The 68,402-nt window shown below is 53.9% G+C and overlaps 4 protein-coding genes across 8 annotated transcripts in view; 3 read left to right on the forward strand and 1 right to left on the reverse strand.

Moving 5' to 3' along the window:
* Positions 1-10,960: 10,960 nt before the first annotated feature.
* Positions 10,961-22,149, forward strand: KDF1 (keratinocyte differentiation factor 1). 5 transcript variants are annotated; one of them, XM_051856802.2, is made up of 4 exons: positions 10,961-11,083; positions 19,573-20,643; positions 21,068-21,142; positions 21,619-22,149. In XM_051856802.2, exons 2-4 carry the CDS (start codon positions 19,605-19,607, stop codon positions 21,696-21,698), a joined length of 1,194 nt encoding a protein of 397 aa, XP_051712762.2. In that variant the 5' UTR covers positions 10,961-11,083; positions 19,573-19,604; the 3' UTR covers positions 21,699-22,149. The 5 variants fall into 5 exon arrangements, with proteins under 5 accessions (XP_051712762.2, XP_008264112.2, XP_017202044.1 ...); XM_008265890.4 differs by having other exon boundaries at positions 10,987-11,143; XM_051856799.2 differs by lacking the exon at positions 10,961-11,083 and adding an exon at positions 11,227-11,546.
* Positions 22,150-24,381: 2,232 nt separating this feature from the next.
* On the reverse strand, positions 24,382-46,489 carry NUDC (nuclear distribution C, dynein complex regulator). The gene is made up of 9 exons (XM_002716096.5): positions 46,265-46,489; positions 42,055-42,132; positions 27,115-27,318; positions 26,966-27,031; positions 26,454-26,573; positions 26,174-26,368; positions 25,278-25,361; positions 25,067-25,185; positions 24,382-24,645 (listed from the first exon to the last, which is right to left on the reverse strand). The coding sequence occupies exons 1-9, from the start codon at positions 46,343-46,345 to the stop codon at positions 24,594-24,596; spliced, it is 999 nt and encodes a 332-aa protein (XP_002716142.1). The 5' UTR covers positions 46,346-46,489; the 3' UTR covers positions 24,382-24,593.
* Positions 46,490-54,295: 7,806 nt separating this feature from the next.
* NR0B2 (nuclear receptor subfamily 0 group B member 2) lies at positions 54,296-56,511 on the forward strand. The gene is made up of 2 exons (XM_002716097.5): positions 54,296-55,110; positions 55,945-56,511. Exons 1-2 carry the CDS (start codon positions 54,570-54,572, stop codon positions 56,184-56,186), a joined length of 783 nt encoding a protein of 260 aa, XP_002716143.1. The 5' UTR covers positions 54,296-54,569; the 3' UTR covers positions 56,187-56,511.
* A 9,083-nt stretch (positions 56,512-65,594) lies between these two features.
* Positions 65,595-68,402, forward strand: part of GPATCH3 (G-patch domain containing 3) — a 7,336-nt gene continuing 4,528 nt past the window's right edge. Inside the window, exons 1-2 of the mRNA XM_070079023.1 lie at positions 65,595-66,072; positions 66,962-67,383. Of these exons, the coding sequence (XP_069935124.1) occupies positions 65,646-66,072; positions 66,962-67,383 (849 nt within the window). The 5' untranslated portion in view covers positions 65,595-65,645. The remainder of the gene's footprint in view (positions 66,073-66,961; positions 67,384-68,402) is intronic.

Below are 68,402 nucleotides of genomic sequence, written 5' to 3' on the forward strand. Positions count from 1 at the left end.
CCCGGTTGTCCCTCTTCCAGGCCAGCTCTCTGCTGTGGCCAGGGAGTGCAGTGGAGGATGGCCCAAGTGCTTGGGCCCTGCACCCCATGGGAGACCAGGAGAAGCACCTGGCTCCTGGCTTCGGATCAGCGCGGTGTGCCAGCCGCAGCGCGCCAGCCATGGCGCGCCAGCCGTGGCGGCCATTGCGGGGTGAACCAACGGCAAAAGGAAGACCTTTCTCTCTGTCTCTCTCTCACACTATCCACTATTCCTGTCAAAAAAAAAAAAAAAAAAAGACACAGACTGGCTGAATGGATTAAAAAACAAAACCCATCTATTTGCTGCGTACAGGAAACACATCTCACCAACAAAGATGCATGTAGACTGAAAGCGAAAGGATGATAGTCCATGTGAACAGAAACCAAAAAAGAGCTGGTGTAGCCATCCTAATATCAGACAAAATAGACTTTAACACAAAAACTGTTAAAAGAGACAAAGACGGGCACTATGTAATGATTAAGGGATCAATACAACAGGGAGATGTGACTATAAGAAATGTATATGCATCTAATTAAAGGGCACCTTGATATTTAAAAGAAATGTTAAGGGATCTAAAGGGAGACATAGACTCTAATACAATAGTAATGGGGGGGAGGGGCCGGCGCTGTGGCATAGCGGGTTGACACCCTGGCCTGAAGCGCTGGCATCCCATATGGGCGCTGGTTCAAGACCCGGCTGTTCCACTTCCAATCCTGCTCTCTGCTGTGGCCTGGGAAAGCAGTGGAGGGTGGCCCAAGTCCTTGGGTCCCTGTGCCCGCATGGGAGACCTGGAAGAAGCTTCTGGCTCCTGGCTTGAGATCGGCGCAGTTCTGGCCATTGCTGCCAAATGGGGAGTGAACCATCAGATGGAAGACTCCTCCCTCTCTCTGCCTCCCTCTCTCTCTCTCTCTCTCTCTGCTTCTCCTCTTTCTGTGTAACTCTTACTTTCAAATAGATAAATAAATCTTTAAAATAAAAGATACCAGAGTTTAAACATTTACCTGAGTTTAAAAAAAATAGCAATGGGGGACTTTACAGAGTTAGAGAGAGAGAAAGAGAGAGAGAGAGATCCTCCATCCTCTGGTTCACTCCCCAAATGGCTGCAACTGCCAGGGCTGGCCCAGGCTGAGAGAGCCCCCAGTAACAGAGCCTGGGTTTCCCAGCCGCCGGATGGAGTGGGGGGCTCTGAGCTGGTGCGGAAGAACGACAGCCCGTTCCTTGAATGTGTGCACCTCCCCTGTGTCTGCTGCTTTCCTCCCTCCATTTCAGAACCTCGTGGTGCCCATCTCCACAGCCCTCTGCTGTGTCTGGGATCATGCCTGCCCCTCCCCCAGCCATACACCCCCACCTTGCGCCCACCCCATCTCAGCCCGATTGTCAGCCCCTGTACAGAGAGCTCAGGCGCCAGGAAAAAGAAGTCTTAGGTGTGAGCACAAACTCTCCCGCCCCCTTCAGCTCCCTCCGCCCCACTCCTCCTATCTCCCCCCTCCCCGCCCGGCCCCAGACAGCGGTGGCCCTACCCCAGACAGACAAGCTGGGAGCAGGCAGGTGTCTCTTCCCCCGTGGGGGTCAGAGCTCGCCAGCTCGCCTGTTGTTGCGCTGCTGAGCTGGGGGGCTTCTCGTGGCAGAGTGCTAGGGACCCTTGGGGCCAGTCTGGAAGAGCAGGACAAGTTCAGTTTAAGCTTTAAGTTCCCTACCTCCCACCTATCTCCCAACTTTAATCCCCAGGGGCTAACCCTGGCAAGTTTACCTCCCTTTCTTACTCTGCAGGGAACCTGCCTAGACCTCTGGCCCTGACCTCTGACCTCTGGTCTCCACACAGTTTCCCTCCATCCTTCATCCCTGAGATCAGACCCATATTTCAGCCACCCCTCAGACAGCATAAATCTCTGAGGTCAAGGCTGGGGGCTCCACCCTCAGACTGGGGGGTCCTTGAGGGCGAGTCTGGGTCTGCCCCACCCATGTCCATGTCATCACCTCTCTTTCTGTCTCTGCCCACAGAGAGAAGAGACAGGGCATGCTTAGGGGAGGTGGCGCAAGTCCAGGACAGAGGGAGGGGCGCTCCCATGCAGCTCCCTCTCCCCTTTCCCTCTGAGCTGGGTGGAAAGAAGTCCAGGACGTGGTGAGTGGATCTGGGAGGAGTTACTTCTCCCTGCTGAGATGAGCCTCAGTTTGCTCACCTATAAAATGCAGAGTGCTCTCTGAAGCTGGTCTGTAAGAGGTCACTTTTACCCCTGCACTTCCGGCTGGCCTCTCCCTGCTCCAGCTCCACCATCTTGTCTCGCCTAGCACTCCTCCACCAGGAAGCACTCCTGGGATCGCGCCTTCCAGACCTCTGCCTTTCAGTGCAGTACCAAGCTCTTGCTCTGTCACTGTAGTGGCACCCCTGCATACACACTGTGAACCCCCTAATGTCATAGCGGGTCTTATTCCTCCCTGGATCTCCCCAGGGCCAGGCACAGAGCAAGGGCTCGGTAAAACCGCCCTCTGGCCTCACTCTCCCCGCCCCACCACACCTGCCAGGTGTCTGTGCTGCCATTGGCTATCTCCAGCCTACTCTCCTCCCCAGGCTGTCATCTGGGGGGTCCTGGGGCAGGACACAATCTAACCACCCCCAAACCCCAGCAAACCCAGCCAGTGCTCTCTACCCTTGAACTTCATCAGTTTCCTCGGGCCACTGCCACATTTTTTTTTTTTTAAAGACTTACCTATTTATTTGGCAGAGTCACAGAGTAAGAGAGAGAGAGAGAGAGAGAGAGAGAGAGAGCTCTTCCATCGCTGGTTCACTCCCCAAATGGCTGTAACAGCAGGGGCTTAACCAGGCCAAAACCAGGGGTCCAGAGCTCCATCCGGGTCTCCCACATGCGTGCAGGGGCCCAGGCGCTTGGGCCATCTCTCGCTGCTTTCCCAGGCACATCAGCAGGCAGAGCAACCGGGACTTGAACCAGCACCTGGACATGAGATGCCAGCACTGCAGGTGGCAGCTTAACCTGCTGTGCCATGACGCTGGCTCCAGGTTGTGCTAAACTGTTACACTGCTCAGCCAGGTGTCCAGATGTCCGTGTTCTGCTGTGGGCCCCTCCCAGGTTCACTGCAGGCTTCAGCCAGCGGGGCATCGAGAGCAGGGAGCAAGCAGAGGCGTTAAGAGTTTGCACGCTGGGGCTCGTCTCTTGCAAGCCAGCGGCCCCACTGTGAAGAGGACTGGCAGAGGCCAGGGGAGAGGTGAAGCCACCCCGGCAATCCAGCCCCCGCCCAGCTCCCAGGTGAATGCAGCCGCCCACAGGAAACCAGCACAACCGCTCAGCTAAGCCCCAAGCAACCACAGAATTTTTACAAGTCTGGCAGTTTGAGGGGCGGGGTTTATTTATCAGCCATAGGTCATGAAACAAGGGGCACCCCGAGTCCTCCGCCTGCCTCCCCTCCACATCCAGACCTGGGGCTCCATGCCCAGAACGTGTTGTAGGCCAACCACTGCTCCCCACGTCCCCTGGCGCCACCGTCTCGGCCCTGGACGGCTGGACGTCCTGCTTCCAGGCTTACCCTCCTGTGGTCACCATCCAGTGACCAGAGTGCAGCTTTTGAGATATTGGTCAATTCCAGTCCCTCCCCTGCCCAAGACTCTGGAGAGGCAGAGCCGGCATCACCTTCCCCACCCCCAAGCCCCCGGTCCCCAATCAGTCTCCCCCTGGCTCACTGCACTCCAGAAACACTGGCTTCCTTTCTGTTTCTTGAATATGCCAAGCTATCCCCCACCCCAGGGCCTTTGCACCAGCTGTACGCTCTGCCGAGAAGATTCTCCCTCCCCTTCTTTACGTCTAAGTCATTCAGTTCTCAGCTAAAATGTCTCCTCCTTGGGAAGGCCGTTTACAGAAGAGGAAACTGAGGCTCAGAGAAATGAAGTCATTGCCCAAACTCACGCCGTGGGAAAGGCGGGCCAGGATGACCTCCCCCGTCTGTCTGACCTCCTCTCCAGGGCTCTTTCTGTCACGACAGTGGTTTAGGAGGTGACGGTGGTGGTCACCAGCTCCCGAGAGAGGGAGTGGGCGGAGGTGTTCCCTCACTCCTTCCACAAACACCCGCCCCAGCCTGCTTAGTGTCCCAGGTGACATCAGTCAGCTCCCTTCTGGGGTCGGGGTGAGGCAGATCTAGAGTCCGCTTGGCTGGGACAGCCTCCTGAGATAGCCCGGGAGGCAGCCGTACAGCTGGGCTCCTCTGGACCAGCTTCGGAGAGGAAATGAGCTTGCAGGGCGGGCAGAGAGTGGGTGGTGGTTGCTCAGCGGCCTGTGCTGTCTGTCGCTCCCCGTGAGTAAGCAGGGGAGTCAGCCCAGGCCTGCGTATCTGTGACCTGTGTGGGAGCTGGGAGGGGTTGGGGACGGAGCAGCATGGTGGGGGTGGGGGTGTAGGGAAGCGAAGGGCTAAAGGAATTCATGGATGTTACTAAAGCCCAGAGCTCCCAGTCCATTGCCCAGAGCTCCAAGCTGCTAAGTAGCAAAGGCAGGATTTGAGCCCAGGTGCATCTTGACGCCACACACAGCCACGGGAAGGACCAGGGGGTCAGCTGTCGCCACACCCGCTGTGTACTCACCGTGTGGCCTCACAAGGCGGTCCCTGTCCTGTGCTTCATTGCCGCCTCCATCAGCTGAAGCGATGGGATGAAGGCTCTTTGAGCACAAGAGTCTGCAGAATCCGTCTACCAGGGCTTGGAACCAAAGTCACGGCCAAAGGAGCAGCCCCTGCCCGACCACCGTGTGCAGGGCGCTTCCTCAGCACCCAGCCTCCTCCAGGCCCAGCACCTGGGTGCAATGCCAGGTGGAGCCAGGGAGCCCCTCCCGTTCCAGGTGCACCTGCGGTCTCCCACCCGACACAGCAAGTAGTCTAGAGTTCCTGGAGCTCCACAGCCCGGCTCCTCAGCATTCCAGGGCTCCAACTGCAGGGCCCAGCACCCTTGCTCCTCACCTCCCAGGGGAAGGCTGCCGCCTGAAACGCCAGCATCCCAAATGGGTGCCTGTTCGAGTCCTGGCTGCTCCACTTCCGATCCAGCTCCTTGCTTAATGTGCCTGGGAAAGCATAAGAAGATGACTGTGTTTATTTTTAAAGATTTGTTTTTTTTAATTGCATTCGAGGCCAGCACTGTGGCACATTGGGTTAAGCCACTGTCTGCAGTGCCGGCATCCCATATGGGCACCAGTTCAAATCCTGGCTGCTCTCTTTCAGATCCTGCTCTGTGCTATGGCCTGGAAAATCAGTGGAAGATGGCCCAGGTTCTTGGGTCCCTGCGCCTACATGGTAGACCCAGAAGAAGCTCCTGGCTCCTGTCTCTGGCCTGGCCCAGCCCTGGCTGTTGCGGCCATTAGGGGAGTGAATGGGCAGATGGAAGATTGATCTCTCTCTTCCTGTCCCTCCCTCTAACACTACATTTCAAATAAATAAAAATAAATCTTTTTTTTTTTTTAAGTTATGGGTAATGGTGCATCTAGGATTCCAACCCAGATACAGTGACTCTGAAGTTCTGGCAATTTCCACTGCTGTGTGCTGCCCCCTAGTGCCCCTTTGGGAGAAGCACACTAGGCAAACCAGACAGCCACAGAAGGGAGGAAGGGACACAGACAGGCTGAAGCCTGGAAGCCGGATGCACACATCAGCCCAATTCCCCTGACCTGACCCTCAGGCCCAAGGCTGCAGGTGGTGCGGCTTCTAACCAGCACCCCGAGTGCCATCCACGGAGTTGTGGTTTGTCTTACTGTCTCACAAACCCTCAGATTCAACAGGTCTCTCCCTGTCTTTCCTTCTCAGTGTTGCTCTGCCTTTGAATAAATAAATAACCCTTTTTTAAAATAAAAGATTTATTTATTTATAAAGATACCAAAAGATTTATGTATAAATCTTTATTTATTTATTTGAAAGGCAGAAATACAGAGAGAGAGACAGAGACAGATCTTCCATCTGTTGGTTTACTCCCCAAATAGCTGCAATGGCCAGGGCTGGGCCAGGCCAAAGCCAGGAGCCAAGAGCTTCTTTCAGGTCTCTCACGTGGGTTCAGGGACCCAAAGACTTGGGCCATCTTCTGCTGCTTTTCCAGGCCATAAGCAGAGAGCTTGCTCCAAAGTGGAGCAGCCAGGATTCGAACTGGTGCCCATATATGATGCCGACACTGCAGACAGGAGTTTAAACCAGTGCACCACAGTGCTGGCCCTGAATACAATTAAAAAAAAAAAAAAAACTTTAGCACTCACTAGGCTAATCCTCCGCCTTGCAGCGCCGGCACACCGGGTTCTAGTCCCGGTCAGGGCGCCGGGTTCTGTCCCAGTTGCCCCTCTTCCAGGCTAGCTCTCTGCTGTGGCCAGGGAGTGCAGTGGAGGATGGCTTGGGTCCTTGGGCCCTGCACCCCATGGGAGACCAGGAGAAGCACCTGGCTCCTGCCATCAGATCGGCGCGGTGCGCTGGTTGCAGCGCGCCGGCCGCGGCGGCCATTGGAGGGTGAACCAACGGCAAAAGGAAGACCTTTCTGTCTCTCTCTCTCACTGTCCACTCTGCCTGTCAAAAAAATTAAAAAAAAATTTAGCAATAAAAACAGTGAATTTTACTATCTGTAAGTTATATCTTAATTTTAATAAATACTTATTTTCATCTACTTGAAAGGCAGAGAAAGAGAGAGAGAGAGAATCTTCCATCTGCTGGTTCACTCTGCAAATGCCCGCAACAGCTGCGGCTTGGCCAGACTGAAGCCAGGATCCAGGAAAGCCATCCAAGTACCCCATGTGGATGGCAGGAACCCAGTACTTGGGCATCATCTGCTGCCTCCCAGACACATTAGCAGGAAGCTGGATGGAAGTGGAGCAGCCGGGACTCAGATCAGCACTGTGATGTGGGATGTGGGTGTCCCAAGTGTCAGCGTAACCTGCAGCACCACAACACTCATTGTACATACTTTATTTTTTTTAAAGATTTATTTTTTGGCCGGCGCCATGGCTCACTAGGCTAATCCTCCACCTGTGGCGCCAGCACCCCGGGTTCTAGTCCCGCTGGATTCTGTCCCGGTTGCTCCTCTTCCAGGCCAGCTCTCTGCTGTGGCCCGGGAAGGCAGTGGAGGATGGCCCAAGTGCCTGGGCCCTGCACCCCATGGGAGACCAGGAGGAAGCACCTGGCTCCTGGCTTTGGATCAGCGCAGTGCCGGCTGTAGCAGCCATTTGGGGGGTTTACCAATGGAAAAGGAAGACCTTTCTCTCTCTCTCTCTCTCTCTCTCTCTCTCTCTCTCTCTCACTGTCTAACTCTGCCTGTCCAAATAAATAAATAAAGATTTGTTTTTATTTATTTGAAAGACAGAGTTACACAGGTAGAGACAGAGAAAGAGGTCTTCCATCTGCTGATTCACTCCCCAGATGGCTGCAACGGCCAGAGCTGCGCCAATCCGAAGCCAGGAGCCAGGAGTTTCTTCCGGGTCTCCCACGCAAGTGCAGGGGCCCAAGGACCTGGGCCATCTTCTACTGCTTTCCCAGAGCATTGCAGAGAGCTGGATTGGAAGAGGAGCAGCTGGGACTTGACACGATGCTCATATGGGATGCCGGCACTGCAGGCCAGGGCTTTAACCCACTGTGCCATAGCGCCAGCCCTCATACCTTAATTTTTAAAAAAGATTTATTTATTTATTTGAAAGGCAGAGATACAGAGAGAGAAGGAGAGAGGCAGAGGGAGGGGAGAGAAAGAGAAAGAGAAAAAGAGAAAGAGAAAGAGAGAGAGAGAGAGAGAGAGAGAGAGAGAGATCTTCTATCCACCAGTTTAGTCCCCAAATGGCCAAAATGGCTGGAACTGGGCTGATTCTAAGCCAGGAGACAGGAGCTTCTTCCAGGTCTCCCATGTGGGTGCAGGGACCCAAGCTCTTGAGCCACCTCCCATTGCTTTCTTAGGCACATTAGCAGGGAACTGGATCAGAAGAAGAGCGGCCAGGACTCGAACTGGTGCCCATATGGGATGCAGCACTGCAGGCAGAGGTTTCACCTTCCCACCACGGTGCAGGCCTTAAACGTACTTAATTTTTAAAGAACGAATAAATCAATTGGGAAAAAACTACGTAAGACTCTAGACTCACTTGTTTTCTTCACAAGATTTATTTTACTTATTTGAAAGGCTGAATTACAGAGAGAGAGAGGGAGAGACAGAGATCTATTTGTAGGTTCACTCCCCAAATGGCTGCAGTAGCCAGGGCTGGGCTGGGCTGGGCTGAAGCCAGGAGCCTGGAACTCCATCTGGGTCTCCCACATGGGCGGTAGGGGCCCAAGTACATGAGCCATCATCCACTGCTTTCCCCGGAACATTATCTGGGAGCTAGATCAGAAGTGGAATAGCTGGGACTCAAACCGTTGGTCACAGGGGATGCTGGCCTCATAGGCAGAGGCTTAACCCGCTGCGCCACCGCACCGGCCCCACGTTAGCATTTTTGCTCCGTGTTACCCATCGTCATCAGCTGAGCTGCTGCGCCATGCTGTTGCCATTCTCTCTGCCTATCATTCTGTGCTCATGAGTGGCTCATTCTAACATTTTTTTTTTCACATATAAGTTAGGCTGAATCATATAAATCTGTCATGTTTAAGATAAAAAAAAAAAAAAAAAAGATGGGGCCAGTGCTGTGGCACAGCAGGTAAAGCCTCTGCCTGTGATACCAGCATCCCACACGACTGACGGTTCAAGTCCCAGCTGTTCCACTTCTGATCTAGCTCCCAGCTGCTGTGGGTAAAAGCCACTGCTGGCATTGTCGGCATCCCACACAGGCGCCGGTTTGAGTCCCAGCTGCTCCACTTCTGATCCAACTCCCTACTATGGCCTGGGAAAGCAGAAGATGGCCCAAGTCCTTGGGTCCCTGCTCCCATGTGGGAGACCTGAAAGAAGCTCCTGGCTCCTGGCTTCAGATGGAAGCCATTGTGGCCACCTGGGGAGTGAACCAGCGGATGGAAGTGGAAGACCTTTCTCTTTCTCTCTCTCTCTCTCTCTCTCTGCTTCTGCCTCTCTGTAACTCTGCCTTTCAAATAAATAAATCAATCTTTTAAAAAGTATCAAAAAAGATAAATTAGCAGTTTCATACAGCTGAACCTAATATTATGCCTAAACAGAGTAGCTCCAGTGTCTGAACTGCGTGAAAGGGATCCCATTCCAGATGTCATCTTCTGGCTTTGCCTTTTTCCACTCACTATCATCTTATTGCGCACGCCGGCCCAGTGCTGGCTGGCATTCCTTTTCTGTTCATGTGTGTGGGCGCTCCACACGCTTGCATCATCCGTCAGCGGCACTGGGCTGCTTCTGGCTTGAAGCTACCACCCCAAACTGTTTCTACTAATTCTTGTCCACGCTCCTTCTCGGCACACCTGTGCAGATGCTTCTTACGGCTGTACCCTAAGAATGAACCTGCACAAAGGTTTTCACCTGCACCCCATTTCCCGAGTGCCACACATCCCTGGAGGGGATGTCGAGGGGAGTGGCTCTGCTGGAAACTGATCACCTGTGCCTAAGTCTACCCACTTTGCATGGGTCATCTTGCAACTCCTCCCAGCGGTAGCTACCATTGTCTCTGCAGATGGAGCTCAGAGAAGGAGGGTTCTTGCTCAGACGGTTTGTGCCCATTGCCTGAGCAAACAATTTCTTCCTCTCTAAGCTTCAGTTGCTCCACCTGTAAAATGGGAATGATAACATCTGCCCCGGGGCCAGTGCTGTGGCACCCCAGGTTAACGCCCTGGCCTGAAGCGCCTGCCTCCCATATGGGCGCTTCTTATGGCCGTACCCCAAGAATGAACCTGCACAAAGGTTTTCACCTGCACCCCATTTCTCGAGTGCCACACGTCCCTGGATGGGATAGGGAGGGGAGTGGCTTTTTAAAAGTATCAAAAAAGATAAATTAACAGCAGTTTCATATGGCTGAACCTAATATTATGCCTAAACAGAGTATCTCTGCTTAGGAGGGTTCGAGATCCAGCTGTTCCACTTCCGATCCAGCTCTCTGCTGTGGCCTGGGAAAGCAGTAGAAGACGGCCCAAGTCCTTGGACCCCTGCACCTGCGTGGGAGACCGGGAAGAAACTCCTGGCTCCTGGCTTCGGATCAGCGCAGCTTCGGCTGTTGCAGCCAATTGGGGGAGTGAACCAGTGGATGGAAGACCTCTCCTCTCTGTGTCAACAAATCTTTCAAAAAAAAAAAAAAAAAAAAAACCCTGCCCCACCCCACCCCGCCGATCAGTGGAGAGATTAGATAATGCTGTGCAAGGGGCTTAGCATGGGTCCTGGGGATGCTCCCCACCAGTCACTCACTTATTGGTGAGATGGTTATTAAGTTCTTATTAAGGGGAGCAGGAACCCAGGACAGCCTGAGCCCGGACTGCCTGCCTTCCACAGGTGTCGCGTCTTGCAGAGACAGAGACCCCAGGGAGACAGCTTTCACGGTGCCTTTGGCCACCTCTGCTGAGTGGGGCTGCAATGCCCGACCCCAAAGCCGAGTCACTCTCCTCACCTGTAGGTTTCCCGGAACAGATGAGAAGGTGACCTGACCAGCACACAGAGGACCCAGGGCCCAGGAAGAAATCGGAGCCCAGCCGTTCACTCAGTCAAGAATGTTTCCTGAGTTCCTGGTCTGTGCCAGGGCCTGTGCGTGGGCACTGGGGACAGGCAACAAGGCCAGACCTACCCTCAAGGTAACAGGCTAACAGGAGTCAGGAAAGCAACGGTGCGCTGGGCATTGTGTGCGCTGGGCATTGTGATAAACCAGCACAGTTCCATAACGGAGACCCAGACAGACTCCAGGAAACCGCCTCGGAGGAGGCGTTTAAGGCCTGCCAGGGTGCTCCCTGGACCACCCGCCCATCTAACAGAAGAGGAGACTGAGCCCAGCACCTGTTCATCACGCTCCGCCGGGACTCAAAGCAGGCCGCCCTGCCCGGCGCCCCAACACCGGCCGCGGGGCCCGCCCAGAGTCCCGGGGCGGGGCCTCGGCCCAGGTGCGCGGCGCCGCGCGCTTCGCGAGAAAGGAAGTGTGTCCCCAGCGGCGGCCCGTGCCGCGCTCCCGCGAGACGCTCACCTGCGCCCCAGGTGAGCGGCGAGGGGGGCGGGGAAGGGGCTGAGCTGCAGGCGGCTCACCTGGCGGGACAGGTAAGCCCCGCGCGGACCCGAGTGGGCGCGAACCGGGGCGTCGTCAGCGTGGGGAGCCCGCCGGGGCTGCGCACGGACGGGGGAGGGTCTCGGGCCCGGCTCCTCGGGGCCACCCTCCCACTTCCGGGGTGCGCGGGCCAGGGAGCGGCCTGAGCAGGCAGGCGCCCGGGCTGGGCGGCCACAGTGGGTTGAGAGGCCGCGTTCGCTCTTGGGGCCGGGCCGGCGCGGGGCACGGTCGGACGGACAAACCCCGAGGAACGGCGTCGGGCGGGCGAGGGGCTGAGGCGGCCGGCGGCGGAGGGTTCTGTACCTGGAGAGGCTGGCGCTCGCCGTGAGTGCGGTGCCTTTGCGGGGGCTGGGCCAGGCTGGGAGCAGTGCGGGGGTCTGGATCCCCCGCCGAGGGGTGAGTCTCGGGCTGCGCCTTCGGGGTGCACGGATGCCCCGCGTCCGAGCCCACGGCTGTGTGATGAGCAGGGCTGGGCATGGGCGTGGGGCAAAGGCCGGTGCGGCGGGGCCTGTCCCTGGGGACGCTGGACGGAGGGGCGGTCCCGAGGCAGACCCCCGGGAGTGTGTGTGTTCGTTCCTGGGCACCGGCACTGCGCTAAACCCGCTTCTTGCGGTCTCTCACTTAAACCTCCCTGGGGGCCCGCGAGGATACTCATCTCTTTTTCCAGACGTGGGAGCTGTGGCTCACAACCTTGCCTCTGGCCACGGTGCTTATAGGATTTCGGAGGTGGGGGCAGGAGCCAGGGATGCAGCCCGAAGGAAACCGGCGGGGTTTGACTTTTGAGGAGGACTCAGAGGCTGGAGGGGAGCGGGTACCTGTGTGTGGCACTCCCCTTCTCCCACACCCTCACCCCGTGCTGCCAGCACTGGGGGGGGGGGGCAGGGAGAGCAGCAGGTGGGCCCCAGAGCGCCCCGACCCTGTCAGCTGTGTAGGTGTCCCTGGCTGTGGCCTACCCTGCTTACCCTGCTTCGGGTGTGTGTGCTAAGGAGGGGCATGACTTGTTCACAGAGCAGCCGCAGGGGCTGCACAAAGTGGGGTGTGGGGTCCTCTGGCCCCTTCTCTGCTGTTTGTTCAGCATTTAGCACAGTGATGTTATATGTGCTCAATATGTAGTTGCTGGATTTATTTAATTTTTATTTAACTTATTTGAAAGGCAGAAAGAGAGAGAGAGAGAGGGTGAGACCTCCCACCCACTAGTTCTGCAAATGCCCACACAGCTGGGGCTGAGCCAGGTCAAAGCCAGAAGCCTGGGACCCTACCACTTGATCCGTCACCCGCTGCCTCCCAGCGGGTGCAGGAGCAGGAAGCTGGAATCAGCAGCAGAGCTGGGACTGACTCTAGCTAGCACTCCGATACGCAACGCGGTTGGGTTGATCTAGTCAGCAGTGCAAGTCTTCCGGCTTTGGAGGACAGCACGGGAGGGAGGTGGTAACTTCCTGATCCCTTTACAAAGCCCAGGAACCTGTGTGCTCCATGTGGCTGTAGAGGGGTGGAGGTGCCCACCTTCCTGACCACAGTCTGAGCCTGCCAGGCTCAGGGCTCCCGCTGTCTTTTCCATACAGCTGGGAGTGGGCAGCTTTGACTGTCCCTTCCCTCACAAGGAACAGGTGCCATTGGAAAACAGAGCCGAGTCCTCTTTGAGAGAAGGAAGGGGTGGCAGATAGGAGCCTGGGGCCAGGCTAATGTGTGGCTTGGACAACTTTAGGACTGTGTGTGCTTCAGAGTAGTGGTAATAGAGCCTTAAGAGAAGTGCTTTATCACACCCGGAGCACTTAGGACAATGTGAGCTCCTTCACAACGCAGACTCCTGAGGTTAGGGAATTGTGTCTGCTGCTCTGCCCTGGGGTATCAGAACAGCACCCGGCACACAGTAGACCCTCAGTGAACGTTTGCTAACTGAGCGAATGACTGAATCCATCCTCAACTGGACATTGCTCCAGCCACAGCGAGGATTTTTAACGGCATGCCCCAGACAGTCAGCTGTGCAGTTTCAGTTCCCGCACCTTTGGAGACAGGATTTCTCGCTGCCCCTCCCCCTCCCGTCACCCTCAGCACCCAGGTGCCCCTCCTCTCTGCCCAGAGGCCCCACAACAGCACCTGATGTACCCGCCCTGTTGCAGACACCCAGGCAGAAGGAGCAGCATAGTCTCCGCCCCTGAGCAGCCTCACGGGCCCTGGGGAGATAGGCTTAGCCTAACCTCAAGTACAAGGCCGTCCCAGCTAACAGAGCTTGGCAGAAGATCTCAGGAGAGCAGCTCCCGTCTGACCAGAGATCCTGGAGGGTCCTTGGAGGAGAAGTGGTGAGTGGAGCCAGGGGACGGGTTGAGGAATTGTAGGAACAGAGAGCCCTGTGTTGCAGCCAGCGTTGCAGCACAGCCAGTTAAGCTGCCACCTGCAACACCGCAGCATCCCACGTGGATGCCGGTTCAAGTCCCACCCAGCTCCAGGCGCCTGGCTTCGGTCTGGCACAGCCCAGGCCATTGTGGCCATTTGGAGAGTAAACCAGCCGATGGAAGATCTAACTCAGTCTCTTCCTCTCTCTCTGCCTTTCCAATAAATTAATAAATAGAGAGGGGCCCATGCTGTGGCACAGTGGGCAAAAGCTGCTGCCTGCAGTACAGGCAACCAATATGGGTGCTGGCTCAAGTCCCGGCTGCTCCACTTCGATCCAGCTCTCTGCTGTGGCCTGGGATAACAGTAGAAGATGGCCCATGCCCTCGGGCCCCTGCACCCACATGGGAGACCCGGAAGAAGCTCCTGGCTTCAGATCGGCCCAGCTCTGGCTGTTGCAGCCATTTGGGGAGTAAACCAGTGGATGGAAGACCCATCTCTCTCTCTCTCTCTGCTTCTGCCTCTCTGTAACTCTGCCTTTCAAATAAATAATGCAATCTTTTAAAAATAAATAGAGTGCAAGAGACAGATCTTTCGTCTGCTGGTTCACTCCCTAAATGTCAACAATCGGCAGGGCTTAGACCAGGCTGAAAGCAGGAGCCAGGAACTCCATTTGGGTCTCCCACGTGGGTGTCGGGGCCTAAGGGCTTGGGCCATCTGCTGCTGCTTTCCCAGGTGCATCAGCAGGGAGCTGGCTTGGAAGTGGAATCGCGGGACTTGAACCAGTGCTTATATGGGACTCTAGTGTCACAGGGGCCAGCTTAACCTGCTGTACTACACTGAGAGCCCCAATAAATAAATACCTAAAAATATTCAGGAAATTTAACATCATACACTACTATTAAGTAATTTCCAGTGTATTTTCTTTCTTTTTTAAAAAATTTTATTTATTTATTTAATAGGTAGAGTTATAGACAATGAGAGGGAGAAACAGAGAGAGAGGTCTTCTGTCCATTGGTTCATTCCCCAAATGGTCACAATCGCTAGAGCTGCACCAATCTGAAGCCAGGAGCCAGGAACTTCTTCCCAGTCTCCCATGTGGGTGCAGGGGTCCAAGGACTTGGGCCATCTTCTACTGCTTTCCCAGGCCATAGCAGAGAGCTGGATTGGAAGAGGAGCAGCCGGGACTAGAACTGGCGTCTGTATGGGATGCCGGCGCCGCAGGTGGAGGATTAACTTACTGCACCATAGTGCCGGCCCCTCCAGTGTATTTTCCAGTTTCACCAATTAACCACATTATCTAGTTTGCATTTTTTTCTGTTGATCCACAATCATGTTTTAGTTTTTATTTTAATTTAAAAAAAATATTTATTTTATTTATTTGAAAGAGTTACAGAGAGAGGAGAGACAGAGAGAGATGTCTTCCATCTGCTGGTTCACTCCCCAATTGGCCACAATGGCCGGAGCTGAGCCAATCCGAAGTCAGGAGCTTCTTCCAGGTCTCCCATGTGGGTACAGGGGCCCAAGGACTTGAGCCATCTTCTACTGTTTTCCCAGGCCATAGCAGAGATCTGGATCAGAAGAGGAGCAGCCAGGTCCAGAACCGGTGCCCATATGGGATGCTGGTGCTTCAGGCCAGGGCTTTAACCTGCTGTGCCACAGCGCCGGCCCCAAGTTATTTTTTTAAAGATTTAAAAAAAAATTAGTGATTTTTATTTTTAACATTTATTTATTTGAAAGTCAGAGTTACACAGAGAGAGAAGGAGAGGCAGAGAGAGAGGTCTTCCATCTGTTGGTTCACTCCCCAGTTGGCCGCAACGGCTGGAGCTGCACCGATCTGAAGCCAGGAGCCAGGAGCTTCTTCCCAGTCTCCTATGTGGGTGCAGGGGTCCAAGCATTTGGGCCATCTTCTCCTGTTTTCCCAGGCCGTAGCAGAGAGCTGGATGGGAAGTGGAGCAGCTGGGTCTTGAACTGGCACCCATATGGGATGCCAGCACTTCAGGCTAAGGCATTAACCTGCTGTGCCACAGCGCCTGCCCCAAGCTTTTTTTTTTTTTAAAGATTTATTTTCAGAGCAATGGGTTGGGGGAAGGATGTTGGTCCCCATCCACTGGTTCACTCCCTAAATGGCTGCAATGACCAGGGCTGGTCCAGGCTGAAGCCAGGAGCCTGCAACTCCATCCCGGTCTCCCTTGTGGGTGGCAAGATCCCAAGCACTTGGGCCATCATCTGCTGCTTGCCCAGGCACGTTTGCAGGGAGCTGGCTTAGAAGTGGAGCAGCCCAGGCTCAAACCGGTGCTCTGACAAGAGATGCTCTTGTGGCGAGTGGCTGCCCAACCTGCTGTGCCACAAAGCCAGCCCCCTTCACTAGTCATTGTGTCCCTCAACTTGGGCATGTGTGAGGTTTCTTAATGATTACAGTCAGATGTTGCACTTTTGGATGAAGTACTGTATAAGTAGGCTATAGCTGGAAGAGGCACATGCTGTCAGTTCGTCTTACTGGCGATATTAACTTTGATCATGTAATTAAAGTGGTCTCTGCAGGTTATTCCAGGTTCGTGCATTTTCTTAAGTTCTTCACTATCTGCAGCAAGTACAAGGGAAGGAGGTCGCCGGAGTGGGAGCCTTGACAGTCTCTGGTGAGAGGCGATGGTGGCCTGTTTAGGGAAGTGGCACTGATTTGCCCAAGGCACATGGCCTACAATGGCCAGAACTGGGTTTAGAACACAGATGTCCTAACTTTTAGCCCAGTCCCTTGCTCCTCACCAGTTGAGGACACCAGTGTTCAGTCAGATAGTAGGAAAAGGGATTCGTGTTGTAGAAAATACAGCATGAACCAGGCGGTCAACCAAATGCCGCTACGGGGGTATACTCGGCTCCACACTCAGGAGACAGCGGCTTGAGACATCGCCCCACGTCAGCAGGAAGTAGCTCTAAAGACAGATCATCGTCCCTCTGCGCCTCCTGGGCTTTAGGGGCTAATGTAATCCCATACAACACTTGCTTTATAAAGAAAAGGGAGGGGGATGTTAATAAAACGGCACAGTCTGTGGCACCATCTACGCCTCACTCACCATCTTGGGCCCTGACCCGCAGGCTTCCGTCCTAAGCCCCATGGCCCAACCACCGGTGTCAGCTCCACCCCCCCACCCCCACCCCCCCACACACAGTGGGATTCGCTGCTCCTACTTCCCTGCCCGCCACCCAGCAAAGTTTCAAGAGGACCTGTTCCTGAACACATGTCTTTTTTCCCTCTCTGTCTCTTGATCTCTCTTAGGCTCTCCTCCCTCTTTTCCTTCTTCACCCTTCCCTTGGGTCTATCCGGTTTCCCCACCAATAAACCCTTTCCCTTAAAAAAAGAAAGAAAAGAAAGTACAGGATGAGGCTGGTGCTATGGTGCCAGCATCCCACATGGGCGCCGGCTCAAGTCCTGGCTGCTTCACTTCCAATCCAGCTCTCTGCTATGACCTGGAAAAGCAGTGGAAGATGGCCCAGGTGCTTGGGCCCTGCACCCATGTGGGAGACCCGGAGGAAGCTCATGGCTCCTGGCTTCGGATCACTGCTGGCGTTGCAGGCAGCAGCTTTACTTGCTATGCTACAGCGCCAGCCCCTAAATAAAATCTTTATTTACTTATTTAATTATTTGAAAGACAGAGTTACACAGAGGCAGAGAGAGGTCTTCCACCTGCTGGTTCACTCCCCAGATGGCCGCAATGGCCGGAGGTGTGCTGATCTGAAACTAGGAGCTTCTTCCAGGTCTCCCACAGAGGTGCAGGGACTTAAGGACTTGGGCCATCTTCTACTGCTTTCCCAGGCCATGGAAGAGGGCTGGATCAGAAGTGGAGCAGCCAGAATTTGAACTGGCGCCCATGTGAGATGCTGGCACTGCAGGCAGCAACTTTGCCTGCTATGCCACAGCACTGGTCCCTAAATAAAATCTAAAAACAAAAACAAAAACGCAGGCTGAGGATAGTTACGACCCAATAAATGCCTACATGTGATCAGGGATCCTCCCCTATACACCACTGCATAGCCTTCTGGGACTCCCTCAGCCAGAGAGGATTCTCCCATAGTGCCTCATGTGTCCTACACGTTCTATCTTACAAGGTTTTAAACGTCTGTTTTCCCTCTAGAAAAACCACCTGTGAGTCATCAAAAACAAGATCTGTAACTGATACATTTTTGGTTCCAAAGTGCCCAATGTAAGACCAGGCTCAGTGTTTGTGGAGTGAATAAAGTCTTAGTTCTGAGCTTCCTAGCAACCAAATCAAAAGGGGAAAGATGTATGTTGTGACTCAATGTTCTTGTCTAATCAAACGAAGCAAAACAGTGGTTGCCACTACATGTGGCTAGGAGCACAGTTCTGAGTTTGATTGGAATATTGGAGGGGACCCCAAACCTTCCACGTCTGATCGAAGGATGCAGGAAGGAAAGGGATGGCAGTGATCAGGATCCCAGCAAATCACGCGGAAGAGCATTTGTTGAGCAGCCTTGGAGGCTCTGCGTGGGCCCACCAGCAGGAGACACTGGGGAGACTGCTTCTCCCAAAGGGAGATTCTAGATCTTTTTTGTGGAAAAATACACGTTCACATTTTTAAACCATTTTTAGGTGTACAGTCCTGTGATTAAATATATTCATATTGTACAGCTACCACCACCATGCATCATGCCTGTTTGTGTTTAAAAGATTTATTTATTGGAATGACAGAGTGATGGAGAGACAAAGAGAATCTTCATCTTCTGGTTCACTCCCCAGATGTCACAACAGCCAGGTCTGGGGTGGGCTGAGGGCAGGAGCCAGGGACTCCATCTGGGTCTCCCACACGAGTGGCAGAAGCTCAGGTACTTAGGTCTGCGGCCTTCCCAGGCATATAGCAGGGAGCTGGGTCAGAAGCAGAGTACCTGGGACTGTAACCAGCACTCCTCCTCCTCCTACTACTACTTCTTTTAAGACTTATTTATTTATTTATTTATTTAGGCAGAATTAGAGAGAGGAGAGACAGAAAGAGATCTTCCACTTGCTGGTTCTCTCCTCAAATAGCTGCAGTAGCCAGGCCAAAGCTAGCAGATTCTTCCGGGTCTCCCAGGTGGGTTCAGGAGACCAAGCACTTAGGCCGTCTTCTGCTGCTTTCCCAGGCACATCAGCAGGGAGCTGGATTGGAAATGGAGCAGCCAGGACAGCACCCATGTAGGAGGCCCGTGCAGCAGCTTAACCCTCTATGCCACAACAGTGGCCCCATAAACAGTAATTCCAACCGGCTGTGCCACAACACTGCTCCTGGTTTTTTTTTGTTTTTTTTGTTTTTTTTTTTTTTTTTTTTTTTTACAGGCAGAGTGGACAGGGAGAGAGTGAGACAGAGAGAAAGGTCTTCCTTTGCCGTTGGTTCACCCTCCAATGGCCGCCATGGTCGGCGCACCGCGCTGATCCGATGGCAGGAGCCAGGTATTTATCCTGGTTTCCCATGGGGTGCAGGGCCCAAGCACTTGGGCCATCCTCCACTGCACTCCCTGGCCACAGCAGAGAGCTGGCCTGGAAGAGGGGCAACCGGGACAGAATCCGGCGCCCCAGCCGGAACTAGAACCCGGTGTGCCGGCACCACAAGGTGGATTAGCCTACTGAGCTACTGAGCGCTGGCCGCTCCTGTTTGTTTTTAAATAACATCCCAGGGAGTGTGAAGTCCCAGGAAGTGAGGGTTGCACGTCACAGGTCTCAGAAACCAGAAGCTGGGGTGGACATTGGGCTTAACTGTTACGACTCCACTTGGGAAGCCTGCATTCGGGTCCGGACTCTGCTCCTGATTCCAGCCTCTGCTGATGTGCACCTGAGAGGCAGCAGGTGGTGGTCAAGTGGTTGAATGTCTTGCCAACTCACCCACGTGGTAGACTCAGGTTGAGTTCTCCTGGCTTCTACCTGGCTCATCCCTGGCTGTTGCAGGCACTTGGGAAACAAACCAGTGGAAGGGACCTCTCTCCCTGCCTTTCAAATAAACTAAACGATAGATAGAAGCCAGGTGTCCAAAGCTCTGCTGATCAGCCCTAAGGTTTATCCCTGACCTATGAACCTGACTCCTTCCTGGCTTGTTCCCTGCAGGTGTCTGGCTGTAACAAACCATGCGATGAGCCATGCCCCGCCCTGGACACCCCCGCCCATCATCTGGGCCACCACGTTTGGGACCCTGGGAGCAGCCAACAGAATTATGCCTGGAGACATACGATAAGCCAGCCCAGCCTCTGCCAAGCCACCGAGCCCGTAGGCCAGACCCCAAGGACCCTGGCCATTATGGCCCCGAGAGCATTACCTTCATCTCTGGCTCCGCTGAGCCAGCTGCCGAGCCCCCTGCCTGCTGCCTGCTCTGGCGACCCTGGGTGTGGGACTGGTGCCGGGCTGCCTTCTGCTTCCGCCGCTGCCGAGACTGCCTCCAGCGCTGTGGAGCCTGTGTGCAGGGCTGTAGCCCCTGCCTGTCTGCTGGGGACTCCGCTGAGGGGGCTGCCGAAGCCAGCTGGGCCAAAGAGCACAATGGTGTGCCCCCCAGCCCTGACCGTGCAACCCCCAGCCGGCGGGATGGCCAGCGACTCAAGTCAAACATGGGCAGCAGCTTCAGCTACCCTGACGTCAAGCTCAAGGGCATCCCTGTCTATCCTTATCGCAACACCCCGTCCTCAGCCCCTGACGCGGACTCCTGCTGCAAGGAGCCGCTGGCCGAGCCCCCGCCCCTGCGGCACAGCCTGCCCAGCACCCTGGCCAGCAGCCCCCGTGGCTCCGAGGAATACTACTCTTTCCACGAGTCGGACCTGGACCTGCCGGAGATGGGCAGCGGCTCCATGTCGAGCCGGGAGATTGACGTGCTCATCTTCAAGAAGCTGACGGAGCTGTTCAGCGTGCACCAGATCGATGAGCTGGCCAAGTGCACGTCGGACACGGTGTTCCTGGAGAAGACCAGCAAGATCTCAGACCTCATCAGCAGCATCACGCAGGACTACCACCTGGACGAGCAGGACGCCGAGGGCCGCCTGGTGCGCGGCATCATTCGCATCAGCACCCGGAAGAGCCGCACCCGCCCACAGACCTCAGAGGGGCGCTCCACGCGGGCTGCTGCCCCCACTGCCCCTGCCCCTGACAGTGGCCATGAGACCATGGTGGGCTCGGGTCTCAGCCAGGATGGTAGGTGGGGCCCCGCGGGGCTAAGGGGCGGAGTAGGGGAGGCTGTGACCAAGGGAGGGATGGACCCAAGTCTTTGGCCACTGTGGGCCTACCCCGCGCCAGACTGCGTTCTTGACTTCAGCTCCCGTGTTTCCCTCTCCCCTGCTCCTAGGCTGACTCTTCCCAGGGAGCTCTCTGGCCATTGCTGCGGTGCCCAGAGAGGACAAAGCTAACAGGCTCCTTCTGGCCCCTGCTCTTGGCTGCCAGAGTAGCTTCCTGGCATAGACTGGGCAGCAGGACCTGGGGACTCATGGATTTGAACCGCTGGTCTGGCGTTAAAACCTGCCCCACCCCCCACAGGGTCTCTAAGCCCTGCTTCTCGGGCCTCCCTCCTCCGGCTGGCTGGGGGTTGGGTGTGATAACAACCGTTCCTTCCCTCCCCTAGAGCTGACAGTGCAGATCTCCCAGGAGACCACGGCGGACGCCATCGCCCGGAAGCTAAGGCCTTATGGAGCCCCAGGTGTGGTCCTGATCTAATGAGTGCCTACCCTGAGGGCCCCTCACCCAACATCCTCCTGGGGTGGGGAGGGTGGGATCAGAAGGGGACAAGGGGCCTGAGCGGCCAGAACCATCCCACCCTGTAAGCTGGCTTACAGCACAGGTGCCACAACAGGCCAGTACTCAGACCCCAGCCCTTAAGCCCGGCTCTGGAGTGGACAGCAGGAGGGCAGACGGCCATCTGCTGTGGTGCTGAAAGGGCACCCTGGGTGGCCTTGGCCCTCACAACCCTCTGGGAGCAAGATCATTCCCTTTTACAGAGGGGGAAGCTAGGGTCGAGAGGACAAGGAACAAGGAACTGAGTGCGTCTCCCAGTCAGGATCGTAGCGACTCGGGCTCAAGTCCCGCTCTGCTGCTTCTCAGCAGGCTTCTCCCGGCCCTGGGGCCTGGTGAGTTCTTTCCCCTCTCAGCCTGTTTCCTCCTCTCCCTTTCCCCCAGGGTACCCAGCCAGCCGTGACTCGTCTTTCCAGGGCACGGACACAGACTCTGGGGCACCCCTGCTCCAGGTGTACTGCTGACCCCACCAGGCCCCGCGGCACCACCCTCCAGGGAAGAGCCTGCAGAATAGAGGGCCCAGGACGCCCCATCTCGGGGAGGCTGGGCCAGGAACTCGGCAGTGTGCGCTCTGGCGCTCTGGCCGACTGACTCTTGGACCCTGGTTCCCACACCCTAAGGCCTCCTCAGCTAGCCTGACCCCGGCCCGGGCCTGCTCCTTCCAGCCCATGGCTTTCGGTGGCTCTCCAGAGAAAACAAAGAATTGTTACCTTCCAGGATTGAATCCTGACTCTATCCCATAATATGGCACTTGTACCAATCATGCAAACTTCTCCCTCCCAGGGGGACCCTCCAGCTAAAAGCAGTAAGTGGACTGGGTTGGGGGTGGGCAGGGCCCACTCCACGCCGTTCTGTTTTGTTGTTTGTTCTGTTAACATGACCATAGTTGGCAATACAAAGGTGGCATCATCTTTAGTCCCATTTGCCTGGCCTTACTGCTACCCAGAGTGGGAGATGGAACGTGGCTTAGTGCTGCTGTGGGGTTGAAGTCGCGAGGATGAAATGGGGGCAGTGCTGCTCCGGGAGCTCTGGAGCCAGGAGTGGCGAACGGGAGGAAGGCGGTTTTTGTTGGGGAGCTGTGCTGCGGGCCCATGGGCTGCCCTGTGCAGGCTGGCCCATCCCCAAATCCCTGACGGTCATTCCCAAACCTGCCTTGGGGCTGCTGCTCCCCTCTGCCTCTCCCTGCTGCCATCAGGGTGCTGTGGTTTTGTTACTCCAACCCTGGAGTGGGAGCAAGAACTCAGAGAAATCAAGAACACTTGTGGGTTATGTAGCTACTAACTGTGGCTCTGGAGCTGGAAGCTGACCTTAGGGCAGAAGCAGGATCCTCATTTGGACACCAGAGCCCAGCTGGGTTCAGAGGCACCCTGCTTAGCTGCCCCCATGGGCCAGTCTGCAAGCAGAGGGGCCAGGGCAGATCCACCAGCCCGTTGCTGAGTCATGAAGCAGCTGGAAGATGTTCAAGATCCCCTTACATTTAAAAACAATTTATTTTATGAGAAGAAGAGACAGTTCCTGTCTGCTGGTTCTCTCCAAACGCCCTCAATGGCCAGAACTGGGCCAAGCCAAAGCCAAGAGCTTAAGCTGCGTCTCATGTGAGTAGCACACCCAACCACTTGAGCCACCACTGCTGTCTCCCAGTGTCTGCATCGGCAACAGGCTGCAGCTGGGATTCAAACCCAGCAACACCAATACAGGCCATGGGCGCCTAGCCTCCCCACCCTTCTTACTGTCCCCGCGGGCATCCTTTCACAAGAGACAACTGAGCTATACTGCTTACCCTGGATGGTCCCTTAGGGCTATGACCTCAGGAAAGCGGGGCAGCACTGCAGGCACAGCTGTGACTGCAGCCCCTCCTCTCCAGCCCCGCCCGAGCAGTGTCTTCCAAATTCAGCCTTGGGACCCATTATTTGTATTCCCAGAAACAAGAGTTTATCGGGGAAGCATCTAGTTCAAGTCCTGTAGGATTTGGCTTGGAGTCCCATATAGTTAAACACACAAGTACTTAACAGCCCAACAATTCTGCTAGGCTGTATCCTGAGGCAGCTTTGGCATACCTGAAAAGGGGACGTTCAGAAGGATTTTCCTAGATCAAGACATCAAACTTCTGCCACCTTTGGGTAAGAAGGTCCACCTCTCTGGACCCTGGCTGACGTCACCTAAAATCTTAGCTACGTGCATGATTCCTTGGCAAAGTCCTGATGGGGCCCCAGGATCAGCATCACCGGGGAGGTTGCCGGGTCTTGCACTCTTGCCGCCTCCTCCCAACCAACACCTACAAAGTCAGGGTCTGCAGGTCGACTAAGTCCCCAGGTGATCTCTGTGCTTTATTAAAACTACTCATTACTTTTTGTTTTTGTTCAAGACAGTTTTAGCCTATCATCTGACTGGCAAGCCACTGCTAATAAAATAGAAATTGAAAGCAAAGCAAAACAAAAGTTTATCAGGTTTGAGGAAAAGACAAACCAAGTACTGCATAGCCTCGGAAATCCTTACAAACTGTTCTGAAATTTTTGGAGGCAGACATGCTGTGTTCCGGAAGTTCAGGGGTTACCATGGCCCACAGAACGGAACACTCAGACACCCAGCTAGACCCTCCCACAGCCTCTGCGGCCTCTCCATCGAGTGGCCAAGGTGGACAAGAGGCTGGCTGTGCACCCCCAGGGCCGGGCACTGAGAAGGCCTCAAATCTAGAGGCTCAGGTCAGAGACTCACAGGGCCCCACTGACACCAGGTCCTCCTAGCCATGTCCCCAAACCACACGGAGAAGAGAACTGAGGCTGAGGTGGTCCCTGGGTCCAGGCAGTGCCACCCCAGCCCCTGCTGCCCTAGTGCCCCGGGAACACCTGGCTCAGCGGAGGACAGCCCCGCTGCGGGGGGGAAGCTGCCCGAGGAGAAGGGCCCCTCTGAGAACCTGACACATGCTCCAGTCTCTGTAGCCAGAAACTCACCTTTGCTCAGACTCCTAGACAAAGGAAAAAGCCTTGCCTTAATCTTGTCTTTAAACGAGAAATTGAGGCCCAGAGAAGGGCAAAAACTTTCCTTGGGTCACATGGCAGAATCTGGGCTCGAAGCCAAACCCTAGCTCCCAGCAGCAGCCGTGACAGGCCTGTGCCCCAGGGAAAGGCCAGAGGGAGGACACAGGTGGAGCCAGTAAATAGCTTTAATGTGTAACATTGGCCAAGTGGGGAGGACGGGACCCCCACCAGGCCCTCTCCCATGGTGCTCAGGGACCTGTGTGCCTGGGCCAGCCCTGCGCCTGCCTCAGCCCTGAGGCTCCCAAGTTCCAGGGAAGGGAGAGGAAGGAAGTCAGATGGCTGGGTCTCGGCCTCAAAAGTTCAGGGAGGCAAATGCAGGAGCTAGTTGAATTTGGCCTTGGAAAAATCCATCTCTGGATGCTGATCCATGAATCTGGGAAGGGAAAAAAGGAATAAAGTGAAACAGGCAGTCCTTTCCCCAAGCTTCCCCTCCCCCTCCCCAGTCAGGTCTAATCTCTAGAACCTTAAAGCCAGGTCGGGCAGGGGCAGGGCCCCAGGTGTCTGAGGCCCATTCCAGTCCCTGAGACTAGCGGCCAAGGTGCCAGCACTGGCACTGTTTCCCTGTAGGTGGCAATGACCATGTGTTACACCTTCCTACCTACCGTGAGCTGGCCTTGCCCTCGACATGACCTCACCGAGTGATCAGGTTAGGCAAGCCAAGGCCGCCAAGCTATAAACTTGGCTGGCTCATTCCAGGAGGGGGCAGGGCAGCTCCTGAGTCCTACTCGGTGGTCCACTCACTGCTGTCACCCAGATCCAAGCCCCCAGGCACCCACCCTCCCTGAATTGCTCACTTTTTCAGAATCTCCTGTTTCTTCTGCTCATCCGAGGTGGGCAGCCCCATGGACTTCTGCCTCTGGTCATACATCATCTTTTCCACCATGCTTCGAGTTTCACTGTCCAGGTCTGACAGCTGGGGGCAGGCAGTGACACAGATGGGTGAAGCTCGCAATCAGCCAGGCCCCTCACCTCCCTGTCCAGCTCTCCCATGCAGCCATGGCTCACCTTGGAGTTCTCGGGGTTAATCTTCTTGGTATTGATTTCAGGGTCACTGGACACCAAGCGGCTCCACCACTCCATCTTATTAATCTGTGAGAAGGGGCAGGAGGGGGCTTGCTCTGTGGGACTCATCCCTCAACCCCTGCAGACCAGACTCCTTCCCAGCCACAGCCCGCACACGAGGAGCGTGCCGGGACCAGGGGGACAGACAGGCAAGACCTCTGCCCTCCCAGCGGCTCAGGCAGACAGACACAGACACAGAAGCAAACAGTTCCAGGCCAGTGTGGTGAGATTGAAGGGCAGGGGGAGGGCTGTGAGAAACAACAGTGTACTGGACAGAAAATGGGCAGGAAAACAAGAAGACAAAGAGGCAGAGGAGGACATCCCAGAGGGGAGAGTAACCAAGGGCTAGGGCATGGAGGGGTGAGAGGCAGTCAGCAGCACCCAGCTGGGCCGGGACAGGACATCCTGTGCCCCAGGAGGCTGTGCCAGGCCCCGCCCTCTACAGAGAGCAACCTTCTTCCCTGGTGCCTGTGTCCCAAGGGGCGGGCACCGGAGGCTTCCCGAGCCCCAGACTCTTCTATGATTTCTCTGCTGTTCCCTTCCCAGCACTTAGAACTTACCTGGCACAGAGTAGGTGTTCAAATATTTGTTGAACTGAATGCACACACAAACCTCATGGAAATCACTGGAGAGTGCTTCCGTCCTGACTCCACCCACCCGCTCCTAGCTAGAGGAGCCTGGACAAATCTCTGGGCCCATTTCCTGACTCTAGAATAGTGACAGACCTACTTTAAAGTCTCGCTGTGGGGGTTAAATATGCTAATTCCACCAGGCCCCCAGCTCTCAGCCCCTCCTCCTCCCAGCATCAACACCCAGGCCGGGAGTTGGGCCGCACACACCTTCTCCAGATGCACGGTCACCACCTTGCCGTCCTCAATGAGCCACGAGCTCTCCTCCACCTTCACCTCGTTGTAAAGTTCCCCATCAATGATGGCCGGCTGCCCCTTGAGCCCCACGCGGAGATGGCGCCGCTGGATGTCCACCACCACGTCCTTCCCCTTCAGCCGGAAGTTCACGCGGAAAGGCACAGCCAGCTGTGTGGAGCAGAGGAGGAGGGACCACTAGGGGCTGCCAGACACCAGGCCGGCTCCCTGGCTGCCGCCCCGGCCCCGCACTCACGTCCAGCTCCGACAGGGTCTGGGTCCAGCGGTAACTGGGCAGGTCTGCCCCGTTGCCGAGGTTGGGCTTCAGTTTTCCTTTGTCCTTCTCGTCTTCCTCCTCCTCGTCCTCCTCCGCCTCCTGCTCACGGTCAGGGGTGCTTTGCTACTTTCTTGGCACAGACTGACCCCACCCCACCCTGGGCTGCAAAGCAGAACCTGCTCCCTGCCCGCTCAACAGAGAGGCAGATCCCCAAGCCCTGGATCCCTGGGAACCAGAGGTAAAACCTGACCTGATATCTGCCAAGAAGAGCCCAGGCTATCTCACCCCACAGAACAAAGCTCGTGGCTACGTCACGGAGCCAGCCCACCTCAGGCTGCAGTGTCCAAGCTTAAGACCAGAGGAGTTTGCCTTTGCTGGCCCAGTCCTTTGGCCACTGTCTCAGAGGAATCCTCAAAGACGGGGAGGGAGCACCAGAGAAAGCGGCAGGCTAGAGCGGCCCCTGGCCCCTGGCTAATCCCAGTGCACCTCACCTGCTTCCCCGGAGAGCCAAGGCTGCCATTCTTGAGCTGGGCCTCATGATTCTCTGCATCTTTTTTCTGTGGTAAAAGACACAGCAGTGGGCAACAAGGCCCCCAATGCCAGTGGGGATCTGGGAGGGAGAGCGGGGGGCTCCCCTGACCTGGTCAATCTCCAGCTGCAGCCGCTCTGCCTCCTCATCCGTCAGTTCCTTGATCTGGGGCCCAGGGGTCTCTGACTTGGCCTCCTTGGCCAGCCTGGCTGCCCGCTCCGCCTTCTCCCGCCGCTCGGTCTCCTGCCGCGCTCTCTTCTCCCGCCGGGCCTTCTGTGCCAGCTGGTTGTGGTGGTTGAAGGTCTGTGTGATGAGCTGGGGCACAAGAGAAGACAATGAGGCACCACAGCAGGCCGCGGCCCAGGCCTGGGTGCCACCGCATCTGCTGCTGTGGGGCGCCCGGCAAAGCACTGCACTCGCAACTCAGGTCCCCATCTGCACAATGGGGTGATGCACCCACCTCAGAGTCATAATGAGAATACCTACAACGAACCTAGCTCAATACATAGTGGCTACTTTAAAAAAAGTAAAGTTCAGTGGCCAGAGTTGTGGTATAGTGGGTTAAGCTGCTGCCTGCAGCAATAGCATCCCATATTGGCCCCAGTTCAAGACCTGGCTGCTCCACTTGCAACCTAGCTCCCTGCTAACATGCCTGGAAAAGCAGAAGAAGATGGCCCAAGTGCTCAGGCCCCTACACCCACATGGGAGATCCAGAAGAAACTCCTGGCTCCTGGCTTTGGCCTGGCATAGTCCTGGCCGTTGCAGCCATTTGAGGAGTAAACCAGTAGATGGAAGACCTCTTCGTCTTTGTCTCTCTCTCTAACTCTGCCTTTCAAATAAAATAATAGAGGTCAGCACGGTGGTGTAGTGGGTAAAACTGCTCCGGGTACTGGCTGGAGTCCCAGCTGCTCCATTTCCAATCCAGCTCCCTGCTAATGGCCTGGGAAAACAGCAGAAGATGGCCTAAGTCCTTGGGCCCCTGCACCCATGTGGGAGACCTAGAAGAAGCTCCTGGCTCCTGATGGGTGCAGCTATAGCCATTGCAGCCATCTGGGGAGCGGACCAGCAGATGGAAGACCTCTCTCTACCTTTTCCTCTCAAATAAATAAATAAATATTTAAAATTTTTTAAAAATTCAAAAAACTAAGAGGGTCTTCAGTCTTTTAAGGACCTGTTCCTTAAGGCCGGCATGTAACAGTGGGTTAGGCTGCCACCTACATGAACACCGGGTTCGAGGCCTGGCTGCTCCACCTCAAGTGCTTGGGCCCTTGCCACCCACAGGAGAGACCTGGATGGAGTTCTGGGCTCCTGGCTTTGGCATGGCCCAGCCCCAGCCATTGTGGCTATCTGGGGAGTGAACCTGCAGATGGAGGATCTCTGTGCCATTCTCTCTGTAACGCTGCCTTTCAAATAATTAAAAAAAAAAAAAAAAAAAAAAAAGCCCGCTCTTCTGATGCTCTCTTGCCTGGGTGCGTCTTTGCCTGCAAGACCCCACCTCAGCACACGCAGAAGGCCACATCGCTTTCATGAGGGCAGAGGCTGGCCTGTCAATTTCAAATCCTTTCTCTCCCACTATGCCCTCTACCCCGTACCCTGCCAGCTGGCCCCCTCCACTCAAGGGCTCCCCACACACAATCCGACCCGGCGACCTTGGGTAAGTGAGCTGGGACTCTACTGAAGCCTCAGTTTCCTCATTTGCCACAAGAACTCTGACAGCACCCACCAAGAGCCTGGCACAGGCACGGCAGGTAAGCTGCCACTGGGATGCCTGCAGTCCATACCACAGTGCCTGGGTTTGAATCATGCCTCTAACTCTCCATTTCAGCTTCCTGTTAACGCATACCCTGGGAGGCAGCAGGTGATGACTCCAGTATTTGGGTCCCCGCTACCCATGCGGGAGACCTGGATGGAACCCTTGGCTCCTGGCTTTTGTCTGGGCAAGCCTGGATGCTATAGGATCTGGGGAATAAACCAGCAGATGGGAGATCTCTCTCTCTGCCTTTCAAATAAACAAATTTTAAAAAGAGCCTGGTATGGTTTATATCACATCATAGTCACATAGACAGTGTAGGCTTCCCAATACGCTAGGACTGGCTGCAGCTGGGCCTGTCAGCTGCGGGAACAGAAGTGCTATGGCCATGGTGACACCAGTATCTCTGGAGTGTGATTCTTCAGCCCTGTATCAGCATCACCTGAACCACTCAGAAATGCACTCTCTCAGGCCCTACTTCAGTAACACCAGAAATTCTAGAATGTGGTCCAGCAATTTTTATTTGTAACAAGCCCTCCTGGCCAATTCCCTCATGCACACCTGACAGTCACTCTCACATCTAACTTCTTGGTTTATTCTTACTTGGGTGCCACTATTATTTCTAAAAAGCAACCCTGGCATATGGTATCTGCCTAGAACGTCCCTGCCCCCCACCCCCCCCACCCCCGCCAGGGCACCTGAGAAACTCCAGACTAGTTCTCAGGTGCCCCAGGAGAACTCGGGTTCTTCAACAGGCCCAGAACACACCCTTAGGAAATGCAGGTCTATGCCACCCCACACACAGCATGCACGTGCACGCACACACACACACACACACACACCTGGAGGCCTCCCTGGGTGCCCACCAAGTGACCAATGATCAAGAAACCAATCTTCAAGCAGCTCTGAGCCAGAGCTGGAAGGAAGGAGTCCACCCAGAACTCAGGTTCTGCCAAACATCCCACGGTTTCCCACTCCGGCTTCTCCCAAGCCCTGGCCCCACAGCTCTGCAAGGTTAAAGGGCATTAAGAGCACCCCCTTGAAACACGCGAGCCGACAAACAGGAGCATGTGTGTGACAGGGAAACCAGCCACCTGACAGCCCTTCCGCTGTGCAGAAAAACAAAGGTCAGAAGACAAGCAAGCCAGCAGAGGCTATTCCACCACAGGGCCTTGGCCCTAATCCCGAATCAGGGAGACCTTGAACTCAAATCAGTTACCAACCACAGCCAAGGAGAGGAGGGGGCAGGGCCCTTCCCTCTCAGTGAATCACGTCCCATCCCGTTTGTCCTGTTCCTTCCTGGTTCCTAACGGTTAAGTTAGGGCACAGCAGAGTCAAGGCCAATCACAGCAGCCTCTGACCCCTCCTCCCAATCTCCTCCTGCTGGCTTTGCTCAGGCCCAGCTCCAGCAACAGACACGCACTCAGGTAGGACAGCCAACCCAGAGGCTGCCTCCGTCAAGCGTCAGCCTCTGGATACATCTCAGAACTGCACACTCTAGCAGGGTGGGGAAGGGGTGAGGCAGGCTGGGCCTGCCCCACAGACCACCTAGTGTGCACAGCTTCTCCCTGACCAGGCGTGGTGACAGGGGAGCAGAGTGGTCTGCCAGCCTGCCCAGGGCAGACCTGAGAGTTCTTTAAGCTGAACCCAGAGGCAGGAGATCCCAAATGTGTCCCTCCCGGTGGTGGTAATGATGCAAGTATCCCCCTCCATATATGAGGGAGGGAGACTATTCACTCCAAAGATTAAACAACAGTGGTGCGTTTGGGGCTCACCCACTTCCAGGGCCCCTGGGAATAAGAACTGAAAGATAGGGGCCAGTGCTGTGGCATAGCGGGTAAAGCTGCCGCCTGCGGTGGGAGCCAGTTTGAGTCCCAGCTGCTCCACTTCCAATCCAGCTCTCTGCTGTGGCCTGGGAAAGCAGCAGCAGATGACCCAAGCCCTTGGTCCCCTGCACCCATCTGGGAGATCTAGAAAAAGCTCCTGGTTCCTGGCTCCGGCCTGGCCCAGCCCTAGCTGTTGAAGCCACCTGGGGAGTGAAGCAGTGGATGGAAGATACTCTGTCTCTCTGCCTGTGCTTCTCCCTCTGTAATTCTCAAATAAATAAATAAATCTTTAAAAAGAAAAAAAGAACTAAAGGTATCAGCTTCGGAGATGCCTAGAGGAAAGGCAAGGAGAAGAGCAGACAAGCCCTCACCAAAGCAAGGATGACCCAAAATGTCCCCAACACCACAACCACCAGCACATCCCTGGGGACCACTGCTGTGATCCCAGTGCCACCGCGGGGGTTCCCAACTCTCGCCCACAAGCCAGTGCCCTCAGCGACTTTCTCTTCCTCCTGTGGTTCTTGTCTTGGGAGTGGCACTACTGTTCCTCTGGGTGCCAAGAGGAGAGGCAGAGTCATCTGTGAACCACACAGAACGCACCATGTCCTCATCACTGCAGGCTAAGCCCGTGCTCCACCCGGAGCCTGCGCCTCCAGCAAGAGTATCAGCAGCAGGTCTGCACCACAGCGCCTGTGACACTGCACCCGTATCAAAATGCCGGGTGGAGTCCTTGTGCTCTGCTTCTGAGCCAGCGTCCTGCTAATGCACCCAGGAAGGCAGCAGGTGAGGGTCCAAGCCACTCACACGGGAGACCCAGATGGAGTTCTTAGCTTCCGGTTTTAAGTTGGACCATACCTGGCTGTTGCAGCCACTTGAAGAGTGAACCAGGTCTGGCGCTGTGGTGCAGTGGGTTAACACCCTGGCCTGAGGCGCCAGCATCCCATATGGGCGCCGGTTCTAGTCCCGGCTGCTCCTCTTCCGATCCAGCTCTCTGCTATGGCCTGGGATAGCAGAAGATGGCCCAAGTCCTTGGGCTCCTGCACCCACGTGGGAGACCCGGAAGAAGCTCCTGGCTTTGGATCAGCGCAGCTCTGGCCATTGCAGCCATCTCAGGAAGTGAACTAGGAGATGGAAGACCTCTCTCTCTGTCTCTACCTCTCTCTGTAACTCTGTCTTTCAAATAAATAAAATAAATCTTTATAAAAAAAGAGTGAACCAGAAGATGAAGATCTCTCTCTTGGTCTCTCTCTTCCCTATCATTCTGCTTTTCAAATAAAGAATAACTGCAATGACATGGAACATAAATCTGCACTGGGCAGGCGTCTGGCCCAGTGGTTAAGACGCTTGGGAAATCTGCATAACATATTGGAGTGCTGGGTTTGAATCCCAGCTCTGCTCCTTACATCAACCTTCTACTAACATGCACCCTGGAAAGCAGCAGGCGATGGCTCAAGTATGAGTCCCTGCTACCTATGTGGGAAACCTAGACCAAATTCCAGGCCTAGTCATGGCTGTTGCAGGCATTTGGGGAGTGAACTAGTGGACAGAAGTTGTCTGTCTCTTTCTGCCTCTTAAATAAATAAAATACTTTAAAAAAAAATCCTATGTATGCAGGGAGAGCTGTGACACTGACAGCCCACATCACAGAGCTGGTCCAGTCCTGGCTGCCTGGCGTGCAATCCAGTCCCTGCTCATGAAGCTGGGAAATGGCAGTCAGATGGCCCCGATGTCCCTGCCACCCACACGGGAGACCTGGATGGGAGCTCCAGGCTGCTGGCTTTGGCCTGGCTCAGCCCTGGCCATCACATTTTGGACAATGAACCAGCAGGTAGAAGATGTCTCTCTGCCTCTTCCTCTCTGTCACTCTGCCTTTCCAATAAGTAAAATAAATCTTTAAAAAAAAAATATATATACACACACACACACACACACACACACTCTGCACTCATGACAACAGTGGGAAACACACTCCCCTGCTGCAGCCTCCCTCCCAGCCTTAGAAGACGCTGGGGAACCAAGTACTCAACCTGAACGCAGTAAGCAATGGGCTCTCACCTTGTATCCTCTCTAGGTAACCAAATGGTTAATTAGATTTTCAGCTCACAAAGGAAGAACAAAATATGAGCATTTTGCCAGCCTCTAAGAACATACTAGTAGATTGAGGTATGACCAGTGCCTGCTGACCCAACGAGAAATGGCCGCACGCCACAGGCCTCCTGGTGGAATAGAGCAGTGCGCCTACGAAGCAGCCCTGGGGAGAAGGGAAACCCAGTGGCTGAGACAGAGCCTCTGGCCCTAACCACCACCACACAGGAAACCCAAGGGAAGAACACACCACTACAGGACACCATGGGGACCTGGGATTACAGTAACAACAGGTATTTGGTCTCTGCCCCAGGTCCAAAGAATCTAAATCCTTTGGAATCACCCAAGTATAGGAGGGTCTTCCACCGAGGCAGCTCTTGGTAAGTAGCTTAAAAATAAATAAATAGATAAATAGATAGATAGATAGATAAAAGACCAAGACAGGAGAATGGGGCTGGAACTTTCAGCCTGACCCACCCATCTCCCAGAAGGGGAGAAGCCAGGAGAGGCAGCTCAGCCCCACTACCAAGGGTTTCTTCAGTCTGCCCACACTAGGAGCCTGCCATCGGAGTCCCTGCCAAGGGGGCTGGCGAGCGCACTCATCCAGGCACCGGGAGGGAAGCCTCAGCTGCTCGCCCACCTGACCCAGACCTGCCCTCTGGAGCCCTTCCATTTGGCTGGGACTGAGCTGTATCCTTTAAAATAAACAGTAACAGTAAGCGAAGCACTTTCCTGAGACCTGTCGTTCTAGTAAAGTGAAGGTGCAGGCCTGGCATTGTGGTTAGCAGGTCGGGCTGCCACGTGCAACACCGGCATCCCATATGGGAACTCTCGTTTCAGTCCCGGCTGCTCCACTTCCGATCCAGCTCCCTGCTAATGCGCCTGGGAACGCAGCAGAAGATGGCCCAGGTGCTTGGGCCCCTGCACCCATGTGGGAAACCCAGATGGAGTTCATGGGTCCTGGCTTCAGCCTGGCTCAGGCGTGTGCACTGTGGCCATTTGAGGGGTGAACCAGTGCATGGAAGATCTGTCTCTCTACCTTTGCCTTTCAGGTAAATAAATCAATCTTCTAAAAAAAATAAAAGTACAATCGGTACTCTGGGGCTCCTGAGAGGCAGGTCTCAGGGGGCAGGTGTGGGGTCTGAGCTCTCAGCCTGTGGGGTCTGCACTAACACTGGGCAGTTAGTGCCAGAACTGAACCACACGGCATCTAGTGTCTGGACAATCGGAGAATTGGTTGTTGGGTGGAAGAAAAAGCACACATATCTGGTGTCATACATTATGAGTAAAACTAGTTCATGGTATACAACAAGCAAAATCTAGACTGGGAAATTTGCTAGGACAAATGAGCAGGTTTCTTCAATAAATGAGTTACAAGGGAACAAAGGTTCAATGTATAAATTCCTATCAACCAGTATAAAGCCTAGAACTTTGGATTGTCTACCAAAAAACATCTGTAATCAAATTACACAATTAAGGGAGCAAGCACTTAGCAGAGTGGCGGGCACCAGGCTTCCGCAACGAAGATCTGGTCTGGGTTCCTGGTTCCAGCTCCTGACTTCAGCTTCCTGGGAGGCAGCAGTGATGCCTCAACTAACTGGACTCCTGCTACTCAGGTGGGAGACATGGATGGAGTCCTGGACCCTGGGTTCAACCTTGAACACCTAGCATTTGGGGAGTAAACCAGTGGATGGAAGGCCTCTGTTTATCGTTTTCTGTGTGTCCATTTTTTTTTCCCAATGGGCAAAGGATTTGAACAGACATGTTTCCAAAGATGATGAACAATGGTCAAAAGTATATGAAAAGATGCTCACCATCACTAATCATCAGAGAAGTACAAATCAAAACCACAAGGAGCGGGCTGACACACATCATGGTGCAGCGGGTTAAGCCCCTGCCTGTAACACCAGCATCCCATATCAGAGCAATGGTTTGAGTCCCAGCTGCTCCACTTCTGATCCAGCTCTCTGTCGATGTTCCTGGGAGAACAGCAGAAGATGGCCCAAGTGCTTGGGACCCTGCCACTCATGTGGGAGACCTGGATGGAGTTCCTGACTCCTGGCTTCAGCCTGGCCCAGGCCTGGTTGTCACAGTCATTTGGGAAGTGAACCAGTGAGTAGAAGACCTCTCTTCATATCTGTTACTCTGCCTTTCAAATAAATTAATACATCATTAAAAAATTACATAATTCCACTTGTGAGGTATCTGAAGTAGTCAACCACTCAGAAACGAAGTACAATGGGGTTTCCAGGAGGAGTCGTTCAGTGGGTGGTTTCTTTTTTTTTTTCCATAAGGATTTATTTATTTGAAAGTAAGTCAGAGTTACAGAGAGGCAGAGACAGAAAATGAGAGATCATCCGTCTACTGGTTCACTCCCCAGATAGCCCCAACCGCCAGGGTTGGGTCAGGCCAAAGGCAGGAGTCTTATCTGGGTCTCCCATGTGAGCAGGGGCCCAAATACTTGGAGCCATCTTCCACTGCTTTTCCCAGGCCACCAGCAGGAAGCTGGATTGAAAGTGGAGCAGCCGGCACATGAATCACTGCCCACGTAAGATGCCAGTGGCCCAGGTGCTGGCTTTACCTGCCACACCACAGCTGCTGCCCCAGGTAGAGTTTCAATTCTGTAAGAGGAATAATCCTGCGGGGCCAGCGCTGTGGTGCAGCGGGTTAACGCCCTGGCCTGAAGTGCCAGCATCCCATAGGTGCCAGTTCTAGTCCCAGTTGTTCCACTTCCAACCCAGCTCTCTGCTATGGCCTGGGAAAGCAGTAGAAGATGGCCCAAGTCCTTGGGCCCCTGCACCCACGTGGGAGACCGGGAAGAAGCTCCTGGCTTCTGGCCTCGGATCGGCGCAGTTCTGGCCATTATGTACAATTGGGGAGTGAACCATCGGATGGAAGACCTCTCTTTCTCTGCCTCTCCTCTCTCTGTGTAACTCTGACTTTCAAATAAATAAATAAATAAATCTAAAAAAAAAAAGAAAAGGAATAATCCTGCAGGTCTGTTTCTCAATGATGTGTGTTTCACACTGATGAACTGTACACTTCAATATGATTTAGATGGTAAATTTTATGTGGTTTATACCACAATTTTATAGAGAAAATAGTAAGAAAGCATCAAAGGAAATCAGAACTCTGAGCAAATATTTGGTAATGTTTCAAAAATTGTTACTTCTTTTTGGAGGAGTTGATACGTCGTTCCTCAAATGCTTGGAATAACCTGGTTGGGCCAGGCCAAAGCCAGGAGTCAGGAACCAACCTGGGTCTCTCATGGGGACCCAGCTACCTGAGCTATCACCTGCTGCCTCCAAGAGTGAAGGTGGCATCAGGAGCAGGTGCTCCATCAGGGGAGGCAGGTGTATCAACCTCTAGGCCAAACACCCGCTCCCACAAAATGCTTTCAAAGAGCTACAACTCACTGTTACCAGAAATGTCCAATATACTCATGCAGCCTTACACGAAGAAAGGGTTTTTTTTCCCCCTCAAGATTTATTTATTTGTTTGAAAGGCAGAGTTAGAGAGAGAGAGAGAGGTCTTCCATCTGCTGGTTCACTCACCATATGGCCACAACGACCAGGGCTGTGTCAGGCTGAAGCCAGGAGCCAGGAGCTTCTTTTGGGTTGCCTGCGTGGGTGCAGGGGCCCAAGGACTTGGGCCATCTTCTACTGCTTTCCCAGGCCATAGCAGAGAGCTGGATCAGAAAAGGAGCAGCCAGGACTCAAACTGGCGTCCATATGGGATGCCGGCACTGCAGGCGGCAGCTTTACCTGCTATGCCACAGCGCCAGCCCCCTCTTCAGTTTCTTTAACTTAGGTTTTCTAGACCAAAGTGAATTTGAGCATCTTTTTTATGAATTTCCACTTCCTGGAAATCCTCATTTTTTCATTTATTCTTGTCAATTTTTAAGAGTTCCCACAAATTAAATCAACTTTTCCCTATTGCTTTTTAACCGACTTTGTATCATATGCTTCTTTTACTAAATGAGGGTACTTCAAATAAATTTTCTAAAACTTCTTTTCTCTTTAAAATATTAATGGGGGCTGGCATTGTGGTGCTGTAGGTTAGGCTGCCACCTGGTACACCAACACCCCACGAGGGCCAGTTCGTTCAAGTCCCAGTTTCTCTACTTCTGATCCAACTCTCTGCCAATGCGCCTGGGAAGACAGCAAAAGATGCCCTAAGTACCTAGGCCCCTGTTACCCTTGCGGGAAACCCAGATGGAGCTCTGGGCTCCTGGCTTCAGTCTGAACCAGCCCCAGCCATTACAGCCACTTGGGAAAAATGAAATCAGCAGATGACGATCTCCATCTGTAACTGCCTTTCAAATAAATAAATAAACCTTAAAAAAAAAAAAAACACCAATAAAGTCTTTATGTATTTACTTATATGAGAGGCAGAGACATACAGAGGGTTTCCATCCACTTTTGGTTCACTCCCCAAACTCCCGTGACAGCCAAGGAACTCAGGCCATGTCTCTCATGTGGGTGCTAGGAACCTGAGGCTAGGTGACTTGAGGCATCACCACTGTTCCTCAGCTTCTGCATCAGGAGGCGGCTGGAGTTAGGAATCGTCCCAGGCAGTGCACTGTGGGACGCGGGCGTCTTCACTGACAGGCCATGCGCCCACCACAGTCTCAATCTTGGGCCATCTTTTCTTTATAGCTTCTCATCTTTAACACTGAAAAGCCTCCCTGACCAAGGACTGTGCAGTTTCCTACATTTCTTTGTAGGAATTTTCTTGATCTGGAATTCATCTTTATACATAAAACATATGGTACAATTTTTGTTTTTTTACAAACAAACATAGTTCAGTAGCATGACTTCAACCATCCTTCGTCTACTGAAAGGAACTGATTAGCAGGCTAACTCCTCATGCTGGATTTTACTCCTGGATTCTCTCTTCTCCTCGTTATGTCAACACCATGGTGACTGGATCATTATGGCTTCACTCAGTCTACATTTCTCATCCACTGTTCCTAGTCACAAAAGCCACAACTAGTGTTTGGGTATTCGTGTAGGTCAGTGGCATGAAGACACATCAACCTTTATTTCTACCACTGGATATGAAAACTGATCCACATTTCCCTGGGGAAATATTCACGTGTCTGATTATGATACGCTGCTCCCACTCCTGGACTGGGGGACTGCATACAACGTACAGTACAGGCACTGGACCGCTTCCCTGAAATCCAGAAGCACACATGGCCCCAACGGGTCCAAAACAAGGTTGTGAATTTGAATTCTAATTTGTATCTAATATGCCAACCACTTCATCTGTATTACCTTTGTAAAAAATGCTAACAACCCCTATGAGTTAAGAAGAATTCTCCTCAGGGTGGCGCTGTGGCATAGCGGATAAAGTAGCCACCTGCAGTACCAGCATCCCGATACGGATGCTGGTTCAAGTCCTGGCTGCTCCATTTCCAATCCAGCTCCCTGCTATGCCCTGGGAAAGCAGTAGAAGATGGCCAAAGTCCTTGAGCCCCTGCACCCACGTGGGAGACCTAGAAGCTCCTGGCTTCGAATCAGTGTAGCTCCATCCATTGCAGCATTTGGGGAGTGAACCAGCAAATGGAAGACCTCTCTCTCTCTTTGCCTGTGTCTCTCTGTAACTCTGAGTTTCACATAAATAAAATATTTCAAAAAAAAAAAAAAAAGAATTATCCTCCTTTACAGATAAGAAAAATTAGGTTACAACTCAGTGACTCATCCAAGGACGCACTGCTGGAGTTGGGAGTGGGGGAAACCAGATTCAAACCCACATCTGCCTGACTCCAGAGCCCTTGCCCTTAACCATGCACTTGGAAGGATGTATCTGGTGGCTCTGCACATTCCTACTCAACACAATGGTTACTGTGTTACAAAGACCAACCAGGAAGGCTGCACAAATTTCTGCCCATCTGAGAATCTGACCAACACCCTGGGCAAGAGCTGAGAACACAACAGGCTCTCAGAGAGACGGCAGACACTCAATATATGATAGCCATCATCACTCCCATGACATTTCCTTTTTTTAAAAAGATTTTATTTATTTATTTGAAAGACAGAGTTACAGAGAGCAGATGGAGAGAGATGGAGAGAGATGGAGAAAGAGAGAGATGTCTTTCATCCACTGGTTCACTCCCCAGTTGGTCGAAATGGCTGGGGCTGCATCGATCCAAAGCCAGGAGCCTGGAGCTTCTTTTGGGTCTCCCATGTGGGTGCAGGGGCCCAAGGACTTGGGCCATCTTCTACTGCTTTCCCAGGCCATAGCAGAGAGCTGGATCAGAAGTAGGGCAGCCAGTACCCATATGGGATGCCGGCACGGCAGGTGGCAGCTTTACCCACTATGCCACAGCGCCAACCCCATGACATTTCTGAAACATCAATTCTTATCTCTCCACTTTCTTCCCACTACCTCTTATTATCCTTTATGAACTCAAGCCATCGCCTCCTCAGGAAGCCTTCCCTGGGCTGGAGTTGTGGCACAGCAGTTTAAGTCGCCACCTGCAATGCTGTCATCCCATGCAAACACTGGTTTGAGGAGCTGGCACTGTGGTGGTAAAGCAGTCACCTGCAGGGCTGGCATCCTATATGGGTGCCAGTTCGAGTCCTGGCTGCTCCACTTTCAGTCCAGCTCCCTAATGATGTGCCTAGGAAAGCAGAAGATGGCCCAAGTCCTTGGGCCCCTGCACCCACATGGGAGACCTGGAGGAAGCTCCTGGCTTCGGATTGGCACAGCTCCAGCCATTGCAGCCATTTGGGGAGTGAACCAGTGGATGGCTCTGCCTCTGTAACTCTGCCTTTCAAATAAATAAGTAAATCTAAAAACAAAAAAAAATAAAAAAACAATTTGAGTTCTGGCTAATGCTTTAGAAATGGCTGAAGTACTTGGACTCCTGCCACAAGGGACACCCAGATGGAGTTCTGGGCTTAGCCCAGACACGGCTGCCGTAGCCATACAGGGAGTGAACCAGCAGGTGGAAGATCTCACCCCCTCTATGTAACTGCCTTTCAAATAAATAATTAAAAAAAAAAACCTTTCCTGGGGTCCCAACCTAGGTTAACCCTTGTTTATATTCCCAGAACTTCCATTCTATAATCCACTTTTTTTTTTTTTTTTAACAGCTACAAGAAACATGGAAACAAAGACCATGGCTGCACTCACTCCAGTAACCCCTAGGGGTACAGCGCAGGCCCTGACACGGCAATTGTTCAGTGTTTCATGAACATTTGTTGCACAAACGAATGCTAATGCTGTGAGGCAGCCCAGCCCAGAGGTGCTCGTGCTAACACAGAAACAATATTTGAGCTAGGAGTCTACGTTCTGCCCCATGAATACTGAAAGGACAGGGAACTGGTGGGAATCTGGGCAGGTCACACAGCCACACCAAGACCCTGGGATTCCTCCTCCCAGGCTGATGGGTGACACAGGAGCCTCAGAGCTTCAGGACCTTACCAAGCACGCTGCTTGCTGGAACCAAAGCCTCAGGAGGCAGTCTGCACAAAGCCTCCTTCCTATTACAACGTACTGAAGTTTAAGTGAAAACAAACATTAAGAGTAAAATCAGGGGTCAAGTGCTGTAGCATTGCAGGTAAAGCCACAGCCGGTAGCACCAATGCCCATATGAGTACCAGTTTGAGTCCTGGCTGCTCCACTTCTGATTCAGCTCCCTGCTAATGTGCCTAGGAAAGACTGGGCACCTGCACCCACTTGGAAGACCTGGATAAAGCATCTGGCTCCTGGCTTTGGAATGGCCCAGCTCTGGCCATTGCGGCCATTTTGGGGAGTGAACCAGCAGATGAAAGATCTCTCTCTTCCTCTTTAACTCTGCCTTTCAAATAAATAAATCTTGATTTCTAAAGAAAAAAATTAAAATCATAGTTCAGTGAGGGACCAGCCTCATGATTATCAACCTTCATAAACATAATTACAACCTAAGGAGTCAGAAAGTTCAAGGTCTCAGAACCACTGCTACAAAATGCAGTTTCCAGGGGCTGGCACTGTGGCACAGGAGGTTAAGCCTCTGCCCATGGCGCTGGTATCCCATATGGGCACCAGTTTGTGTCCCAGCTGCTCCTATTCCAATCCAGCTCTCTGTTATGGCCTGGGAAAGCAGTGGAAGATGGTCCAAGTCCTTGGGATCCTGCACCTACATGGGAGACCTGGGCAAAGCTCCTGGCTCCTGGCTTCAAATGGGCCCAGTTCTGTTCATTGCAACCATTTGGGAAGTGAACCAGCAGATGGAAGACTACTCTGTCTCTCCTCTGTCTATAACTCTACCTCTCATATAAATAAAAATATTTAAAAAAAAAATGCAGTCTCCAAATCCTTGAACTCTGGGTTATAACATCTGGGAAGACATGGATTGTCAGGGTCCGAGATGTCCTCAATTTCTTTTCTTTTTTACTCTAAAGATTTACTCATTAATTTGAAATGCAGAGTGACAGACAGGAAAAGCCAAGAACTCCATCCTGATCTCCCATGTGGGTGGTAGCAACCCAAGCACTTGGGCCATCATCTGCTGCCTCCCAGGCACATTAGCAGGAAGTTAGATTAGAAGCATACAGTCACCAGGACTCCATTGGACACTCTGATATGGAATGCAGGTGTCCCTACTGACAGCTTAACCTGCTATACCACAACGTGGAGCCCAAGAGTTTTCCTAAATTTGTCTTCTTTTTTTTTTTTCCTTTGACAGGCAGAGTTAGTGAGAAAGAGAGACAGAGAGAAAGGTCTTCCTTCTGTTGGTTCACCCCCCAAATGGCCACCATGGCTGGCGCTGCACCGATCTGAAGCCAGGAGCCAGGTGCTTCCTCCTGGTCTCCCATGCGGGTACAGGGCCCAAGCACCTAAGCCATACTCCACTGCCTTCCTGGGCCACAGCAGAGAGCTGGATTGGAAGAGGAGCAACCAGGACTAGAACCCGGGGTGCCAGTGCCGTAGGCAGAGGATTAGCCTAGTGAGCCACGGGTGCTGGCCCTAAATTTGTCTTCTATGCCTCCATTCTTAACTTTTGCCCACTCTCACCTCCCAGCTAGGTAATTTAGTTAAAACCTGCTTAGTGGACAAGGAACCAAGCAGCAGGTGCCAGGGGAGGAACAGACAGGCCTGGTTCTCCCACCACTCAGCTCAAGACTTCAGACAAGGTGTACAACATCCCTGAGTCAATGTGCTCATCTGAAAAACAGGGACATCTAACACTGCCCCTCTCATGGACCCGCTGCAGAATCTGGGACCATCAAGTGGACGAAGCAGCAGCAAGGAGTGGGGCTTTCAGAAAGGACGCTGCTGCCTCCCCAGCCCTCGCCACTGGCACTGCACGTCTGCTGCAGGTCATTCCGCCCGAGAAGGCCTGCTGAGCCTTCCTCCTGAAGAGACAGGCCCGCCAGGGACCGAGTGCCCGACACTCACCTTCTCCGCCATCCCCTCTTCTCCACCAATGAAAAAGTCTGTTTTACGTCGAAGGAAGCTGAAGAAGGTGTTCACAAGCTGAAAGACAGGGGGCGTAGTCTGAGGTTACGGAGACATCGTGCAGGGAGCAAGGGCACAGGAGACAATTTCCTTAGTGCAGGAGGGGACCTGGGCCTCTACACGGAGGAGAGACCCTTCCTTGAGGGCCCCCTTTGTCACTTCCGCCAGAAAGCCCATCCCAGTCTCATCCAGACCACCTGAAAGACAGGCTTCTCATTTCTCATGTGCGTGCAGGCACGTCTCACATTCCCTGTGTGCCAGAACAGCCCGAGAATGTGGAACACGCTCCTGCAGTCAGGGCGTGAACTGTCTGGTGCCCGGGTCCAGCTTTCCTCTCCAAGAGGTGAAAAGCCCATTAACCCCACCAGCTGGGGTTGGCACTGTGGCGCAGTGATGCCCAGAGTCCCATGTGGGCGTCAGTTCATGTTCCAGCTGCTCCACTTCTATCCAGCTCCCCGCTACTGGCTGGGAAAGCAGCGCAAGATGGCCCAAGTGCTGAGGCCCTGCCACGCCTGTGGGAGACCCAGAAGTTCCCACTCCTGGCTTCAGCCACCAGGGCCATCTGGGGAGTAAACCAGAGGTCAGAAGATCTCTCTTTCTCTTCCCCTCTCTAACTCAGACTTTCAAATAAATAACTAAGTCTTTAAAAATAAATAAAAAGCCACTGCCTAAGTAAGCAGGGCACAGCCAAAAAGAAGGGAACAAATGAAGCTACTTCAGTGCAGGCTGAGAGGGACTGACACTGGGAGGGGCCGAATGTAACCAAGCAGGAAAAAGCATGGGGTCGAGCATCAGCGTTGACATGCGAGGATAATGGAAAAACAGATAATGTCGGTATAAGAAAAACTGAAATCCGGCCGGCGCCGTGGCTCACTTGGCTAATCCTCCATGTGAGGCGCCAGAGCCTGGGTTCTAGTCCCGGTTGCCCCTCTTCCAGGCCAGTTCTCTGCTGTGGCCCGGGAGGGCAGTGGAGGATGGCCCAAGTGTTTGGGTCCCTGCACCTGCATGGGAGACCAGGAGGAAGCACCCGGCTCCTGGCTTCAGATCGGTGCAGCACCGGCCGTAGCGGCCATTAGGAGAGTGAACCAACAGAAGGAAGACCTTTCTCTCTGTCTCTGTCTATAACTGTCTCTTTCTAACTCTGCCTGTCAAAAAAAATTTAAAAAAGAAAAAAAACTGAAATCGATACATAATTTCTTCATTATACACATTTCTCATAAATCTTTTGAAGATTCTTTGTGTATTAGCCTTGGAACCTTGGGGAAGTTTCCCAATTCTATAGCTGCAGGATTTATTTCTAGGGACACTGTGAAGATTAAACAAGATCATGGAGGTGAGGCCCTTAGCAGTGTCTGGCACACAGCAGAGACCCACCCTCATGAGCAGGAATGTGAACCACATTGTCCACATCCACAGCTTGGGCACCAGGTACCGTTCGGAGTAGAAACAGTCCCTGATGCAATTTTGCAACTTATGACGGTGCAAAAGCGATAAGCATGTGGGAGAAACAGTACTTCAAGCTTCTGATTTCTTCCCAGGCAAGTGATAAGAGGCTGAATGATGGGTGCCAGTGCTGACATAGTGGGTGAAGCCACCACCTGCAGTGTCAGCATCCCATGTGGGCGCCGGTTCTAGTCCCAGCTGCCCCTCTTCTGATCCAGCTCTCTGCTAAGGCCTGGGAATGCGGTAAAAGATGGCCCAAGTGCTTGGGCCCCTGCACCTAGGTGGGAGACCCAGAAGAAGCTCCTGGCTTTGGATCAGCCCAGCTCTGGTCATTGCAGACATTTGGGGAGTGAACCAGCAGATGGAAGACCTCTCTCTGTCTCTCACTCTCTCTGTAACTCCCTCTCTTAAGTAAATAAAACTCTTTAACAAGAAAAAAAAAAAAAAAAGCTGAATGATGCTTTCATGATGCTGGCCAGCAGCAGCAAGCTGTAGCCCACGGTGAGCCTGGCCACCACCAAGGGCAAGAAGCAATACTGCAGGTGCACTGTGTTGCTAAGCTACAACCTTCAGCTGGCTAGGCACAGTAAATACATTTTCAACCTACAATGTTTACCCAGATGCAATGCCATCCTAAGTCAAGAAGCAGTTAGGCCGGCGCCGCGGCTCACTAGGCTAATCCTCCGCCTTGCGGCGTCAGCACAACGGGTTCTAGTCCCGGTCGGGGCGCCGGATTCTGTCCCGGTTGCCCCTCTTCCAGGCCAGCTCTCTGCTGTGGCCAGGGAGTGCAGTGGAGGATGGCCCAAGTGCTTGGGCCCTGCACCCCATGGGAGACCAGGATAAGTACCTGGCTCCTGCCATCAGATCAGCGCGGTGTGCCGGCCGCAGCGTGCTGGCCGCGACAGCCAAAGGAAGACCTTTCTCTCTGTCTCTCTCACTGTCCACTCTGCCTGTCAAAAAAAAAAAAAAAAGAAGAAGAAGAAAGAAGCAGCTGTATGTGCTCGGTAAAGCTCCTCCTGAGTCAAACAACGTAGCAGTAACCTAAGTTCAGCACAGACACAGTCCTTTTATTTGCCCAAATCTGACACTGGAACTCATTTCAATGGTTTCAATTCCTGCTACCAGATCCTTTTCCGATTTACTCAAAAATTGAACCCCCTCCAAAATCCCATTTTGTGTCAACGGTTTAGGGGAGTGCAGATTAGGAGCCTTTTCACATTTGCAAATCAGAAACACCCTCCTCTCCTCAGAGGGCTTATTAGTCCTGGGTTACCAAAAGCACTGCAGGTTAAAGAATGGGAATGAAAATCTGTCTGAAGGCCGGTGCTGTAGCGTAGTGGGTAAAGCCACTGCCCGCAACACCAGCATCCCGTATGGGTGCCGGTTCAAGCCCCGGCTGCTCCACTTCCAATCCAGCTCTCTGTTATGGCCTGGGAAAGCAGTAGAGGATGGCCCAAGTGCTTGGGCCCTTTGCACCCACATGGCAGACCCAGAAGCTCCTGACTTTGAATCGGCTCAGCTCCAGCTTCTGTGGCCATCTGGGGAGTGAACCAGCGGACAGAAGACCTCCCTCTCTCTCTCTGCTTCTTCTCTCTGTATCACTATTTCAAATAAATAAATCTTACAAAATAAAAGAAAGAAAGAAAAAGAAAATCTGTCTCAATGGGATACAGACTCAGCCATGCTCTGCGGGAAGCACCTTGGCCTAAGCAGTCTGGTCCTGTCCAGGCCAGGAGCCTGCTGGATGACCTCGCACAAGTAGCTGCCCCTCCTGGCCCTCAGCTGCTGTATGGAATGGGAGTTTCGGAAAAATCTTACTGCTTTTCTACCAACAGCTTTCTGTTCTTGTCCCCCGAAAAAAAAACCCCTCAGATTCTATGCTAAGTTGTCCTTATCATCCAGGCATTGTGTCTGGTCACTCAGTAAGAATCAGGCTTCTGCAACGCTTTGTAGGCATCATCAGGACAGGGCCAGGGCTCTGCTCACCTCTGTACCCCCAGGACCCAGCCCCGTGAGTCTGAAACACGTTAATCAAACACTTGTTGAACCAACAAGTCTGAGGACGCATTGTCTTCGAGACACTGCTCTTACACGATTCAGGCAGCTCCGTCTCAGAGACAAGGAACCTGGGGCTTGCAGACGGGGACAGGCCCCAAGCAGGAAGGCCGTGGGAACCAACCGTGCACACAGGCCTCCCATCTCCACTCTAGGTCTAAAAAAAAACCACGTGCTAACACCGCCCAGTCCTCCCACCCCACACTCCCAGGCTCGCTCCAAGTCCTAGAAATTGCCAATCACAGTCTTGGTAGGTGCAAATCTGAGATGGCTCTCCCTAAAGGGTGTTCCTCCGGGAGCGGCCATCATCCACTCCGCCGGAAGCATGTGAGACCGAAGAGGGGGCTCCTACGTCTGGGCGAATTCCGGGGCGGGTGCAGGGACGCGGAATGGCTGCAACGAGAACTCCCGAGGGGAGCTGCACCTGGGACTGACACTAGACCTGCCCGCGGGGAGGCCGGACCGGAAGCTGGAACGCTGCGAGAACGTGCAGGGCGCGGAGGATGGGGGTCGGAATCCCAGACACCCGCGAGGCCCGGGGGCAGATTTCGGCCCTGGAAGGCAGGCAAGGGCGAACGGAGCATGGTTAGGGCCGCCGATGGGTAAGCAGGCGCCACTGGCCAGGCCGGGACCACGCCGCGCGGGCGGTTACCTCCTGCACGCCGCCCTCGTGCTGCTGCGCCATGGCCAGCAACATGCCGTCGAACCGCTCCTCCTCCTGCTCCCCGCCCATCGCGCCGGCCCCGATCCACGCCCCGAGCTCCGCACTCGACTCCCGCGCTCTCCCGGTTCGCTCGGGTCGCTTTGGGCCCAACGGCTCCGGTCGTCCGCCTTCTGCAGCGGAGCCGGAAACACGCACGCGCCTTCTCTCCCTCTCCTCCCGCCTCCCTTCCGGCCCGCGACCATTGATCGCGCGGCAAACAGCCCGCTTCGCCGACCATTGGTCGGTTTGGAGAGCCAATCAACGAGCGCGAACGCGACGTGGTGGGCGGAGCTGAGGGGCCCGGGAGTTTGGCTTGAGTTGCTATGGTCACCAGATGCATTAGAGCTTTCTAGAAAGCAAGTCTGTTGGAATTGGAAGTTTAAAGGGGGCAAGCCTTGCGCGTCCACTTTGTTAATGAGACTCAGCTTGTAGGACAGTGAAACTCCAATTGTCTTTAGTCATCTCTTCGTAGCCTACAGTGCAGCAATGGCATCCCGGAGAGAAGGGACCTGACCCAAGGACAGCCTTCGAGGCTATCACCAGGAGCTACACCCGGCAGGGTCATGGGCATTTAAACTGCAGCCGCCCAGGGCCCCGTGTTTAGAAGAAATCCACGCTTGGCTTGAGATGTTTATGTTTTGTCTTTTGAGATTTTTAATTTTTTTTAATAAGGAGCCACACAGTTTCATTTTACACTGGGCCCAGCAAATGACATGAGCAGTGCTGTTGTTGACTTTAACTCCCGTGAGAGAGGGGGACAGGACCCAGCCGTCTAAAGCGAGCCTGAGTCTCTTCCTATTCCCCTTTTCAGGGATTCTAGTTTAGAAATTAACCTTTGAGGCCATCGCCGTGGTGTAGCGAGTAAAGCCGCCGCCTGCTGGGCTGGTATCCCATATGAACGCGGGTTCAAGTCCCAGCTGCTCCACTTCCAATCCAGCTCTCTGCCGTGGCCTGGGAAAGCAGTGGAAGATGGCCCAAGTCCTTAGGCCCCTGCGTCCACGTGGGAGACCTGGAGGTGGCTCCTGGCTTCGGATTGGCACAGCTCCAACTGTTGCAGCCATTTGGGGAGTGAACTCTCAGATGGAAGACTCTCTCTCTCTCTCTCTCTCTCTCTCTGCCTCTCCTTCTCTCTCTATGTAACTCTGATTTTCAAATAAATAAATCTTAAAAAAAAAAAAAAACTTATCCTTTTTAGTTCCTGCATCACAAATTTCTTTCCCTGGGATCTGTCTCTTCAGTTTACAACATGCTTAAAATAATTTATTTTTCACAATTCTGTGACCCTATTTTCCCCATCAACCCAATTTTCTTTTCTTTTTTAAGATGTCTTTATTTGAAAGAGTGACAGGGAGTGGGAGAGAGAGATCTTCCATCTGCTGATTCACTTACCATGTTCCCACAACAGCCCATGGGCTTGGCCAGACCACAGCCAGGAGCCTGGAATTCCATCTGCGTCTCCCAAGTGGGTGACGACTCTGGCAGTCCTCTGCTGCCTTCCCAGGCACATTAGCAGAAAGCTGGATTGGAAGTGCAGAACTTGACCCAGGCTTGTTGCTCGCTCTCTCACCCTGCCTCTCAAATAAATAATTGAAGAATGAAAAAACGGCCTTTGTCTGATATCATTGAATTTTACTACATAACTTACCAGTAAATATTGGTCAAATTATTGACTTCTGGAATAGCTGTTGTAGTGCAGTGGGTTAAGCCACTGTTTGGAATGCCCAAATCCCCTATCCAGTGCTGGTTGGTGTCCCAGCTACTCCACCTCCCATTTAGCTTCCTGCTGACAACTTGGGAAGGCAGCAGGTGATGTCTCAAATAGTTGAGTCCCAGGGCCAGCGCTGTGGCGCAATAGGTTAATGCCCTGGCCTGAGGCATCAGCATCCCATATGGGCACCAGTTTGAGACCTAGCTGCTCCACTTCCGATCCCGCTCTCTACTATGGCCTGGGAAAGCAGCAGAAGATGGCCCAAGTCCTTGGGCCCCTTCACCTGCATGGGAGACCCAGAAGAGGCTCCTGGCTTCGGCCAGTTGGGGAGTGAACCAGCAGATGGAAGACCCACCCCCACCCCCCGCCTCTCCTCTCTGTGTAACTCTGACTTTCAAATGGATAAATGCATCTTTAAAAATAAATAGTTGGGTCCCTGCCACCCATGTGGGAGTCCCAGATCAAGTCCTGGCTCCTGACTTCAGCCTGACCCACTCCCAGCATTCAGGGAGCAAACTAAGAGATTCAAGATTGCTGCTTCTTTCTGTGTCCCCCTCTCTCTATCACCCTGCCTTTCAAATAAATAAATAGCTGGATAAATCATTTTTTTAATTACGGACTTATTAGGTTTCAGTACTAAACACTTCATAAAATTTTGCACTTCACCCTTCCAATACCTCCTGTGCTATAAATGCTGTTTTTATCCTTATTTGAAGGAAAAGAAAACAAGGACAGGGAAATGAAGTCACATACTCAGAGTCTCTCCACTGAAAGAGTAGAGTTATTATTCAAATCCAAGTAGCCTATCCAGAATCCATACCTTACAGAGCTCTGCCTCCCTGAACTGGCATTCTGACTTCATTCACCAGTCAGGCACTTGTTTGCTGTGACTGCTCCCCGAGAAATCAAGGCCTGATCTTGGATTCTGATGAATTCACCAGGATAATAAATGGTCCTGGTGACCAGTGAGTCTCCCCTAGCAACCTCTGATTCCATCTGCATTTGAACATTACCAACAGCAGGTAAGCAGGTGATTACAACACCGTGTGCTAAGAACTCTGTTAGGGGTGTGGAGTAGGCTGGTCAGGAATTATCCAGGCACACAAAGAAAGGGAGAGGCATCGCAGGCTGGTGGGAGAACACAGAGAAAACCTGGAGGCATGAAGGTATGTGTGATATATTCAGGGACCAAAGAGCTTCCCAGTGCCGTCTCCAACTCCCAGTTCCAGTTTTTCTTTCTTTCTTTTTCTTTCTTTCTTTCTTTCTTTCTTTCTTTCTTTCTTTCTTTCTTTCTTTCTCTCTCTCTCTCTCTCTCTCTCTCTCTCTCTCTCTCTCTCTTTCTTTCTTTCTTTTTTTAAGATTTACTTATTTGAGAGGCAGAGTTACAGACAGAGGCAGAGGAAGACAGAGAGAGGTCTTCCATCAGCTGGTTCACTCCCCAAATGGCCACAATAGCTGGAGCTGGGCGGATCCGAAGCCAGCAGCCGGGGGCTTCTTCCAGGACTCCCATGCGGGTGCAGGGGCTCAAGCACTTGAACCATCTTCTGCTGCTTTCCCAGGCCATAAGCAGAGAGCTGGCCCCCCAGTTCCAGTTCTTAATCCAGGCCTTGTGAGGCCCAGGCACTCCCAGCTGTCCCCTCCGTCAATCTAAGGCCTCCGTACGTAGGAGGAAGTACGTGTCTGTGGTCCAGGGAGTGGAAAGCATTTTCACAGAAGTTGTCTGATGAGCAGTTATTGCCGCTCTTGTGATAGCAGCAATTGTTGACCCTGCCTGGTGATGCTATCTTCGCTGTTGCACAGCGACTAGCTGAGATAATTGCTAGGAATGTCGTTTGTGAACCGTGCAGTGCTGTACAGTTGGAAGGGCACTGGCATGGACTTTTCCTCCCGGCGGCCACTGCTTTCGCATCACCCCCTACCCCTGATACTGATGGGGGCGCCCCGGGTCCCCCATCAGATCTGGAGCTACAGAGAGCAGGGCTGTCTTCAGACAGGAACTCCTGAGGATTCACATGCATTTGCTCCCAAGAGCAGGACTCACCTCCTCCATCAGCCTGTGGTCTCTGAGAGCTGACTTGTGTCGCTCCAATCTGATTTTGGGTACCCAGAGGCAGGGCCAGGCCAAGGCCCAGGCAGAGAGCTCCTGACAGACTGTCTTCCAGACAGAAACCCTCGCCTTGCAGCAAATGGTCCCAGTCGGGCTCAGGGCTGTAGAGACCCCAGCCAGGGCCCTTCTGCAGGCTCTAGGACTGACCACACACAGGACTCAGTTTCCAGGGGCAGGCGTTTGGCCTAGCGGTTAAGACAGGGTTCAGGACGCCTGCATCCCACGCGAGATATCTGGGCTCAATTCCCAACTCCGACTCCTGGTTCCATCTTCCTGCTCGTGTGGACTCTCAGAGGCAGCAGTGATGGCTCATGTAGTTGGGCTCTTGCCATCCACGTGGGAGACTGAAGACCTGCTGCTGGCTGGGGTTGCGGGTAAACCAGCAGATGGGAGCTTGCTCGCACACGCTCTCTCCCCCCTTCCTCGAAAAATAAAATAAAAATGTTTAAAAAGAAAGAAAACCCAATTTCCTACAGTGAAAAAATTCAACGCTGACAACGCGGGGACCTAGATTCCAGCGCAGACCTAGCTTCCAGGGGCCATCTCCCTTCTCTCTCTCTCTTCCTGCTCACTTCTTCCAGAAAATGAGGGTGAAGGCAACAGTAGCAGCCACAAAGCCACCTTTTATGGAGCACCTGTTGTGTGCAAGATACTTTGTATCCTAACGCACTGAGCCTCACTGAAGCCTGGAGGGGCAGGTTTTCTTTAAAAAAAAGAAAAAGATTTATTTTATTTATTTGAAAGAGTTACAGAGAGAGGTAGAGACAGAGAGAGAGGTCTTCCATCCACTGGCTCATTACCCAGATGACTGCAACAGCCAGAGCTGTGCCAGTCCGAAGCCAGGACCAGGACCTTCTTCTGGGTCTCCCATGCAAATGTAGGGGCTCAAGAACTTGGGCCATTTTCCACTGCCTTCTTAGACCATAGCAGAGAGCTGGATCTGAAGAGGAGCAGCCGAGACTTGAACCAGCACCCACATGGGATGTCAGCGCTGCAGGCCTGGACTTTAACTTGCTGTGCCACAGTGCCAACCCCAAAGGGCAGATTTTCTGTGGCGCTAACCCAGCCTGAAGCTCAGGGACCACACTTGCAAGGTTCATCCTAGGCACGGGGTGAGGCCCCAGCAATGTCTTTGGGGATCAAATACATATGTTTTTTGCTTTTTAATTTGCAAAAGTAAAGTTTCAAGCAGGGACGGTGCTGTGGTGCAGCAGGTTAAAGCCCTGGCCTGCAGTGCTGACATCCCATATGAGTGCTGGTTTGAATCCCGGCTGCTCCACTTCCAATCCAGCTCTCTGCTATGGCCTGGGAAAGCAGTAGAGAATGGCACAAGTCCTTGGGCCCCTGCACCCACGTGGGAGACCCGGAAGAAGCTCCTGGTACCTGGCTTCAGATCAGCTCAGCTCTAGCTGTTACAGTCATTTGGGGAGTGAATCAGCAAACGGAAGACCTCTCTCTCTCCTCTCTCTCTCTCTCTCTTGTTCTCACTCTTGCTCTACCTCTCTCTGTAACTCTGTCTTTCAAATAAATAAAAATAAAATTTTTAAAAAAGTTTAGAGCTACAATTGGTTAAGATTACTGTGGCTTCCCCTGCATGCTACTTGCACATTGAATCAGGAGTTTCCAGAGAGGCCACAGGGATTTGGGCATCCAGCTGAGGGCAAGTGTGCTGGGGATATGTTCAGCTGGGGTGCGGTGGGATACAGGGAGGTGGCTGGCAGTTGCTTGTGGGTATGGCTAAGTCTTTGTGCGCTATCCTGATGTGGAAAGAACTTCAGGAACGTCCCCACCATTCACTGTGCATTGTACCCCTCACTGAGCAGGGTCTCATCCACACCTGTGTGGATAGTGATGGAGCAAGAAGCAAAACCATGTGTAATTTTTTCAATCACCACCACATGTATAAATTGTCATTTTCATGTTGACATAAACTCAAAAAGGATGTTACCTCCTATAAGGGATCTGAAGCATGTATAATCACAGATGCTCTGTGTATAATTTTATTGTTAATAGAAATTAGACAAAGTAGAATTTATCAAAATTTCTACTACACACATTCTCTCTCTCCCTCTTCTTCTCTCCCTCCCTCTCTCTCAAATTAAAAAAAAAAAATCCTGCTACAAACTTATGATCTGTACTGGTGCTAGTGACTGTGTGTAGTGGCCTATTTTATGTATCCTATCAAGAATAAAAAATTTGAGGCCGGCGCCACGGCACACTAGGCTAATCCTCCGCCTGCAGCGCTGGCACCCCGAGTTCTAGTCCCGGTTGGGGCACCGGATTCTGTCCCGGCTGCTCCTCTTCCAGTCCAGCTCTCTGCTGTGGCCCAGAAGGCAGTGGAGGATGGCCCAAGTCCTTGGGCTCTGCACCCGCATGGGAGACCAGGAGGAAGCACCTGGCTCCTGGTTTCAGATCGGCACAGGGCGCCAGCCGTAACAGCCATTTTGGGGGTGAACCAACAGAAGGAAGACCTTTCTCTCTGTCTCTCTCTGTCTAACTATGACTGTCAAAAAAAAAAAAAAAGAATAAAAAATTTGAAGACTGGTATTGTGGCACAGTGGGTTAAGCTGTCACCTGCAACCCTGGTATCCTATACCCAGTGCTGGTTCAAGTCCTGGCTGCTCCACTTCCTATCTATCTCCCTGCTAATGCACCTAGGAAAGCAGCAGAAGATAGCCCAAGTACTTGGGGTCCTTGCCATCAGTGTGGGAGACCTGGTTGGAATTCCAGGCTCCTGGCTTCTGCCTGACCCAGCTCCAGCCATTGGGGCCATTTGGGTAGTGAACCAGCAGATGGAAAATCTCTAAATAATAAATAAATAAATAAATAAATAAATAAATAAATAAATAAATATTTTAAAAAGACACTTTTTGATCAACCATGCAAGAGGAAAGATAAAATCACTTCTCTATTCTCACTGTAGAAAATAGTTTTTTAAAAATGATTGCCAGCCCCCCCCCCCCCGATCATGGGGTTATTCTCTAAGAGATTGATCCAGAGCTCTCTGATGAACTGGTTGATTCCAGGGACTGGGGAGGTTGATATCAGAAAACAAAGGAAGGTTCCAAGAATGCTGAGAGCAGATCAGGAGGGGGCTATCAAAGGCCAAATCTGTGACAATCTGGGCATCAAAATAGATAATGAAGGGAGGGTGTTGTGGCACAGGGCGTTAAACCACCACTTAGGACACCTGCATCCCGTATCAGAGTGCCTGGTTTAAGTCCTGGCACACTTCCAATTCAAGTCCCTGCTGAGGTCCCTGGGAAGCAGAGGATGATGGCAGGTGGCTGGCCAGGGTGGGCTGGGCAAGGTCTAGAGACCTCCTCACTCTCTCTCTCTCTAGCCCCATTGGCTACCGTCTGAGACGGATGTCAGGATGGAGGAGCCGTGTGGAAGTAGAGCGCCGTTTCTGTCCCAATCACAAGCAGGCCTGGCCCCACTCTGGGGGACTCAGGCCCTGGCTGCACAGTTGAGCCGGTGCGTCCCGAGGAAGGAGCCAGGACTTTAGGGTCAGGCAGCTCAGGGTCCCATTCCTTCCTGGAGGGATGGCTTTGGACACGTCACGTCACCCCTTTGGGTCTCACAAAGGAAGAATCCGGAGTCAACACTAGCTCTCAATATTGGATCGGAAGAGGCCTGGCCCCCAGCAAGTGCTCAATACAGGCAGCTGTGGTTTGTGCTCATTCTGGAAGGACTTTTCCGCAGCCATGACCTTTCAGGAGCTCTAGGTATCCAAAACTGGGACAGGGGAGTCTGCAGCATTGGGTTTCTGCAGGGCCCCCAGAACTGGAGTCAAAGGAGGGGCCACACAGCACAGTGGGCAAAGTCCTCCCAACCCCCCCACCAGGGTCCTGGCTCCCTTCCCCACAGCCTGTTTCTTACCAACAACACGAGCAGGGCCCCAAGGTTAGGCAAACAAGCTAGTGATAAGGCACTTCCAGGCTGGGCCTCGCACTCAAGGCTCGTCCAGCTCCAGAGCTGGCTTCCAGGCTTAGCAAGAGCACTGGCCTTGTGCACACGCAGGAGCAGGCACCTTTAGGGACACCAGCCACAGCCACATGCTGATTGTGCACCGGAGGCCTTGGTGCCCTGGTACAGCCTGGGTTAATGACCCTGTTTATCCACTTGAGTCATCCGATAAGAAGCAACCGGTCAGCAGGCAGGTGGCCCTGTGCCCCGCACTGGCTACTTCATTGACTGAAGTGATATCAGCGCCACGTGGAGCTCCTAACGGCCCCGCCCTCGCCACTTCCCCATCAGTCCTGCCAGGGTCAGTGTGCGTGTGCGTGTGTGTGTGTGTGTGTGTTTCAATGAACATGACTCCTGGAGTCAAGGTTGCTGGCCCATTCCTCCCTCCTGCCCACTGGGGATATAAATAGCGCTCGCAGCACAGCACAGAGGGCAGAGAGCAGGGAGGCAGTAGGAGTGGAGCCGTGACCATGAGCTCCAGCCAACCAGGGGCCTGCCCGTGCCAGGCCGCCGCAGGCCGCCCGACCATTCTGTATGCACTGCTGAGCCCCAGTCTCAGGGCCAGGCCCTCTCTCCCTCCATCACGCAGCCACTGCCTGTGCAGGGAGCATCGGCCCGTCCGGCTCTGCAGCCCTCATCGCACCTGCCGGGAGGCCCTGGACGTTCTGGCCAAAACAGTGGCCTTCCTCCGGAACCTTCCGTCCTTCGGCCGCCTGCCGCCCGAGGATCAGCGGCGGCTGCTGCGTGGCGGCTGGGGCTCCCTCTTTCTGCTGGGTTTGGCCCAAGACATGGTGACCTTCGAGGTGGCTGAAGCCCCTGTGCCCAGCATACTCAAGAAGATCCTGCTGGAGGAGCCCAGCTGTGGGGCCAGCAGTGGCCAGCTCCCCGACAGGCCGCAGCCCTCGCTGGCTGCCGTGCAATGGCTGCAGTGCTGCCTGGAGTCCTTCTGGAGCCTGGAGCTGGGCCCCAAGGAATACGCCTACCTGAAAGGAACCATCCTCTTCAACCCTGGTGAGCTTCCAGACACTTCTGGGTGGAGCTGGGAGGGGGCACGGGGCACCCTCCGAGGGCTCAGTATCTATTATACTACTGGGTCCCACAGGGCCATCTCACACGAGGGGCTGAGTGGCTAGCAGGTGGGAGCAGAGCAGGCGTGAGAACTCGGGCCGGGCCGGGCCCCCTGACCCTTTGAGGGGAGGGCGGCTGACACAGCCGCGTCTCAGCACGCTCTCAAGGGCAGGTGGCGTGGCGAAGCTTTGAAGGCTAAACTCCCGTGTGGGGTCAGAAAGTTCCCATGGCGGGGGGGATGGGGTGGGGTGGGGTGGAGAATGAAGGAGGTGCGGGGGAGGCAACTCAGCGGGGAGGGCTACAGATAGAGATGGAGATGGTGTCCTTTGTAATCTGGGGGCAGCTGAGGAAAGCGTGCCATGCCAGAAGGTCCTTGTGCCCACTGACTGCCCTCCCCGCAGCAGAACCTCATGGTGTGGTTACCATACGGACCTTTAGATGCGCTAACTCCTTTAACCCTCACGGCAAGTCTTGGAGACAGGTGCGGTCATTATCATCTCCACTATACAGATAAAGAAACTGAGGCACAGAGATTAAGCACCCTGCCCAAGGTCACTCAGTCATCAATGATGGTGCCAGAAATCCAATCCAGGCAGCCCGGTCCTTAACCCTTACCTTATATGGCCTCGCTGTCGATGGATAGATAAATAAAGTGATAAAGAAATCGATGGAGGAGGTAGTAGCGGAGCCTTGAAGGCTGAGCCGACGAGGCAGGTGATGCCTGCTGGTGGCGGGGAGAGGGTGCTTACCAGACCTGTCCGTCCTCTCTGCTCACAGGCGTGCCAGGCCTCCAGGCCACCTCCCATATCGGGCACTTGCAACAGGAGGCCCACTGGGCGCTGCGTGAAGCCCTGGAGCCCTGGTGCTCAGCAGGCCAAGGCCGCTTGGCCCGAGTCCTTCTCACGGCCTCCACCCTCAAGTCCATTCCGGCCGGTCTGCTCGGGGACCTCTTCTTCCGCCCCATCATTGGAGACCTGGACATCGCCGGCCTCCTGGAAGACATGCTCCTGCTGAGGTGACATGCTGTGGCCCAGGCAGGGGTCAGCCATAGCCTGTGCAGACGCTGGCCATGCCACTTCAGCCTGCCTGTCCCCAGGGGTGCCCCGCTGCTCCTGCACAGCCCCTCTCTCAGCCACCTCCGGACTGGGACTTCCTTGGCATGGACGTGGCGCTCCAGCTGTCTGGCAGGCCCTCTGTGGTCTCCAGAGGCTCTGCGCCCAGACTCCTGTCCCCTCCTGCTGATGGCAAAGGACTGAAGCTGCTCTTTGGGCCGGGGGAGTCCTGCTGGCTTTGTACAGAACTGAATTTAAGTTATTGGTTTTTGTAATAAAAGGTGTGACACTCTCCGAGCCTGCCACTGTGTTTTGGGCACACGACAGGGACTGTCTCACCTCCAGGGCCCACCTGCTCCTATCAGAGGAGGGCAGGGGTCGTAAGGGGCACAGGAGCCAGGCCTCAGGAAACGGGGGTGTGAGTTGTTCTGGCTGGGATGGCGATTTCATCTCTGAGATGAGATTCATTTTGCATGTGGGGGAGTTCTCAGCACACAATGTCACCTCCTTGCCTTTATCCTTGGAGCGAGAAGGCTCTTCTCCCTGTCCCACGCCTTCCACTAACCCGTCTCTCAGCGCCCGAGCCCTGCAGACTCCCTCTCTCCTCAGTGAAAGTTGGATCAGAGCCGGTCAGGAAGCAGCCTGTTCCCAAATTGAAACAGACCAGGTGACTGCAATGTCTGCAGCTTGGGACCCGTCACTTGGCCCATTCCTGCAGCTGGTAGCACAGGGGGGTCCATTATTTCCCAACAGGAGAGGGCAATGGCACCCGGGGCTGGCCTGGCAGCTACTTGGAGGCCAGGGCAGGCCAAGGTTCCGCTGGCTCACGATGGTGTGGCCTCATCTGTTGTTGGAGTCTGAAACACTTCCGCAACAGTTGGTTCAGGGCCACCACCTGTAGCTCCCTGAGTGCCCTCGCACCGCCCCTCTCCCATTATCTGTTAACCCAAGAGCCAACGCGTGCCATAGCCATGGCCTCTGCACTGCTTCATTCAGAGCCGGGCTTGGGGCTGTTCCGATCAGCCAGTGTCTGTGCCTCATCGTTCGTTAAATATTTGAACCCACTCTCCCCGGGGTCAGGGTGACTGACCTGAAGGGTGGACAGGAGGGAGCGATGACAACACCCTCGCCCGCGGGACTTCCAGGCCTCCTTTCCCCAGCAATGAGGCTGCCAGGCCCCGCCCCCATCACCACCACAGTTTGGATTCTTCTCACGGGGGCTGTTAATTATTGCCCAGTGAGAGGTCATTCACTTGGGGACAGCAGCCTGGGGGGTCATCATCCAGGCCTTTCTCTAGGGCCTCCTGCTGGGACCACAGCCGAAGTTGCCTGTAGGGGTGCCCAGTGCCAGCAGCAAGCAGCAGCACCCCGTCCCTTACCCAGCACCCCACATACACACACACACAAGTCAGGCACCAGAAAGACACAGAAGCACAGAGCTCCAACCACACAACCAAGACCCACGTAACTCAGCCCCGCAGCTCTGCTACACACACACACACACACACACACACACCCCAAGACGTACAACTCAGACCCACCCCAGCAGGCCCATGACACTGAGCCTCCATCTGCCTACACACACACTCACTGGGAAACACACAGGAGCCCCAAACACATTCACAGCAGACACGGGCCCCCACGCCGGGCAGCTACGCACCCCAGGCCGAGCACACTCCAGCTTCGCAGAGAAGGGAAAGGTGGCCCCCAGAGTTTGCAGATCTTCAGGGCCTGCCTAGAGCCCGCAAGTCCAGACCAAGCTGCTCTTCCAGGCATCTGAGGGCCTCATCTAACCAATAGCCCCTTTTACCCATGGTGACCCCGAAATCCACCCCCAGCCCAGCCAGAACCTAATGCAATCCCCAAAAAGAACAAGCCCTGCATCACCCCCGCTCCTGCTTCCCGCCAAGCCCCAGGCCTGCCCTCCCCTCCCCAGTCCTTGCTGACACACAAAGCCACTGGAAGTCACAGGACCCAAATTCAGCAGAGTCAGGGGTCTGGGGCCGTCCGGCATCTCTGAAGCCTTTTTCCCGACGGCTTCTGCTAACTGTGGAGCCTCTGAACCCTTCCTGCCTCTCGCTGCCCACGCCCCTCCTCCAGCCCTGACCAGTCATCAGGAAGCTGTCTTCCCCCTGTTGCCCCCGACTCCCCACCCCTACCCCCAGCTCCCAGCCTTTCACCTTCAACTCCTTTAATCTTCCCATCATCCAAGGAGCTTCCCTTTGTACCTCTCCTTTTCCAGTTTCTCCCCTGCCTTTCTACCTGGCTGGGGAGTCATTTCTTGTTTTCATCTCTCAAGTCCTTCCCCGCACCCTGCCTCCTAGCCTTGGGCATGGGACACAAAGACAAACATGGGAGAAGCTCAGAGACATTATGGTACAACGAAACCAAACAAGGGTACTATGCTCTTTCAAACAGATGGCAGACTTCCTGGAGGTGGAGGCTCTGCCTCCAGTGTCACATCCTGGGACACAATGGACGTGTGTCTCATTTCCAGGGAAGGAGGAAGAGGAAACAGGCCCAAACCGAGAAGCACTTACTCCAGATCTGGGTCCATCGCCATCTGTGCTGAGATTTGAGCTCAGACCTGTGTGGTTCTGGAGGCCATGTCCTTGCCACCAGTGCAGACTGGAGCGAGTGATGGCCAGGGTCAGGCTGTCTGGAGCCAGCCCAGCCACCCCTCAGGCATGACCGCTGTCCTCAGGCCCAGCCAGGGGTGACTGACTGGAAAGCAGGAGAGCAGCCATGGCTCCAGGGCAGTCCAGGATACCCTTTTATTGCCATCATTATCTCGATCTTCATTAGCTGCGCGCTGCCCCTGCACTGACTCACCCTGTCCTTGATGCCAGCAGAAACGGCCACACCACCCTCCGCTCCCTGCCTCGGCAGCTCTCGCTGTCTGCTTAAACCAAACCCCACGCTAGATGCTGATGGTTGGGGCACGGAATAAAGAAGACACCAGCCCCTGCCCCCGTGGGACCTCCTGTCTATGGCTGAGGAGGACACAGCAGGAACTGTAACATCGAGTGACCTCAACTGTGATAGAGGAACACACAGCGGGCAGCAATGACAACACAGGGACTAAACCTGTCTGCAGGTGCGTGTTGCACTGCGTTGACTACAGAGAATGAGTGAAGGTTGCTAGGCAAACCAAGACAGCAGGAACAAAACTGGCGGAGCACAGAGGTGTCACAGAGCCAGAGCTGCTAAGCTGACTGCATGCAGGGCCCGGGACAGCAGGGGATGGGCCTGAAGACAGCAGAGAAAGGGGCATCCTCATGAAAGTGCTGCAGGTGACAAGGACGAGGCTCAGGGGAAACGGGGTTAAGAAGGGTATCTCGGGGCAAGGCATGGCCAGAGGAACCCCAGGCTGGGCTGCTCACTGTGTGTAGCTACTAACCCACAACCAGCTAACATTTAAGATGTGTTTATTTGAAAGGTAGAGCAACAGAGAGAGGAAGAGAGATAGAGGAAGACTGACTGACTTTCCATCCGCTGGTTCATTCCCCAAAGGCTACAACAGCCAGGTCTAGGCCAGGCTGAAGCCAGGAAATCTGCAAAAATCTAGAATGCTTCAGGAATCTCTGTGTTCTGAAGCCAAGAGCCCAGAACTCCATCCTGGGTTCCCACGTGGGAGGCAAGGGCCCAAGCACTTGGGCCATTCTCCGCTGCCTTCCCAAGCCCATTAGCAGGAAGCTGGACAGGAAGTGGTGCAGCTGGGACATGAACAGTGCTCTGCTATGGGATGCAGGTGTCACAAGCACCGGGTAACATATATTAAAAGCTGTGCTCGGAACGTGTTACATGGATTGTGCTATTTACTCTCACAATAGCACTGTGCTGGAAGTGCTACGATGCACTTCATTTTATAAAGAAAATACCAAGGGGAAGACAGGTTACGTCACGTGTTCAAGGTCACACAGTTACTGAGTGGCAGAGTCAAGATTTGAACTCCTATCATCTGCATTCACGTTCTTCGACACCGAGCTAGCTGAACAGTCAGAGATTCTGCTCACGTCGGCAGCACGTAGACTAAAGCTGGACCCCTGCAGGGTGTGCATGGCCCCTGTTCAGCATGACACACAGATTCCTGAAGAATTCCAGGTTTTTGCAGTTCTTCACCAAAGGTGCTACGGGAACCTGCTGTGGAAATGCCTGGCTAGCGTGTGTGTCTGCCCCCAGCTTGCTTGTGCGGGGTCCCTGCGTGCTAGGCCCCTCATGGTTCCTCAGAGCAGGCCTGGGGATGGCCTAGCCCCTCCCTCGCCTCCCTGGCTCGAGTCTGGGCAGTTTGCTGTGGGGCCCCCTGGCCTCTCCTCCTGGCCCTTCTCCTTGGGGGTGGTCAGGCCTTCAGTGAGGACACAGCATGGTGGGGGCTGCGCTCGAGAGAGGCAGCCCCCCGTCCAAGCCTCCCCTTCCTCCTGGGTGTTTAAGGAGGCTTTACGAGGCTCAGAGACCATCCCCGAGGCTCTGCAGTGTCTCCCAGTTCCTCTCTTGTGCTTCTGACAGCCCAGGTTTCCACATAGCCCAGCCTGCTCATAGCAGAGGGGAAGCCGTGGCTGCCCCGAGCTGCCTCTGCTGCCTTCTGCTGCCAGAGAGCTGAGCCATCCACGCCAGTGCAGAGACCAAAGCCATACTTACAGGGCGGGCCACTGCCAGGGCCTCCGCGGGGCAGGGCTGGAGCCAGCTCCCCTGTCAGCAGCCCTCGGTGCCTCTCCCCGGAGGGCACCGGCAGGAGGGAGGCAAGAAAGGGATGCAGGCAGACAGCAAGCTCCTGTGGGGCAAGGAGGGGAGGACACTTTGTCTGCCATCTTCCTGCTGGGGGTGCAGCCTGCCTCTGGCCCACCCCACTCCAGGCTGTAGACTAGGGGCCCTCATGAGTGGGAGGGGGCTGCACTCAGGGTCTCGCCCTTCCCTGCCCTTTCTGTTGGCTCTGTGGCCATCCAAGGGCCAATTGGCTTTTTCCCCAAACAAGGGCTGGGATTTCTCCTCCGTTCCTGGAGGTGATTTCCCCTAACTTCCACCCCAGGTGGGTGACCACCTGGGGGCCAGTTACAGGTGTTTCAAGAGACCACAGACGTGTGTTTTCATGAAGAAAAAAAAGAGATGATCAACTGGGAATAAATAATGGGGACCAGAGCCTTTCTCCTCACCGCCCCACTGTAAGATGAAAGGAGAGTGATAATAAAGTCTTGGGTTCAGTGTTATGGTGCAGTGAGTTAAGCTGTAGCCTTATGGTGCTAGCATCCCATATGAGCACCAGTTCAAGTCCCAGCTGCTCCACTTCCAGAGGAAGATGGATCAAGTGCTTGGGTCCCTGCTATCCATGTGGAAGCCCAAATGGATTTCCAGGTTCCTGGCTTCGGCCTGGACCAGCAACAGCCATTGTAGCCATCTGGGGACTGAAACAGTGAATGGAAGTGCTCTCTTGCTCTCTCTCTCTCTCCCACTCTCTTTCTCCAGCTCTACCTTTCAAATAAATAAAATTAATCTTTAAAAATTATATATCGGCTGGCGCCACGGCTCACTAGGCTAATGCTCCGCCTTGCGGCGCCGGTACACCGGGTTCTAGTCCTGGTCGGGGCACCGGATTCTGTCCCGGTTGCCCCTCTTCCAGGCCAGCTCTCTGCTGTGGCCAGGGAGTGCAGTGGAGGATGGCCCAAGTGCTTGGGCCCTGCACCCCATGGGAGACCAAGATAAGTACCTGGCTCCTGCCTTCGGATAGGCACGGTGCGCCTGGGGGCCCCACAGCAAACTGCCCAGACTCGAGCCAGGGAGGCGAGGGAGGGGCTAGGCCATCCCCAGGCCTGCTCTGAGGAACCATGAGGGGCCTAGCACGCATGGACCCCGCACAAGCAAGCTTTCCCCTTTGTCTCTCTCTCTCTCTCACTGTCCACTCTGCCTGTCAAAAAAAAATTATATATCTATTTATTTGAAAGTCAGGGTTACAGACACAGAGAGAAAGAGAGAGAGAGAGAGAGAGAGAGAGATCTTCCATCCACTGGCTTACTTCCCAAATGGCCAAAACAGCAGGAGCTGAGCCAATCTGAAGCCAGAAGTTTCCCCCTTGTCTCCCACATGGGTGCAGAGACCCAAGCATTTGGGCCATCTTTCACTGCTTTCCCAGGCACATTAGCAGGGAGCTGGATTGGAAATGGAGCAGCCGGGACTTGAACTGGTGTCCACATGGATGCTGGCGCTGCAGACTGGGGCTTTAACTATCTGTGCCACAGCACTGGACCCCCTAAAATAAATTTTAAAAAATTAATATATAAAAGAATTTAAAAAAAAAAAAGAAGAATGGGGACGGTGCTGTGGCATAGCTGGTAAAGCCACTGCCTACAGTGCCGGCATCCCATATGGGCGCCATTTCCGGTCCCGGCTGCTCCACTTCCAATCCAGCTCTCTGCTGTGCCCTGGAAAGGCAGTGGAGGATGGCCTGGGTCCTTGGGCCCCTGCACCATGTGGGAGACCCAGAAGGGGTTCCTGGATCCTGGCTTTGGATCGGCGCAGCACTGGCCATTGTGGCCAACTTGGGAGTGAACGAGTGGATGGAAGACCTCTCTCACTTTCTCACTCTGCCTCTCCTTCTCTCTCTGTGTAACTCTGACTTTCAAATGAATAAATAAATCTTAAAAAAAAAAAGAAGAAGAAGAAGAAGAAGAGCAGGAGGCCGATGGAAAGCTGCTCAAGAGAGGGACCAGATTTATAAAGGCAGTCACCTTCTCCCTACTGTAGTAGTCATGGAGGAAACAGATCATGTTCCAGATTCCGATCATGTTCACCTTGTTGCTATCAATGCATGAGGTATAACACTCTGAAACTCGCCATGAGGGCATATTTTTTATTCTTTCTTGTTTTACTTTTTTTTTTTTTTTGACAGGCAGAGTGGACAGTGAGAGAGAGAGACAGAGAGAAAGGTCTTCCTTTGCCGTTGGTTCACCCTCCAATGGCCGCCGCGGCCGGCGCGCTGCAGCCGGCGCACCGCGCTGATCTGATGGCAGGAGCCAGGTACTTATCCTGGTCTCCCATGGGGTGCAGGGCCCAAGGACTGGGCCATCCTCCACTGCACTCCCTGGCCACAGCAGAGAGCTGGCCTGGAAGAGGGGCAACCGGGACAGAATCCGGTGCCCCGACCAGGACTAGAACCCGGTGTGCCGGCGCCGCAAGGCGAAGGATTAGCCTAGTGAGCCGCAGCGCCGGCTCTCTTGTTTTACTTTTAAACAGATAGCCCTATTTATTTATCTGGATTTGTTTATTTGAAAAGCAGAGTGGCAGAGAGAGAGGGAGAGACAGGGGTCCTCCATCCATTGGTTTACTCCCCAAATGCTCCCAACAGCCAGGGCTGGGCCAGGCAGAAGCCAGGGGCCAGCAACTCTATCCAGTCTCTCATTTAGGTGGCAGGAGCCTAAATACTTGGGCCACCACTGGCTGCCCTCCAGGAGAACTAGCAGGAAGTCTGTGTCCAGCCCAGTGCTGGGTTAAGAACAGAGGCATTGCGCACCTTGTCTAAGTCACACATGGCGATTCTTTGCGGTAAGAACACAAGAGGGTAGAGAAATTGTTCAACCTTCTCTGTCTTCAGGTCCACAGGGCTTGGGTCAAGGTCAATATTGCCAATACACCTGACAAACACCTGCAAGAATTTTTTAAAAAGAGTTATTTATTTGTTTGAAAGACAGAGTTACAGAGAAGCAGAGGCAGAGAGAGAAGGCTTCCATTAGCTAGTTCACTCCCCAAGTGGCTCCAACAGCCAGAGCTTGGCCAATTCAAATCCAGGAGCCAGGAGCTTCTTCCACATTTCCCACGTGGGTGCAGGGACCCAAGCACTTGCTCCATCTTTCACTGCTTTCCCAGGCCACAGCAGAGAGCTGGATCAGAAGTGGAGCAGCCAGGACTCGAATGCAGGCACTGCAGGCAGTGGTCTTGACCCACTGCACCACAGCACCAACACTGACAGTTTATTTTTTATATTTTTTATTATGAAATAGGAGCAAGAGAGGGAGAGAGAGAGAGAGAATATCTCATCCGTTGTTGATTTACTCTCAAATGCATGCAGTGGCTGGAGCTAAGAACTTAAGGTAGGTCTCCCCCGTGGTTGGCAGAGACCCTACCACTTAAGCCTTCACTGCTGGCTCCCGGGGTCTGCATTAGCAGGAATGCTGAACTCAGGGCCCAGAGTCCCCCAGCACTCCAACACCAGGCACAAGCATCTTCACCACTGGGCTAACAGCCACGCGGTGAAGCTTTTAAGGATCCTCCCACGTGGCAGAAGTGATGCTCCACTCCTTGCATTTCCTTCCTTAATGAGATTGAGCATCTTTCACTGTTAACTCAGAGTGGGCATACCCTCCTCAGTAAAGAAGCCTAGCCCTGTTTTTCTGTTGGGTTGTTCAATTTTCTTACAGATTTGTGAGTTCAATATGTTTTGGAGGAATAAACAGACAAACGACTGAAATGGTTCTGAGTTGAGGAAGACAGAGATGAGAATTAGCAGATCCACAAAAACTAAGTATTGGCGCCGGGGCTGTGGCATAGTGGGCTAAGCCTCCGCCTGCGGCACCGGAATCCCATATGGGCGCCGGTTTGTGTCCGGCTGCTCCTCTTCCCATCCAGTTCTCTGCTTTGGTCTGGGAAAGCAAGAGAGGACAGCCCAAGTCCTTGGACCCCTGCATCCATGTTGGAGACCTGGAAGAAGCTCCTGGCTCTTGACTTTGGATGGGCTCAGCTCCGGCTGTTGAGGCCATCTGGGGAGTGAACCAGCGGGTGGAAAACCTCTCTACCTCTCAAATAAATAAAATCTTTTTTTTTTTTTTTTTGACAGGCAGAGTGGACAGTGAGAGAGACAGGTCTTCCTTTGCCGTTGGTTCACCCTCTAATAGCTGCTGCGTCCGGCGCGCTGCAGCCGGCGCACCGCGCTGATCCGATGGCAGGAGCCAGGAGCCAGGTGCTTTTCCTGGTCTCCCATGGGGTGCAGGGCCCAAGCACCTGGGCCATCCTCCACTGCACTCCCTGGCCACAGCAGAGGGCTGGCCTGGAAGAGGGGCAACCGGGACAGAATCCGGCGCCCCGACCGGGACTAGAACCCGGTGTGCCAGCGCCGCTAGGCGGAGGATTAGCCTAGTGAGCTGCGGCGCCGGCCATAAATAAAATCTTAAAACGAAAACGAAGTATCTTAAAATGAGCCCTCCCGGAGGCGTCCTTCTGACCCTCGCGAGAACTTGACGAAAGCGATCCCTTCATCACAGGCTTCCCTCTGTGGGAAAGAGACTCAGGACTTTCCCTGGCCTTGTCCAGCTCGGGATCGCTCACCAACCACAACCTGCATATACATTAATCCCAGGTCCACAACCTCATGACGTAGACGCCGAGTGCAGCGCGGGATACTCTCGCGAGACTTGGTTACAGGCGATCATGTGACAGTCCAAGATGGCGGCGCCCAGCGAGGCGGAGGAAGAGGCAGCAGTTTACCTGGTCGTGAGCGGTATTCCCCCGGGGTTGCGCTCGGCCCAACTACGGAGCTACTTTAGCCAGTTCCGAGAGCAGCGCGGCGGAGGCTTCCTCTGTTTCCACTACCGGCATCGGCCTGAGCGTGCCCCTCCCCATGCCGCTCCCGACTCCGCCCCGACTGCCGCCGGCCCTGCTGCTGAGGGTCCAGCTCTCGCCGAGACTTCGGCCACCGATGCCGGCGCTGTCTCGACCCGCACCTGCTGCTGCGTGATCTCGGTACGAGGACTGACGCAAGCCCAGCGATTTCTCCGCATGTACTCGGGCCGCCGGTGGCTGGATTCCCAGGGCACTTGGCTGCCGGGTCGCTGTCTCATCCGCAGACTTCGACTACCTACTGAGGCATCAGGTACGAGAAAGATGATAAGCTGCATCCATGGGCGCTAGAACAGAGGCGCTTCTCCTGGGGGCAGTGAGGGTTAAGTCGGGCCTCTTGTTCCCGCTCTTTCGGAGTTTGGATGGATTCCGGATAGAGCTTAGGGTCCAACCTGCACCTTAATTTAATGCGGAGAGGAAAAAACAAAGAGAGGCCTATTCGGATGATCTTTAATTTTTCAGTTTATCTGGTTCCTTCTGAGACCCTTTGCTCTATCTAAGGGGTTGGTTTTGCACTGACACAGGAGGGCCACAGGTTTCTGTCAACCCAAAACTCTTCTCCAAAGAGTTTATTCAGGAGGGAAAGAGAGCTTGCAATGGGGATACACATACCTTGGTGAACCGGGGGGGGGGGGGGGGGGGCAGAGGCCTGCCCAGGGCCACAAAGGTTTTTTGTTTTGTGCTGTTTAAAGATTTTACTTATTTATTTGAGAGGTAGAGTTACAGACAGTGAGAGGGAGAGACAGAGAGAAAGGTCTTCCTTCCGTTGGCAGACACTGGCTTTCTTGAGAGATCAGGAAGTGTGGCTTTTCATCTGGATCTTGAGTTTGTGGGAAAGAATGGTGTTCAGGTAAATGCATTTGCAAAGACACTGAGATGTGAAAGCTGGTGAAAGGGGGCACAGGGGGATGGAGTGGTAGTCGGTGCAGCTGAAAGTCAAGAGGGTCAGCGGGAACGAGATCTGGAGCAAGCTCATGTGCCCAGCCAAGACGATGACAAGTGGCATGGTTAGTAGGTGCTTCTGGCCAGGAGGGGAGGAAGGAGCAGCATTGGGCTAATGGCATTAAGCCTCGACAGATCTTTGCCTCATGTGTTCTGGAAGCCTCTGGGTTCCAAGATCCACCCTTCTCTCTCCACCCAAGGTTTGGGCTCCTTTCCCTTTAAGACCCGGAAGGAGCTGCAGAGGCGGAAGACTGACAGTGAAGCCTTCACGCTGGCCGACCTGAGGCAGCTGCCAGAGCTGAACCCACCGGTGCTGATGCCCAATGGCAACGTGGGCACTCCCCTGCGGGTCTTCCTGGAGTTGATCAGGGCCTGCCGCCTGCCCCCTCGGATCATCACCCAGCTGCAGCTCCAGTTCCCCAAGACGGGCTCCTCTCGACGCTACGGCAACGTGCCCTTCAAGTACGAGGACTCGGAGACCGTGGAGCGGGAAGAGCTTGTGTACACAGCTGAGGGTGAGGAGATACCGCAGGGAGCCAGCCTCGAAGTGCCAGCCAGCCCCTGCGGAGGGCCTGAGGAGGAAGGGGAAGAGCAGGAGGAGGAGGAGCCGCACTCGGAAGACGTGAGTACGCCTGCAGCCCTGTTCTTGCTGGCACTGTTGGCAACACCACGCCTCAGCTGTGTATTACAGGGCTCCTAACCCGGGGTCCTTGGGAGGGCTCCGGGAGCAGGAGGCCTCGCGGACGCTGACCGAAGCCGCAGGTGCGTGTGTGCACTTCTGTAGTGGGAACGTCCAGAGCATCAGTTGGAGGATTCTTCTTTTGAAGATTTTATTTGAAAGGCAGGGTTATGGAGAGAGACAGAGACAGAGAGAGAGAGAGGTCTTCCATCTGCTGGTTTACTACCTACCGGGCCACAGTGACAGGGGCTGGGCCAGGCTAAAACCAGGACCCGGGACCCAGGACTTTCTTCCAGGTCTTGCACATGGGTGCAGGGCCCATGCACTTGAGCCATCCTCTGCTGTTTTCCCAGATGCGTTAGCTGGGAGCTGGATTGGAAGTGGAGCAGCCAGAACTTGAACTGGTGCCCGTATGGGATGCTGGGGTTGCAGGCCAGGGCTTTAACTTGCTGCGCCAAGGTGCCAGCCCCTAGTTAGATTTCTCAGTGGGTCATCTTTTCATTCCCTCAGAAGGAATAGAAGGGCTTTTCACAAATGAAAACGTACCGGCCAAGAGAGGCACAGTGACTTGCCTAAGGTCATCTAAGTAGATGTGAACCCCTCCACCCCCTGCTTCTCTAACCTCCGTGGGCTTCCACCCTGTGGCTGGCAGTCACTTCTACTTTCTGACCTTGAACCAGCAGATTGAACACCAGCCTCTGCTCTGACTTTGTCAGCGAATGGACAAGTCTTTGACTGCTTTCTCCAAGCCTGGCTGTCCATCCATAAAATCAAGTGATGTGGGATTAGTTAGGAATTTTTTATAGTGTGTATTCTGGGTGAAAAGTAATTCACCTGGGGCCAGCGTTGTGGCACAGTGGATAAAGTCCCTGCCTGCACCCAGTATGGGCACTGGGTGGAGTCCCAGCTGCTGCACTCCTGATCCATCTCCCTGCTAATTGCCTGGGAAGAAGCAGCAGAAG

The sequence above is a fragment of the Oryctolagus cuniculus genome, chromosome 7 (genome assembly GCF_964237555.1).
Source record: "Oryctolagus cuniculus chromosome 7, mOryCun1.1, whole genome shotgun sequence".
NCBI lineage: Eukaryota > Metazoa > Chordata > Mammalia > Lagomorpha > Leporidae > Oryctolagus > Oryctolagus cuniculus.

Coding starts and splice junctions, on each gene's coding strand:
- KDF1 (XM_051856802.2), top strand. CDS start 19,605: ATGCCCCGCCCTGGACACCCCCGCCCATCATCTGGGCCACCACGTTTG. Junction 20,644..21,067: donor CTCGGGTCTCAGCCAGGATG/GTAGGTGGGGCC, acceptor TCCCTCCCCTAG/AGCTGACAGTGCAGATCTCC. Junction 21,143..21,618: donor AAGGCCTTATGGAGCCCCAG/GTGTGGTCCTGA, acceptor CCTTTCCCCCAG/GGTACCCAGCCAGCCGTGAC.
- NUDC (XM_002716096.5), bottom strand. CDS start 46,345: ATGGGCGGGGAGCAGGAGGAGGAGCGGTTCGACGGCATGTTGCTGGCC. Junction 27,319..42,054: donor AAGAGGGGATGGCGGAGAAG/GTGAGTGTCGGG, acceptor CTTGTGCCCCAG/CTCATCACACAGACCTTCAA. Junction 27,032..27,114: donor TGCAGCTGGAGATTGACCAG/GTCAGGGGAGCC, acceptor CTTTTACCACAG/AAAAAAGATGCAGAGAATCA.
- NR0B2 (XM_002716097.5), top strand. CDS start 54,570: ATGAGCTCCAGCCAACCAGGGGCCTGCCCGTGCCAGGCCGCCGCAGGC. Junction 55,111..55,944: donor AACCATCCTCTTCAACCCTG/GTGAGCTTCCAG, acceptor CTCTGCTCACAG/GCGTGCCAGGCCTCCAGGCC.